Raw genomic sequence first — 72089 nt, forward strand, 5'->3', positions numbered from 1 at the left:
CTGATGGATATTTTTGTATGGGCTCATTTTACTCTTAGTTGAACATTTTATGACAATTTAATAGAAGTCAAATTACAAAGGGTTTTCCTCCTTGTGGGGTTTTCCCCTAGTCATTGACCAAATATGGTGTCTCTTGTTGATGTGTTGATTGCATCATATTCTCATTGCATTACTGTTCTATCTTCAGTTACTATTAATTGATGGAAATTGTTAATTGTTATTGAAATGTTGCTAATTGAAGAATTGAATTGGGCTAAAGCAATTGAATCAACATAGAGTAGTGTAAAAACTAACACACATAAATGAAAATATTTTATCTTGGAAATACAAAATTGAGAAAAACAATAAGATTTTTTTTAATATATATTCTTTTGTACAATGTTACAAAAAAACATATATATCTAGTGACATCTGTTAATTTCCAATACATTTACCCTAGATTATAATACAACCGTAGTTCCTTAACCAAAACTATAAACCATGAGGAAACCCACCTTGCACCATAAAACCTCTCTTAGCAAAATTGTGTTTTGAAAATTGCTAAAAAGATATGTAAAAAATCACCTTTTTTTTTTTTTTTGGGCGGGGGGGGGAACTATCCCCAAAACCCTCAAATAGGGGGGCTACCACCCCTCGATGACCCCCTTGCTACACATAATGCATTGTACAATGCAAGGGGATAATTGTGCAAAGAATATATACAAGCCCAACAAAGGAAGCCTAACATATCTTTCAAAATGCATGATGGGTGATAGACTTTGTAAAATTACAAGATTTGATGCTTATATAGCTTTGGAATTCACAAATAAATTTTTGACGACCTTACTTAAAGGTCATGAGCTTTGTATTAGGGTACCAGAAGAAGTATTTTCTATAATCATAGGGTTACTATGGGTACATGAACATTGGTTAGGATGAAAACAAGGCTTCCAATAGTAAGAATTGATCTCCTATGAAAGGGAGAGATCATGGTTAACAGAGGTAATGGATTTGATTGAAAATCCTTCAATTATGACAAGATGTGGCATATTTGTTTTTAAAATACATCACTTGTGAAGGATTACATGATGCTATATTTGGGTATCAATTCAAGTTTGTTACCCATCTCCATCATCAACATTTGATCAATATATCCTATTTCTTGTTAAAATCCCTGTAAAATATAGAAAGACTATTGAGTAGCCAAGAAACCTATAACATGAATTTCTCATCTTCAACTAATTAGAATCCTAGCAATCAATGTTTTTTTGTGATTAAAATGGATATAGGAAGATTTCCTAGTGTGTTTATCCTTAGGAGTATCCAAGGATGCATCAAATGAGGATATGTAGGCACAAAAGCACATATATTCTACAGAAGAAGCACCAGATAATCCTTTTACAATAGTAGAAGAAAATAATTAGTAACTAACCTCCCTTGTTCCTTGTAGGTTTTAACCTCATATCGAAATTACCTGAATATGAATTCTAAAAACAGAAAATAAACAATGGCGAGAGCATAAAACATAAAACATATATACACAAGATTTTCCCCTAGATCCCAAGATCGGGACTACTAGATTGATTTTTCATTATGTTCCTTTCAAAGTTACAATACATATATATACATGTCAAAGCAGCCATAAACCCCAATCCATTAACCCTGGACATAATCGTAGTTCCCTTGACCGGATCTACAAAATACCATGGACAGAAAACCATCCTGCCCAAAACCATGTGTGAAACCCATGCACAAAACCATAGGTATGTCTACCCACCTAATATAGGGTCTAAAAAAAATTTCCCAGGATGTTGCCCCGAACACCGTGCAAGGGTTTTACCGCCCCCCCTATGAGCCCCCTTGTGCGTGGGGTAGTCGTGGAAAGAATATAACATAACCCAACATTCTCCCACTTGTTGTTTTCTTTCCACAGGTGAGCTTAGTCATCGATCCATCCTAGCAACTCCCATTGTTTCTCTACACCAAGATAAATTCTCAGTGCTCACATAATTTGTGTATGCATCTGCAGTATTCTTTAAAGTGTCCACCTTTACTAGCAACACCATTTTTTCCTCAACCATGACCCTCACGAAGTGGTACTGAGCATAAATGTGTTCTTTCCTTGAATTGAACCAGGGTTCTTTGCCAAGAAAATGCTGTCACAGTCTATCCTTATAACTTGTTGTACTAACCCCATACTTGAACACAATCTTTGCAACCAAACTACTTGCTTGCTTGCATGAGTGGCTGCCATGTATTCTGCCTCTATAGTTGAAAGTGCCACTACAGACTGTCTCTTACTCATCCAACTTCCAGCACCTCCAAATAGGTTAAACACATACCCACTTGTAGATCTTCTCTAATCTAGATCTCAAGCCTAGTTTGCATCAACAAAGCCATGGATGTCCAAAACTCTGTCCAATCCTGGTCTTCCATGGTAGCACAAACCATAATCACTAGTGCCATGCAAATAATTGAAAACTTGCTTCATTGTTGTCCAATGCTCCTTCCCTAGTTTTGACATAAACCTGCTCAATACTCCCACTGTATGTGCAATGTCTGGTCTAGTACAGACCATTTCATACATCAGGCTACTGATTGCACTTGCATATGGAACACGAGACATTTCCTCTTCCACTTCTTGTGTCTAGGGACATTGTTCAGCAGATAACTTTACACCTACAAGAATAGGAACCTTCATCGATTTACTATCCTACATATTAAACCTCTGTAGTATTGTCTCGTTATACTTCCTCTGCTTTAACTAGAGCTTCCTCTTTGCATGATCTCATTTAATTTCCATGCCAAAAATATAGTGTGTAGCACCAATATCTTTCATGTCGAATTTGGAGGACAATTGGGTCTTCAAATCCTAGATAATTTCTTTGTCATTTCCATCCAACAACATATTATCCACATAAAAGAGTAGAGAAATAACAAAGTCACCAATTAATTTAAAATACACACAGTGATCTACTTCTCTTCTAGTGAAGCCAAGTCCTCGTATAAATGTATCAAATTTTTGATACCACGTCCTTGGTGACTATTTTAACCCATACAGATACTTTTTTAACTTGCATACCAGTTCTTTCTTACTCTTCACCACAAAGCCTTCAAGTTGCTTCATTTAGATCACTTCTTCCAAATTCCTGTGAAGAAATGTTGTCCTCACATCTATCTATTCTACGTCAAATTCAAAATTAACAACAACAAATAAAAGTAATCTAATAGAAGCTACCTTGGAAACAAGAGAAAAAATGTCACCAAAATCAATTCCTGACACCTGGGAATAACCTTTTTCCACCAACTGAGCTTTGTATTTCTCCACCTTTCCTTATGCATTCATCTTCTTCTTAAACACCCATTTGTTTCCAATGGGTTTCCTTCTAGCCGACAACTCCACGAGATCCCAAGCCTCATTTTTGTGCAATGATGTCATTTCATCAACCATGGCCTCTTTCTAGAGTTTTCCATCCTCTGAATCTACTTCTTCCCTCATAGTTCTGGGATCATACTTAATAATAGAAAAAGAAAAATTTGAACAAAAAGCAGATGGACTATACCTTTCTGGATACCTTCTTTCTCAAACTTATCTTCTTACAACCAGAGTTTATGGCTCTTCATATTCTAATTCCTCTTCTGCTGTAGAGTTTGATTCTTCCTCCTTTAGCTCAAACTCTATCTTCTCAGGTTCCTTTGGTAGGACTTCATGTTTAATAACATCTTTCACCTCTCTAAACACCACATCTTGGTTGTACACAACCTTCCTTGTTTCTGGGTTCCAAAGCTTATAACCTTTTAAACCATCCTTATACCCAATAAATATGCACTTTTCATATTTACTATCCAACTTTGTTCTTTTCTCCTTTGGAACATGTACATATGCATCACATCCAAATACCCTTAGATGTGAAAGATAAGGTTTCTTACCAATCGATACCTCTTGTAGAGTCTTATCATCCAATGCTAATGAAGGTGATTTGTTAACTAGGTAACATGTAGTCTCCACCACCTCTACCCATAATTCCTATCCTAACTCGACACCACTAAGCATGCTTCTTGCCCTTTCCATCAACATCTTGTTCATTCTTTCTACCACTCCATTTTTCTTAGGTGTGTATGGAGTAGTCTTATGTTGTGCTATACCACACTTCTTACAGAACTCTTCAAATTCCTTCTTGAAAAACTCTCCACCGTTATCTTTCCTCAACACCTTTATCTTCTTCTTTGTATAGTTTTCCACCAAAGCCTTAAATTCTTTAAACCTGTCAAAGACTTCAGATTTCTTCTTGAGCAAATATATCCATGTACTCCTTGAGAAGTCATCTATAAATGATACATAGTACATAGAATTACCCAGTGATGGAATTGACACATGGCCAAACACATCATTGTGCACAAGCTCTAATATCTGTTTCGTCCTCTTACCACCAGAGGGGAAACTCACCCGATTTTGCTTCCCATATACACAATTTTCACAAAAATCAAAATCCAGAGATAAATTAGACATACCTTCTACCATACCATTATGATGAAGTACTCGAAGGCCCTTCTCTCTAATATATCCAAACCTTTGATGCCATAGCATGATCTTTTCTCCAGAGACCACTAGATTTTCTGCTCCACTTTCAGGAACCACAAAACTGTTGCACCCATCAATAATAGTGCTATCTTGAAGCTTGTACAAAGTTCTAATCTGAACTCTCCACATCAATACTAGTGCTCCCCAAAACATCTTGCAGGTCTCTTTCTCGAACAATGTTTTTACACCTGCATCATCGAACTTGCTTATAGAAATTAGATTTTTGGCCAATGCAGGAATATCTAGAACACCAGGAACTGTTCTAATCCTTTCACCTTGCAACTTCAACTTGAATTTTCCATGAACAATGATTCTTTCCTTCCTTTCATCCCCTAAGAAGACATCTCCACCATCATATTTCTCATACTCGCATAACCATTCTCTATGGGGAGTGAAGTGAAAGGATGCACCTGAGTCAATCAACCATGCCTCATTATCTACATGTGTACTTGAAGAAGAAGCCAAGTACACATCCCCACCTTCATCTAAGGTGGTTTTTTCCTCAGCAGAAGGAGCATCATCAAATCCATTTCCTTTCTCAGGAGATTTAGATTTATAGCCCCTTTTGAAGTTCCCTTCCTTTCTGTATTTCTAGCACACCTTTACAAGTTTTCCTAGAGATTACATCTCCCACTCGAGGACTTATTTTTGTTTCTATTCAGGGACCATCCTCATACAAACAAGACATCACCATATTATCCCTCCATATTTTCTGTCTCATCTCCTCCGACAACATGGATGAGGCTATTTCATCAAACTGCAAGGCAATTGCATTGCTACCTATTGCAACAACTAGACCATCCCACGAATCTGGTCGAGAAAACAAAAAAATGATGCACTTATCTTCATCTAAAATTTTAATATGAACAGATAATAACTGGCTTACCACAGTATTAAATGCATTGAGATGCTCTGTCACCGAGTCTCCATCTTTCATCCTATGGTTATATAGATTTTTCCGTAGGAATAGTCTACTCACCAGAGACTTAGATTGGTACAAAGTCTCTAACTTGTCCCACAAATCCTTTGTTGAAGCTTTCCCTAATACATTCAAAAATACTGAATCTAAGACGCACAATCGTATTGTGCTCTTTGCCTTCCAATCCAACTTCACCCAGTCTTCAGCTGACATTGTTGTTGATTTAGTACCCGGATCTACCGCAATCCACTAATATTTATCCACCAAAAAATACTCCATCTTAAGTTTCCACAACTCAAAACTTTGACCATTAAATTTCTCGATCTCTATCTTTCCACTGCTCACCATATTCCTTCTTCACAAGAATTGATCCTGTAGATCTCCCACTGAACAGGGTCTACCATAGGCCTGAGTAAAAAACCCCTCAACAGCGAAGGCGCCCCCTTGAAGCTAAAACAACTCTGATCCCAAATGTAGGTTTTAACCCTGTAGAGAAATTACGTCCATACGAATTCCAAAGATAGAAAATAAACAATGGTGTGAGCATAAAACATAAAACAGATATACAAAAAGATTTTCCCCTAGATCCAAAAATCGAGACTACCAAATTGATTTTTCATAATGTTCCTTTCATTGTTACAAAATATATATATATATATATATACACGTCTAAGCATCCATAAACCCCAATCCATTAACCCTCGATTAGAACATAATCATAGTTCCTTGACCGGATCTACAAAATACCATGGACGGAAAACCATCATGCCCAAAACCATGTGAAAAATCCATGCACAAAACCATAGGTAGGTCTTCCCACCTAATATAAGGTCCAAAAAAAATTCCGAGGCCACTACCCCAGACACCGTGCAGGGGGGCTACCGCCCCCCTGTGTACCCTCGCTTGACCCCTCGGCAACACCTAGCGTAATGTACAGGGGGGGCTACCGCCCCCCTGTGACCCCCCATGCATGGGGTATTCGTGCAAAGAATATAAATCAACCCAACATTCTTGTCTCACATAATAATGACATTAAATTTGTTGAGAACTCTCTTTTGAAGGATACGATTTAGTCCATGATGAATAAAAATCACAGAATATGGAAGCCATGATGAAGAAAAGGATGTGTTCCTCTATATTAGCAAAAACAATAATTCTCTAAACTGACATTAATGCTACCACACAACAACCAAGATTAGACCTAAAATAGGGAGAATTACGTGTTGCCACACAAGAACTAGCAAAGAGCCCAACTGCCATGGCGATGGGGATTATTGTTCCACAAGAACCCACTAAAGATAATTTAAAAGGAATTGATCAAGGGAAGGATATATATATATTTTTTGTACCATTCCAAGTAAGCTCCACATGAAACCCACTTATTTTGCATTCTTAAGACATTCACAAGGTAAGAAAGGTAAATCGTGGATTAAAAATGAAATTAAGGACTCTTAGAGGAAGAATTTAAAAATAGTAAGATTGATTGAACATTCTTTCTCAGATCATTGACCATCATGTCTAGTCACCCATTACTATACAAGAGGATTACCTAGTAAGAAAACATCTATTATTACTCCTCCCAAGTCTCCCAAAGAAATTATTGGATCACTGCTAGAATTCATCGAGTCTATTCCTAAATTTAACCTTCAGCTAGTAGATAATGTTGCTACTCCAGATGAGACATAGCCATTGATTCTAAGGAAACTGCTGAAGTAATTCCACACATGGAAACTCAAAATATTGAACATATATATTTGTTGAAGTGAAAATAGAAAAACCCTTTATTTAGGACAATGGACCCCAAATAGAGTGTGCTTGTTAGGTACCTATAATACTAATGTATCCCCCTTATTTTTATTGTTAATGTATCCCCATATTGTTATTGTTGTGCCCATGTAGCCTCCATATTATTATTGTTGTTCTTGATAGAAGCCCACTATTGTTATTTTTGTGCCATTACATTATTATTGTTATGTATACTCTCATTATATTGTGACCCCTTAGACTCCTATATATACCAACAAGGTCTTATCATTTGCGTCCTCCAAGAATTGTTCATTTATATGATCTAAAGGAGGTTTCCCCTTCAAAGAGGATATTTCTCAAGTCATTGATCTATCATTTCTTTTGTTTTGTGAGCTAATTTCATAACATTTGGTATCAGAGCTTTGGGATTCTAGGGTTTGGATGTTTCAAATAGGTCATCTTGGAATTGTTTCTATAATTTTTTTTATACAAGGCCTAAGAAGCTGAAATTTTGACCACGTGGATTCAAAATCTTAGTGAACTTTTTGTAGTAATTTCAAATATTGGTTCATCATATTTTCAAAGATATGGTCCAAAGAAGTTAGGGTTTTCGTAGGATCTAGAATTCAATCTCAAACAAGTGACCTAGGGTAAATCATCATAACTTTCTCTCCGAGCATCGAATTTAAATTTCGTAAAAAGTACCTAAAAGTGCATGGACTATAGCTTTTCTTGTATCATTTTCATGGCTAAAGGACAATGTTGCTAAAAATACTGAGAAAGGGGGGTGAATTAGTATTTTCAAAATCACAAACTTTTCATTTCATATTCTAATTTTTGTACGCAACTTTACTCAAAGGTACCCGCGTGTGTATGTTTTAGTTAATTCGTCATCTTTTTATCTTCATCCAGTGCATCAGTACTTTATTAAACATTAGATAGACAGTGACCACATGCAGTAAGAAGAAAATAAACCATCGCACATAAGAAACACACATGAACACTAGGATTTAAGGTGGAAACCCAATGCAGGAAAAAACCACCTATTGTTGTCATATTTGTATACATTTCATATAAAGAAAATCCTTTTATAATCTTATACTGGTGCATACTCATACTAGTATGCAGGCACCCACATCCAAAAGGCTACAACCTTCGCTCGTTCTCCAACTCCTACTAGAAGGGAGCTCTAATCCCCTGGCTCTTGTACTAGCGTAAAATTGTACCAGTATGCAGGCACCAACTTATTGAAGGCTACAAATTTCACTCATTCTCTAGCTGCTACTAGAAGGGAGCTCCAATCCACTGGTCTTATTTACCAACTACTATTGGAAGGAAGCTCCAACTCCCTCAACTCTAGGTACTGCATTTCATAAATTTTCATACTGGACCCAATACCAACATTTAACCTCAATACCAATCATCAAACTATAACTCATCATTGTAACTTGATCATCAAACTCTGACACAACTGAATCAACCAATTACTAAAACCAAATCAACTAAAACTCAATCAGAACTCAACCAATCAATCAGATCATTATAACCAGAATATTAGACATCAAACTACACATCACTGAAATCATATCTTGTTACTGTAAACACTGATCAACCATTTTTCAAAATGTATATGCTACTTTACAGTATCAAACCCGCGTGTGTACATGCCTTTCATGAATCATACCCACGTACATATCTTAAACCTCTGAATAACTGCCATTCTGAAACAAACACTAAATCATACTCAAATCTACTGCAACATTTTGAACCAATCACTAAAATTTCTCTGATCTTCAATTTCAATTTGAAAGTAACTTCAACATTCTTCAATTAATCAATTCACAATCAGACCATCACTTTTTTAGCATGGACCATTAAGAAGACTTCATTAACAGACAACAGAAATATGTCAGAACTAAGAAAACTGATCAGACATCCTTTCATCAAAATCCATGCTTATGTATTCTCTTTCCTCAAAGCATATATGCATGTGTACATGCTTTTCAGGAACCAAACCCACGTGTACACGGCTTACCAAAAACACATTTTCATGTGTACATGCCTTTCAAGATATAAAACCCGCATACAAATCTACAAATTCATAGTCAAAACTTCATTGCAAAACAAAACTTCAATCATACCTAGATCACGACATGCACAAACAAATCATGTGTTAAGATGCCATCAACACAAATCAATTCATCGTGATTTTCATCTAAGATATATTGGATTTGATCCATCATCAAACTCTCAAGTGCATACTTAGTTTAGATCAAGAAAAGCATCAATAGCCCATAACATGCATATTTTCTTCAAATCTAACTATTCATAATATTTCCATCACTTGCACACACTGTGTTGTCTCTCACCACTTTGATGTTCATCACCTTATATATTTTAGCCTTTTTCCAATACCATAGGTCAAAACAATACTCCAGCCGATGGATTTCTTAGGCGGGATGAAAACTTCCGTTACTAGGCTCAATACCACATGGCAATACCACTGTAGACCCTTGTTATTTAGAATACCATGGTCTAGAAACTGTAGGCACATTTGTATCTTCAAACTCACGTGTGTACGTGGCTTTGCTTAACCAAACCCATGTATATTTCTTGAACTTTCAACTTTATCATACCTCTACCTATGAACTGCTATGCCTTTGCCAAAACAATCTATCACATTTGTAAAAAACTTTGTCACGTCATGTTTAGATATTCAACAAGTAGGTTTCCATTCATTTGGTAGGTTGTCATCAAGGGAAAATTATCAAGTAGGTTTCCATCAAGGACAACACTTAATTCATAATGCCAACAATCCCCCCCTTTGGGCTTGATGGAAACCACTTTGGTGTTTGGTTACCACAACCTATAAATACTTCAAGAAAAGCACCAAGCTTATCAAACACCAAGTTACTCTCCAAACACCAAGTTACTCTCCCCCTTTGACATCAAAGGCAAAGGGCTGATCAATGATGAATATTTTTGTATCTGAACTGCTGAGTATGAACATTGATCATGCTCCCCCTGTGCACGTGTTGAAGTTTCTAAAGGATGAACATTGAAGTACATGGCTCTATGACTCATAATACTTGTCCTAACACTAAGGAATAAAACTTACATAAATTACCTAATCACAGTGGGTTTGACATCATTATTACATCAACTTCCCAAAGAGTGGGGTTACAAATTACATCATATGTCCAAAAGGACTTGAACACAATAGTCCATACATGACTGAATTTTACAATGAGTACATCATAGGTCTTTATAGGACATTTACATTAAATGACAGGTAAGACATTCATAATCAAGACCAAAGACCCTAAAAATACCATGATAGTCATCAACAACTATCATACACCATATATGATCTGCACCATATACATATTTCTGTAGCAACTCATTATCAATTATAAGATAGAACAATGTATCTTGAATATCACCAACCAGTGACCTGGTATGTAGTGACAACATCATAAGTGACAATCTTCATAAGATAGTACAATGTAGCATCATTCTTCAATATGTCATGTTTCCAAGTATTATTCAACAAATGTAGCAATAGCATTTGACCATGTCTTCACAAGATCATTTTCTTGGCCCAAATTCTGTATAAGAAGATTTATCACACCAACACCACTTTATTAAAATGAAACATAATCAATTGTTCATCATAGCAAATTCATCATTCAAGAACTTCATCAACATAAGAAACAACAAGAAAGAATAATTAGTTATGAAGCAAACATAATGCCAACAATGCATTATTAGAAGCATAGAAACCGCTCCCCCTAAACCTGTGCCAAGTATTCACTATCAGATTTGATCATATCATTTCATATATCAGTAAGATTCATCAAGGCATTATCATCAACCATTCATACATCAAGTCATAAAAGACTTATACAAGCCAAAAGAACTTTCAGTTAGCATCAACAAACTATAAACTTCAACCATCATAATAGAAATGGTAATTGATAATTTACTTGAAGCATATCAAACCTTTTTCCCGAGTTTGTCCCACTATTTTTTCATCAAACCAAAATATACGTAGTTTTGTAGCTTATAAATCACGTATACACATGCTTTCTCTTCATAAGGTCCATGTACAAAAATTGAAATATGAAAATTTCACATTTTTAGCTCCCCCTGAGTCTGTTATATTTGTACCTGTTTACTGTTACTTCACCAGAGACATTGTCAGTAGTATAAGCATCATGAAAATAAAAAAACAACTATGTAAATTAATATGTATTACTCCCATTGATATTACACATCATTGATCATAAGGACCTGATAACCATCTTTTGTTTTTCATGAGGTCAAGAACCTCTCACGACTTTTGCAGTCAATGTTAGAAATATTCATTTAAGACTAAGAGATTACAATAGGAAAAAACATATTTTACTCTATGTCTGATCCTTTATCATATCTATGAGAATTCCAATCTTCAAACACATAAAATTTGTCTCGATTTTTGTATCCTCTTATTATGACTTTTCTAGTTACCTCATTCATAACATTACACTTGGTTGGTGTAACCACAATTATCTTTCCTTTATCTTCCATTTTTCCTACACTTAGGATATTATTCTTTAGCCCTTGAACTAGGAAAGCATCAACTACTGCTCTAGTTTTATTAATTATGGATTTATCTTGTCCTAGAAATTCTGCGGAAACATCAGTTCCAAGAATAATGTTACCATGATGGTTTTTCCTAAGAGACTCCATTTTACTCTTATCTCAAGTCATGTGATGAGAACAACCACTATTTATGTACCATTCATCTTGGTCTTCGAATGAGCAGAGGGAAAGACCACACCTTATCTGTTCTTCCTTTTCTTGCTTATTGGTGGATCCATCTTTTTTACATTTTCTGATATCAATGTTCTTATTTGGTTGCTTACCATGTTTTCTGCAGCAATCCATAGACTTGTTCTTGCATTCTTTTTCTACATTCCCAAACTTGTTACAAGCATAACATCTTATATGTTTCATATTCCTTCTATTCCAATAAATGGCTTTGTGACCAAACATATTTCCAGAAAAACAATATCCCTTAAAGTACCTGGAAGCTGGTGATCTTTATGTGAGACGGTTATTAGCTTGAAACATTCTACTTTTGGAACTGGCTGCAACATGTCCAAAATTATGACATATAGAACATTCAACATTATTGATCAGAGGATAAAAATCATTAACACTTCTATAGTTAGGAGTAAATTATTTCCTTTGAATACATTCTTTCCTTGGTTGTTGGTGAGGTTGACTTCTTATCTCTTTGTTGAGCATTTCAGATTTTGCATTAGACCTTACTTCAACTTGTGAGCTATATGCACCTTTAACAGTTTCATGAAAACCAAGACCATATTTGATGGCAAGAGACCTTTGACTACTAAGAATATTATCCAAAATCTTAGTACTATCTTGAAATCACAAATGTTTATCCTTTTCTTCTAATTTACCTTTCAAGATATTTACGTCACCCTAATATTTCTTTTCCTGGTTCTTAGGGATTTCCTAAATCTTTTTTCCTTACTCCACTTGTTGTTTCAACTTTAGAATCTCTTCTTTCATCCCATTCTCTTGTTCTTCAAAAACTTTAAGTAGATCTTCATTCCACTTATTTGATTTTCAAGATATTCACTTAAAGAGATGACCTTAGCTTAAAGACCTTCACAATATTGGTTAGATTCCATACTAAAATGATCCTTGTTATCATAAGCCTGCAACTTATCATTCTTTTTCAAAGTAAGATCATTTTTTTTTTAAGATCAACAATTTATTCTAACCTAACTTCTTTTGAATCAACAACTCCATTTGTCATTTTGGACACATTGTTAGATATAAGATTACCTGTGGGATATTCCTTTGGGACTTCTTCATGTATTTCTTGTAACTTGTCCCATACTTTCTTTGTAGTAATATAATGCATAACCTTATTCAATATTAAATCAGATATGCTACAAAATATGTTACTCAAAGCTTTACTGTTCTTTTGCACTTCCCTGTCTGATGGAGGAAACTCGGTGTAACCATTGCAAACTACATGCCATACATCGAGATTAATTATATTTTGTTTCTTATTTCCTTTCCATTTCTGATAATTATATTTTCTTAGCATAGGCACATCTGCATTGTCTATTGATTCTAATTTTCCTTGATCTACTACTTCAAGAGACTTACCTTCACTGTTAGCCATAAGTGAAAAATCAGTAGTTTCACTATCATTGTTCCATAGAGAAGAAAATGGATCACATCTTGAACAATAATCCATACCTAATGATGCTCTGTCTTCTTCATTCTTGATCACTAGAAAGTGGTTTTCTCTCATATTTGAATATTTTTTTGACATCTGTAACTATTACTGCATCTGATATGTTCCTAACAAAATTTTCAATAAAGGTATCCTTTTCTTCTAAGGCATCAATGAAATTATCATCAGACTCATCTTCAAATTCCATAATTAAATGAAAATCTCGATTAGACTCACCTTCTTCACCATTTCAAAGATCATCATTGTCTTCTTGTGTATAAAAACTTCTCTTGTTTTCAAACCTCTCCCCGTTTATTTTGGGAGATTCTTTTCCTTTCTCTTGATATTATTTATAAGGACACTTAGCAGCATAATGACCAACTCTACCACAAGCAAAACATTTGAAATGAAGCTTACCTCTGAATCTTCATGTACCTACTTGGAGTTTCTTTATGAAGTTTGTTTCTTCTTCTTCTGATACATAACATGTTTCTACCTTCTCTTTTCCTTTCGTAGTAGCTTTGAAGGCTTCTTCTGTCATATCTGAAGGACCACCTTTCTTCATCTCAAATGCTGTAAATATTCCATGGAGATGATTAAGTGTAAGACTTTTCAGATCCTGCATTTCTTCAGTAGCAAATACTTTGGATTCGAACTTTAGAGTTAGAAATCTCAAAACTTTTCAATAATAGAGGCATATTTTATTTCTTCACCAAGATTTTTTTTGGAATTCAAAAATTCATCTGCTCTAAGAAAAATTGTTGCAATGCTTTCATCATCATGCATTTTCAATGTCTCATATTGAATTCTCAATGTTTGAAGTCTAGCACTTTTTTCCTTGGCGTCGCCTTCATAAATTTGGATAATATTATCCTACATTCCCTTTGTTGTGTTCATTTGCATTACCTTCACAAACTCGGTCTCAACTAGACTTCCCAAGATCGAATTTATAGCCTTCGCATTGGTTTCATATTATTTCTTTCTTGTAGTGTCTGAAAGAATGGAGGTTGGAAATTGATATCCAATTTCAACTATTTCCCATACATCACCTCCTAGTGATTTCAAGTATTCTCTCATACTAACTTTCCAAAAGACAAAGTTAGTTCCATTAAATATAGGAGGTTCGATAGAGAATACTCATTCATGACTACCCATCTTGACAAATCTCCTTTAAGCGGTTAAACTTCTTGCTAAAGGAACTGCTTTGATACCAATTATTGGGAAAAATACTGAGAGGGGGGTGGGTGACTCAGTATTTTTAAAATCATAATATTTTTGTTTCATATTCTAATTTTTGTACTCGACTTTACTGAAAGGTACCCGCATGTGTACACGATTGTTCTTAATACAACTAGTGTACATCCAGTAAACTTATGTTTTAGTTAATTCAACATTTATTTATTTTCATCCAGTGCATCAGTACTTTATTTAACATTAGATAGAAAGTAACCATGTGCAATAAGAACAAAATAAATCATCACACATAAGAAACACACATGAACACCAGGAATTAAGGTGGAAACCTAATGTGGGAAAAAACCACATGTTTTTGTCATCTCTGTCTTCTTTAAATATAAGAAAAAAAATTACAATCTTGTATTGGTGTAGACTCATACCAGTACATAGGCACCCACCTATAGAAGGCTACAACCTTTGCTCGTTCTGCGGCTCCTACTGGAAGGTAGTTCCAACCCCCTCACTCTTGTACTAACATAAACTTGTACGAGTTATCTAGGTACCGACCTGCTGAAGGCTACAACCTTCACTCATTCTCCAACTTCTACTGGAAGGGAGCTCCAATACCCCGATCAGATTTAACAGCTACTACTGGAAGGAAGCTCCAATACCCTCAACTCCAGGGACCACATTTCATAAATTTTCATATTAGACCCACTCCCAACATTTAAGCTCAATATCAATCATCAAACTATAAGTCATCACTATAACCCAATCATCAAACTCTAACACAACTAAATCAACCAATCACTAAAACCCAATCAACTAAAACTCAATCAAAACTCAACCAATTAGTCAGATCACTGTAACCAGAATATCAGACATCATATTGTACATCATAGAAACCAAATCCTATTACTGTAAAACCTGATCAACCATTTGTCAAAATGTATACACTAATTTACAGTATAAAACCCACATGTGTATGTGCCTTTCATGAATCATACCTGCGTAAAAATATTAAACCTCTGAACAGCTTCCATTCTGAAACAAACACTGAATCATACTCAGATCTACTCCAACATTTTGAACCAATCACAAAATTTTCTTTAATCTTCAATTTCAATAAGCAGGTAACTTCAATATTATTCAATTAATCATTCCACAATCACACCATCATTGTTTAAGCATAGATCATTAAGAAGACTTCATTGACAGACAATAGAAATACTCAGAACTGATAAAAATGATCAGACATCCTTTCATCAAAACCCTACTTTCTATATGATCTTTCCTCAAAGCATATATGCGTGTGTACGTGATTTTTAGGTACCAAACATGCATGTACGTGACTTACCAGAAACACATATGTGTGTGTACGTGCCTTGCAGGCTATAAAACCTACATACAAATTTGCAAATTCAGTGTCAAATCTTCACTGCAACACAAAACTTAAGTCATACCCAGATCTTGACATACACTGAAAAATCACGTGTTAAGATGAAATCAACACAAATCAATTCATCATGATTGTCATCTCAGATCTATTGGATTTGATCCATCATCAAATTCTCGAGTCATACTTAGTTTAGATCAAGAAAAGCATCAATAGCCCATAACATGCATATTTTCTTCGTATCTAACTATTCATAAGATTTCCATCACTTGCACACACTACACTCTCTCTCACCACTTTGATCTTCATCACCTTATATAGCTTATCCTTTTTCCAATACCATAGGTCAAAACCATACTCCAACCGGTAGTTTTCTCAGACGAGATCAAAGCATTCATTACTCGTCTCAATACCATGGGGAAATACCATTGTAAGGACCCTTGTTATTTATAATACCAAGGTATAGAAACAGACCGTACCTTTTCTTCTTCAAACTCGCATATGTATGCAGCTTTTCTTAACCGAACCTATGTATATTTCTTGAAAATTCAAATTAATCATACTTCTACCTCTAACTGCTATTCATTTTCCAAAACACTCTGTCACATCTCTAAAACACTTTGTCACATCATGTTTACATATTCAACAAGTTGGTTTCCATCAAGAGAGAAACCATCAAGTAGGTTGTAATTCATTAAGTAGGTTATCGTCAAGGACAACTTATCAAGTATGTTTCCATCAAGGACAAAACTTAATTCATAATGCCAACAGAAAAAACAATGACACGTGGAATTCTATACAAGTTTGCTCTATTGAACTAGTCTATAATTAGGCCATCATGGGAGATTGAGGATAAATATTTCTTGAAGAACCCATCTTGGTCTGACTTGTGGGTTTGGAAATAAGACTCAAAGGGATACATTTGGACGTAATTTAAAACATTGTAAGTCCAAAATTACAGAGATTCAATAATTTCAATATCAAGCTCTTAAAAATAAAAATAAAAAGTGTGTATTTTTAAAAATTTTGCATAACTTTTGTTTGAAAAAACAGTTTGAAGTGATTCACAAGGGCATAGTGAATCATTGATATCATTGTTTGAATCCAAAATTCCTTGAAAAAAATGGACACACCTAGTAAGCAACTAGAAATCTCTACTACGACGCATGAAGAAGAGTACGAAATTCAACATGATATATCAAAATTACGAGACCAAGAGCAACAAATTTCTCTCTCGCAAAGAGTAACCAAAAATTAATTGGAAGCGATGGTGAATTTGAATATGGATGGTTTAGAAGTAAAAATAAAAAGGTACATGGACAGTTTGAAGGATGGTTTAAAAGACGTGGAAGCAATGATGAATGTCAATATGGAAGGGTTGAAGGAAGGGTTGACAAAGTTGCTCCAAGAAAGGCTTCCCAGTGGTGACAAGGTTGTTATGGGGAAAACTAGTGTCTATGCAGAGCTTCTAGTCCCACTAAGGCTGGTAGCTACCTTAGAAACAAACAAACTAAAACTACTTTCGTTTTCCTTTATGAGAAATAGATAAGAGGGGAATAAGGAGACCAACCTTTGTCTTGCGCTTGGTTCCTTGCTCGGTTCCTCTCCCTTTTGATAGATCTTTGCTACTCGCTTCCTTGTCTACCCAGCTTCATAGAGCACCTGTAGAATCAAAGAAGCATAACACTATCCAAGAACATAGATCTATTATCATAAACAATATAGGACCAGATATATATTGACCACACAAATGCACATAACATCAATCATACAGGAATGTGGAGGAAAGCTTGAATAGCTTTATTGATAATCAAGAAAGAGCAAAGAGGATTACAACCAATTATTCTAACCCAACATCATCCTCTCAGCAAGAAAGCCCTTCTTCACCTCCTGAAAAGCTTAGATCACCCAACGCTATGATATTGCACCAAGAAACCAGCAGCACCTCCTTACAAGATACAAAATTCCAACCTCCGGATCTTTGGGATGAGGGATCCATATATAGATGTTTGCAAGGGGGGTGAGTCAGCCTTTGAGATTTGATTAGTGTCCTCTCTCTGATAGTTCTTGAAACCACTTGGAGATTGATGATCTCTTACTCATCCCTGGGCGAATGCAAAGAGGCAAGTGTCACAGGAGAAGTTTCTAGAAGATTCCTTGCTCCTCCACCTTGCAGATTGACCTTGCCATTTGTCCACTCTCGCCCATCGCACCCCATAGAAGGGCTTTTCAAGATACATCGCACCTCTCGTGAGTATTTAGGTGGGATGCAATGCACTTTGACCATGGAGCAGGTGAGATGGTCCAGTTTTGACCAGTTCTGAGTAGTTTCTCATGGAGAACTTCTGGGAGAAGATGTAATCAGTTGACCTTGTTCTTTTAGAGGTTGGAACAACACTTTTAGGGACTTAAGAGCCCTTGTTTTATGGAAATTTATGATTGGGGTTGCAGTTCCCAAAAATGTCTATAACAAAGGTAATCCATGGAAATCAGGATGAGGAAAAAATTAATATGAATTATGATTTTAGAGACTGTAACTTTTGGTTTAAGACTCACCACATTCCGAAGATAGATATGAGGAAATTTGATGTAAATGATCTGGTAACATGGATATTACAGCTAGAGAAATATTTTGATCTAAATGATGTGCAAAACACACAAAAGATACACATTGCATATTTATATTTAGAACCCAATTAGTTTATATGGTATCAATGGTTTTTTTCTCGTAAACGACTTATCACTCAGTCAATTTTTACGAAGGAAATTATAGCACATTATGAGGATAAAAGGGAAACACCTTCTTTGACCAATAAATAAATCTTAAACAAAAGGGTTCAATGGTGGAGCACATTGAGGACTTCCAAAAATTGATTATCAAGGTAACTAATATTCCAGAGGAGCATAGGGTTGATGTCTTCATAGGGAATTTAAAGGATAACATCCAACATGAGTTTTTCCTTTGGAAACCCAATTAATTGGAGAAGGAATTCAGGGTGGCCAGAAAAGTTGAAATAAAACTTATGGCAATAAGAAAGTCTACCCTTCACAACTATAAAGATGGAAGTATTGTTACTCCTATCCTTCCACAACCTAAAAGCTTGACACCAGACCAATTGGAGGGAAAAGGAGAAAAAGGGCTTTGTTATAATTGTGATATCAAATACACTAAACATCATAATTGTGCTAATAAGAAATTATCTTATATAGATTGTGAAGAGGAATAAAAGGAAGAAACATCAAAAGAGGAGGATATATGCTAGGAACCAACCTCAGAGAAAGAAGAAATGAATTTGACCATATCTCATAATGCCTTGGCGAGAATTACCACTCCTCAAACTCTCAAGATAGAAGGATATATCAAAAAGAAAAAGGTAATAGTGTTGATTGATTTGGGTAGTACCCATAATTTTATTCTTTGTAAGATAGCAAAGGAATTGAATTGCTTTCTATATCCAGCACCAGGGTGTCAAGTGATGGTTACAAATGGAGAAGCTATAAATTGATCTAGAAAGTGCCATAATATCAAGCTAAACATGGGGTAATATGTGTTGAATGTTCCAATGCTTTCCATTATAATGGGTGGTGTTGATGTTGTACTAGGAGTCTAATGGTTATAATCTTTGGGGACGACAGATTTTAATTTTCAAGAACTTTTCTTGAAATTTTCTTGCTAAGGAAAGGAAGTTGAATTAAGTGGTATTGTAGGAAAACCAGGGAACATAATCAGCTCTAATGGCATGAAAAAGCCTATGAAGAAAGAAAAACGAGGGGTAATTTCATAATTATGCTCACTAAAAGTTCAAACATCAAAATCATCTATCTCTCCAGATATCCAAAAAGTCTTGGAAAATCATTCCAAGGTATTTTAGACTCCCAAGAGCCTCCCACCTATTCGTGATCATGATCATGCTATTCATTTGATTCTAAAAATTTTTCCTCCAAACATCAGGCCTTACAGATATCCCTATGCCCAAAAGAGTGAAATTGAACATATGGTTGTAGAAAGGCTAGAGGTCGATATAATTCAATCTTGTCAAAAAAAAAAATTCTTCTCTAGTAGTATTGGTGCACAAGAAGGATGGATCATGGCATATGTGACTGAATTATAGGGAGACCAACAAGCTCGTTATTAAAAATTAATTTCCCATTCCTGTCATTGATGAATCATTGGATGAATTACATGGAGAGATTTACTTCACCAATTTGGATCTTTGTTCAGGATATCATCAAATTAGAATGAAGATTGAAGACATTCCAAAAACAACATTCATAAATCATTAAGGTCATTATGAATTTTTTGTATTGTCATTTGGCCTTACTAATGCACTTTCTACATTTCAAGGCTTGATGAATTCCATTTTCAAGCCCTTCCTTATAAAATTTGTGTTAGTATATTTTGATGATATACTACTCTACAGGAAGTCTTGGAAGGATCATGTTCAACATGTTGACAAGGTTATCAAAGTATTGGAGGAGAAACCATTATATGAAAAAGCCTCCAAATGTTTCTTCGGAGCATATGAGGTGGAATATTTGGGTCATATTGTATCTCATGAGGCTGTTAAGGTAGAGATTAACAAAATTAAAGCCATTAAGGAATGGAAAATCCCCACAACCCTAAAGCATGTTCGAGGATTTCTAGGGTTGACAAGGTATTATCACAAGTTTGTTAATAATTATGGGAGAATAGAAACATCTCTAACAACATTACTGAATAAAGATGCATTTTCCCTCACTCCAAAAGAAACTAAGGCCTTTGAACATATTAAAGGGGCAATGTAGCAAGCACCCATATTAGCTACACCAAACTTCACAAAAACCTTTATTATGGAATATGATGCCACAAGAAATGGAATTGGTGTTGTTTTAATGCAATAAGGAAGATCCATTTCTTTTTAAATTCATCCAATCAAGGGAAAGTATTTACACAAACCTATTTATGAGAAGGAAATGTTGGAAAGACTACATGCACTAAAGAAATGATGACCTTACCTAATGGGAAGACACTTCAAGGTAAAAACAAATCATGATAGTCTTAAATCATTTTTGGAAGAAAGATTATCTTCAGAGGAGAAGCAAAAATGGGTCATAAATATGTTGGGTAATGACTTTGAAATCATCTACAAAAAAGGGAAGCAAAATATTGTTTCAGATGCACTCTCAAGAAATGATAATGATGTGGAAGCATTGATTTGTGCCATTTCTATTATCCAACCTGATTAGATAACTGAAGCAAGGGATGAATGGAAGAATGACGAAGAGGTGTGGACACTCATTGAAAAGTTATAGCAAGATCCTAGTACATATGATACATTTATTGATAAAAATTATTCATTATGGTACAAAGATTGCTTATAGATTTGTAAGAATTCCCAACTTAAACAAAATATTATTTTGGAATTGAACACATCCCCCTTAGGAGGGCACTCAGGATTTTTAAAAACTTACCATAGGGTCAAGAAGGAATTTTTTGTGATGGACTTAAATTTGATATTCCAAAGTTTGTGGCAGAATGTTTGGCTTGCCAACAAAATAAAGCCTAGACAACTGAGACCTTGAGTCTGTTATAAACTTTAGCCCTTCCAAGTCAGCATTTGGATGAGGTCTCAATGGATTTTATCATAGGTTTACCCAAGTTTGAACAAAAGAATGTCATCATGGTGGTAGTTGATAGACTTACCAAGTATGCACATGTTTTTGCATTATCTCATCCTTTAAAAGACGGTACAATTTCTACTGCATTTATGGAAACAATTCAAAATCTACATGGAAACCCAAAGAAGTGACAAACCTCCCATTTTCATCTAAAATTTTTGGAGAAAATTATTTTCTTGCCTTGGTACTCAATTAGCTCATAGCTCATCTTATCATCCTCAATTTGAAGGGTAAAATGAGATAGTGAACAAATATTTGGGAGGAAATCTTCATTTCTTTTTATTTGATAAAAAAGCACAATGGTCAAGTGGTTAGATTTGGTTGAGTGGTGGTATAACACTTCCTTCCATATTGCAACAAAAAATGACCCCATTTATAACACTTTATGGATATCATCCATTTTCCATCACATCATACTTAAGAGAAAAATATAAGGTTCAAGTAGTGGAAGATCACATCGAGCATCAAAAATAAGTTCTCCAACTCTTAAAGGATAACCTCACTCTGGCATAGAATCTAATGAAACAATAGGCAAATCAATTTCATAGTGAAAGAAGTTTTGATGTAGGTGACTGGGTATTTTTACGACTACATCCACACAAAAAAATTTCCGTTGAGCAAGCTAAGAAGTATAATAAATTATCACCCAAATACTATGGTCCTTACAATTTGTTGTAAAATATGGGTACTACAACATACAAATTGGAGTTGCCTGCAACTTCCCGAATACACCCATTTTTCCATGTTTCATGCATAAAGAAGATTATCCATGACAAGCTCCCAATTCAAACAATATTTCCAGAACTTGAAGAAGGACAAATCATATTTGATCCTGAATCAGTCACATAAACAAGAACCTAATATCTATGAAAATGATTAATTTCAGAGCATCTCGTTAACTAGAAGAAATTATCCGCTAACGATTCCACATGGGAGGATGACAATTTTATACAGAAGTATCTAGAATTGCTCCAGCATTAAGGAAAACACATTTTTGAAAGAGAGGGGCATGTTAGATCCATGTATAACTAGTATATCCCCCTAATTATTATTGTTAGTGTAGCACCCTATTGTTATTGTTGTGCCCATGTAACCCCCATGTTATTATTGTTGTGCCCCATAAAAGTCCAATATTGTTATTTTTACGCCCTTACATTATTATTGTTATGTAGGCTCTGATTATTCACTTCTTGACTATGGGGATGGCACCAGAAGGGTATAAAAGTAAGAAAAAGAAGGAATTAGTAGTGTGAGCAGAAGAACTTTCATTTATTGTGGGACATCTGTATAAGATGGGTGCAGATGAAATATTTCAAAGATACGTGCAAGATTTTGAGAGGGATAGAATTCTCGCTGAAGCTCATGGAGGGGCTGTGGGAGGTCATTATGCAAGAGAGACGAATGTGAAGAATATTTTGTGCGCATGTCTATGGTGGCCAATGTTGTACAAGGATTCCAAGGATTATTCTAAGGCATGCAATGCATGTAAGAGAACTGGCAGGCCATCACAAAGGGATGAATTTCTATTAAAACCTGAAGTATCTTTGCAACCATTTGAATGTAGAAATCCTCACTGTAGATCAACAGATTATGCAATGTACTAAAGTAAAATACAAGATCTACTTCTACAACAAACTTTGCAGAAGCTTAATCGAATATGAGCATGATTAATTTAGAACACATATAACTGAGAATGAGAAATCAATCACACATAACACAGAAGAAATAACCCAGGGAAAGCCTCAGCCTAAAACCCCAACCTTTGTATTATCATACAAGTGGAAATATGTTCAAGTTACAAAAAGAATCAGCTCTCAAGCTATCCTGCTCTCTCTACAATCAAGAAATATTGCTCATAGACAGTCAAAGGCTCTAACAACCTTCTCCTCTACCCTCCAAGCCTCCTATTTCTTTGCGCAATTTTTCCTGGGGTCCAGTGCTTCCACTTGTGTGAATTCCCACCTCACATTGCTCACTTGGCTTAGAAATAATTGCAAAAACCTAAATACATGGATGAGTTTCCTATATAGGAAAATTCCTCCAACTCATTGTACATTGTCCCTTCCTTTAATCTCAATTGGGTCTCTGTTTGAACTGACATGCATGAGTTATTTAGGAGAGAATATTTAGTTATCTGAAGTGCAACAGTAACTGAACTCACAATTAATTCAACAAACTGTTTGAATTAATTTGACTAGAATTGACTCAGTTAACTAAGCCAACTAATTACAACTCAATATTACAACTCATCCTTATCTCTTTCACTGAGGGATAAATTCCTCAATCAATGGAGAAATTGTTGCATGTCTTCATATAGACTTCATGTTTGATTTCCTACAACTAATTAACTCAAGATGAATTAAATAATTATTTTACAAACAATTGCTAAGATCAAATTCGAATTTTACTTCTCTATTTTAGTTCAGGGACTAACTAAAATAGGAATCCATCTCAAAATGCTATTTTTATCATTTCCATTTTTCATTCCTTGTTGCTATGTCTAACACTAGTACCCGAACTGCTATTTGCAGCACTGCTATTTTTAGCACTTCTATTTTTAGCATTTCTTGTTGCCATTTTCAACACTCCCTCTCAGCAAGAAAGGAATTCAACTCGAAATTGATCCTGAACCTTTGGAATGTTCTGCATGCAACACTTCTCCCAAGTGTTGTTGCTCCAGCAACTCTAGAAACAAAAAAAAATCTCCCAACTGACCTCTCTGTTGGGCTAGAAACGTCCTTTGATGCTGAAGCTTCCTCTGTCGCTGACAAGTGCTCCCTCTATGACCTCTGAGATGCTGCAACAATCCATGCATCTCACACTATTGCACACCTCTTTGTGTCATCCTGCACTGGTGCAATAATTTTGTGCCTCTCGCATTGTTATAGCCTACTAGCTCTGCACTGTCTTGGGATTCCTACACTGTAGCTCTCTCTTCCGCTCCATCCGCATCTGTCTCTACCCACTCAGTCAGTCTTGCTACTCCTTATTGGGACTCCCGTAGCAAGGTCTAATCAAAGAGGTTGGGTACATCAATGATCCTGCCCCTATTCCAACCTACTTGGGACTGTCACTCCACATAGCCCCACATCCTACCTGGAGGTATGGATGCATGTGATCCCTCTACCCACTTGGCTTGATATTTCCCCCTAGTGGAGGTCTCTACATGAGTAGATGCCTCTACTCGGTCTCCTCTCACTTCTCTAGTTATGGCTGCTCGACAACCTCCTGAAATTGCTTCACCAATTGTGGCTCCTCCGCAATTGTCTGAGACTTCTTGTGGCACTGCATGTTAAGAGGTAATGTACTCTCTCTCTCAACCACCAAGTCTCCAACAGTTTCCTTTCTCCTCAAGGCTTTGCATGCATCTTAAACCTCAAGAGCATACAGGTTCTTGACTCGTGAACTAATGTGCTTCACCTATTTAGTGGTGACATGTTGAAGGAAAACCTTTCCCTTACTGAAGACTAGGTCATAGCCTTTGTCTTCCAGCATTGCGATCGACACCAAATTTCTCCTCAATCCTGGTACATACTTGACATCGGTCAAGGTAATGAAAGCTCCATGCTCCCTCTGAAAAACAACCGTGCCTACACCTGAGACACTATACTTTTCATCATTACCCATCGCTATGAGTATCTGGAGATCTTTCTCCTCCAAGGTACTGAACAAACTCTTATCGCCGGTCATGTGGAAAGAATCTCCACTTTCCAGGTACCACACACATCCCACCATGGATGAAACCATGCATGCGATAAGTGAGAAATCCAACTCAAACTATGAGCCCTGTGCCTCACCATCAGATCCCTTCGAGGAACCCTTCTTGGATTTCTTCTGTGGACAATTTGTAGCATAATGGCCCACTTCATGACAAAGAAAGAATCGCACTTTCGATTTGTCAAAATTTGTCCCACCGTGGGAAGAACTTGATTTGGGATGAGAATCCTTCTCCTTCCCTTTCTTTGCCTTACTCGCTAAGGCACAATTTTCCTCATCCTCCTTGGATGAAGAACCATCTCTAGTGCTTCTTCTTATCTCCCCTTGCATCAGATCCGACCAAAGTCATTCCCAATCTGGCAATTTCTATCTTCCATTAACCGAGGCTTGGTAGCTATGCCAACTCTTAGGAAGACTGAGGATAGCAAGTCTCACCATGTCATCATCGACTGTCGTGATCCCTACACTTCCAAGCTCATCCCGACACGTGGTGATCTTGTTCAGATATGTAGAGATCGTGTCGCCTTTTGAGACATGCTTTTACGAAGCTTATCTTTGAGTGCCAACTTCCTTTGATCACTGCTATTCTAATATAGATCTTTCAATGTTTTCCACATCGAAAATGTTGTCTCCTTCACATGGAGGCTTGAGACAACGTGGTCTTGAACTCGCTCCAGGAGGATTCTCCTTGCTCTAGCCACACATTTCTTCCATTTCGTCAATTCTGTAGCATTAGCTGCTACTGGCTTGGGGACTTCTTTATCAATGAAGTCCTTTAGACCGTTTTCCTCTAATATTGCTTCCATGCGATCCTTCTAGGTTATATAATCCAAGTTGCCATCAAGGGCATAATTGAATCTTAAACCGTTGAACACCATTGGTGAAATTGAGATGTGACAAGAACTCGATTTCTATATTCAGGAACCTCAAACTTCAAACTTGTCCCTTATTATATACTTTTCTTCACCCTTGATCACCTTTGCTCTGATACAATGTAGAAATTCTCACTGTAGATCAACAGATTATGCAATGTACTAAAGCAAAATACAATATCTACTTCTACAACAAACTTTGTGGAAGCTTAATCAAATATAAGCATGATCAATTTAGAACACATATACCTAGGAATGAGAAATCAATCACACATAACACAGAAGAAATAACCTGGGGAAAGCCTCAGCCGAAAACCCCAATCTCTGTATTATCATACAAGTGGAAATATGTTCAAGTTACAAAAAGAATTAGCTCTCAAGCTATCCTTCTCTCCCTGCAATCAAGCAATACTGCTCATAGACAGTCAAAGACTCCCATAACCTTCTCCACTGCCCTCCAAGCCTCCTATTTCCTTGTGCATTTTTTCCTGGGGTCCAGTGCTTCCACTTGTGTGAATTCCCACCTGACACTGCTCACTTGGCTTAGAAATAACTACACAAACCTGAAGGAGATAATTCCTTCTGCATGGATGAGTTTCCTATATAGGAAAATTCCTCCAACTGATAGTACACCATCCCTTCCTTTAATCTCAACTGGGTTTCTGTCTGAACTGACATGCATGAGTTATTTATGAGAGAATATTCAGTTATCTGAAGTACAACAGTTACATGCATGCATGCATTAACTAACTGAACTCACAATTAATTCAACAAACTATTTGAATTAATCTAACTGGACTTCACTCAGTTAATTGAGCCAACTAATTACAACTGAATATTACAACTCCATCCTTATCTCTTTAACTGAGGGATAAATTCGTAAATCAATGGAGAAATTGTTGCATGTTTTCACATAGACTTCATATTTGATTTCCTACAACTAATTAACGTAATCTAAATTAATTAATTATTTTACAAACAACTGCTAAGATCAAATTCCAATTTTACTTCTCTATTTTAGTTCAAGAGCTAACTAAAATAGGAATCCATCCAGAAATGTTATTTATAGAAATGCTATTTTTAGCATTTCCATTTTTCATTCCTTGTTGCTATGTCCAACACTAATATCCGAACTATTATTTATAGCAGTGCTATTTTTAGCACTTCTATTTTTAGCATTTATTTTTGCCATTTTCAACATTGAAAAATGGGCGATTGATTTTGTTGGGCCAATTTAGACCCCAGGGAAGAAAACTAGTGCGTGCTATATCATGACCAAGAAAGAATATCTAACTAGATGAGTAGAGGCACAACCGGTTAAGGATTGTACAGGGGATATAGCAGCAAAGTTTTTGTTCGAGTATGTATTAACCAAATTTGGCTACCAAAAAGTGTTGATGAGTGAAGGGGTACACACTTTTTGAATGAGACAATTAGCACCCTAACTAACAAATTCTAATTGTGCCATCATAGGATTACACTATATCACCCACAGGCCAATGGGACTGTGTTGGGTACCTATAATACTAGTGATTACCCCATTACTATTGTAGTTTTACCCCTTATTAATATTTTTGTGCCCCTATTTTCCCCATATTGTTATTACTGTGCCCCATACAATCCCTCTATTGTTATTGTTGTGGCTTTATATTATTATTGATAGGTCAGCTGGGTTATATTGTGACTCCTTAGACTCCTATATATAGAAAGGAGGTTTTGTCATTTGAATCATCTAAGAATTGCTCATTTATATAATGTAAAGGAGGTTTCCCTCTCGAAGAGGCTGAATTATAAGGCGTTGATCTATCTTTTCTATCTTTTCTTGAGCTGGTTTCATAACATTTGGAATCAGAGCTTTGGATTCTAGGGTTTCGCTGCTCCAAACAGGGCATTGTGGAATTTTAGCTATAACATTTTTTTTGCGACGTTTCAGAAGCTTAAAAAATCCCATTTGAGAAGAAATTGAGCTAAACCTCGGGTCTGAATTTCAGAGCTTTTTGTGCTATATTTGCAGAGAAATGATCTAAGGAAGTTGGTCTTTTTGCAGACTCCCGAATTACATTCTAAACAGGTGACCTGGGGAAAATCTTCATAACATTCTCTCTGAGAATCAGATTGAAATTTTGTAAGAAGGTACAGAAAGAGGACGGACTGTAGTTTCGTGTATATATTTTTCAAACCCTAAGGTCAAAACAGTGACTCGTGGAACGTCGTACAAGTTCACTCTACTGAATTAGTCTATAATCAGGTCACTGTGGGAGATTTGGCATAACTCTTCATTGGAGAATCCAATTAGGGTCATACTGGTGCATTGGAAAGAGGAAACAGAGGGCTATCGTAGATCATAATTTCAGAACTAGATGATCCGAAATTACAGAGATACATCAGAGGGAATAGCGAGCTCCTACAAAGTGAAAAAAGGTGTGTAGATTTTTTAAATTTTTTCTTAAGCTTGGTTTGAAAAATTATTTTGAAGGAATTCAAAGGGCATAGTAGAGCATTAGTATCGGTAACTGATGCCCCGAGGAAAGAAAATGCAAACACCTAGTAAGCAATATGAAAGCTCTAGCATGACTCATGAAGAAGAGGAAGAAATGCTACATGATATATCAAAATTACAAGACCAAGTGCAACAAAGTTCACTCTCACAAAAGCTAATAGAAACTAAGATAAATGGCATGGAATCTAAGATAAAGGGTGTGGAAGCCAAGATGGTTGACGATTGGAAGATATATTTGAAGGCAGATTTGACAAATTTTATACAATAAATACTTACTAATGGTGAAAGGGGAGTGAAGGAAACTCATGACGCAAACAAAGGAAATGTTAATCATGATTTCATAAACTCTAATGTTGGATCGAAGATGCACCATATTCCAAAAATTGATATGAGGAAGTTTGATGGCGGATCCCGCAACATGGATATTACAGATGGAGCAATTTTTCGATCTCAATAATGTGCAAAACACAAAAAAGGTATGTATTGCAACTTTATATTTGGAACCAAATCAGTTTGTATGGTATCAATGGCTTTGCTCTCGTAAACAATTTATCACTTGGGAAATTTTTATGGAAGAATTGATAGCACATTATGACGATACAAAAAGCAACACTTTTTTTAGCCAATTGATAAGTCTCAAACAAAAGAGTTCAATAATGGAGCACATTGAGGAGTTCCAAAAATTGAACATAAGGGTAAAAAATATTCTAGAGGAGCATAGGATTGATGTGTTCATAGGGTCTTTAAAGGGTAATATCCAACATGATGTTCGCCTTTAAGAACATGATTCATTAGAGAAGGCATTCAGGTTAGCATGAAAAATGGAAAGCAAAATTATGGCAACCAGGAAGCATACCACTCACAACTATAAGGACGGAAGTGTTGTGGCTGCTAGTCTTCCACAACCTATAAGGTTGACACCACAACAATTGGAAGAAAAAAGAGCAAAAGGGCTTTGTTACAGTTGTTATAGCAAATACACTAAAGGTCATAAGTGTGCTGAGAAGAAATTATTTCACATAGATTGTGAAGAGGAAGAAGAAAAGGAGCAAGAAAGGTCAAAAGAAGAGGATATACTCCAGGAACAAAACCTAGATGAAGAACAAATGAATCCGACCATATCTTGTAATGCATTGGCGGGAATTACCACTCCTCAAACCATCAATATAGAAGGACAAATCAAGAAGAAAATGGTAATATTGTTGATTGATTCAGGAAGTACCCACAATTTTATTCATTGTAAGGTAGCAAAAGAATTGAATTGCTTCTTATATCCAGCACAAGAGTGTCAAGTGATGGTTGCAATGGAGGAACAATAAATTGCTCTGGAAAGTGCGATAATATCAAGCTATCCATGGGAGAATATGTATTGACTAGCCCAATGCTTTCCATTCTAATGGGAGGTGCTGATGTTGTATTAGGAGTCCAATGGCTACAATCCTTGGGTACAATAGCTTTTAATTTTCAAGAGTTGTTCATGAAATTTTCTGTGGAAGGAAAGGAAGTTGAATTAAGGGGTATTGCAGGAAAACCAGGAAAGATAATCAGCTCTAACGATATGACAAAGCTTCTAAAAAAGGAACGAGAAGGTGTAATTGCGCAATTATGTTCGCTAGATGTTTCCACATTGGAATCATCTATTTCTCCAGATCTCCAAAAAGTATTGGACAATCATTCCAAGGTATTTGAGACTCCCAAAGGTCTCCCACCTATTTGTGAAGATGATCATGATATTCATCTGATTCCAGGAAGTGTTCCTCCAAACATCAGGCCGTACAGATATCCCTATGCCTAAAAGAGTGAAATTGAACGTATGGTTGCAGAAATGCTAGAGGCTGGTATAATTCAGCCGAGTCAAATTTCTTTCTCTGCTCCAGTAGTATTGGTGCACAAGAAGGATTGATCATGGCACATGTGTCCAGATTATAGTGAGATCAACAAGCTCACTATTAAAGATAAGTTTCCCATTCCTGTCATTGATGAATTACTGGATGAATTGCATGGATCAATTTACTTCATCAAGTTGGATGTTCATTCAGGATATCATCAAATCAGAATGAAGTCTGAAGACATTCCAAAAATAGCATTTAGAACTCATGAGGGTCATTATGAAATTTTGGTCATGCCTTTTGGCCTTACCAATGCACCCTCAACATTTCAAGGTTTGATGAATTCAATTTTCAAACCATTCCTTAGAAAATTTGTGTTAGTATTTTTTGATGATATACTAATCTACAACAAGTCTTGGAAGGATCATGTTGAACATGTTGACAGGGTGCTACAACTATTGGAGGAGAAACAATTATATGCAAAAAGGTCCAAATGTTTCTTTGGAGTACAAGAGGTGGAATATCTGGGTCATATTGTATCTCATGAAGGAGTTAAGGTAGACCATAGCAAAATTAAAGCCATTAAGGAATGGAAAATCCCCACATCCATAAAATATTTGCGAGGATTTCTCGGGTTGACAGGGTATTATCACAAGTTTGTTAAGAATCATGGGAGAATAGCAGCACCTCTAACAATACTATTGAAGAAAGATGCATTTTCATGGACTCCAGAAGCAACAAAGACCTTCGAACATCTTAAAGATGCAATGTGCCAAGCACCTGTCTTAGTTACACTAGACTTCACAAAAACCTTTATTTTGGAATGTGATGCTTCAGGAAATGGAATTGGTGTTGTTTTAATGAAAGATGAAAGACCCATTGCTTTTGAAAGTCGTCCAATCAAGGGAAAGTTTTTACACAAAGCTATTTATGAGAAGGAAATGTTGGCAATACTCCATGCACTTAAGAAATGGTGACCCTACCTAATGGGAAGACACTTCAAGGTAAAAATGGATCATGATAGCCTTAAATACATTTTAGAACAAAGATTATCCTTTGAAGAGAAATAAAAGTGGGTCACAAAGATGTTGGGTTATGACTTTGAAATCATCTACAAAAAAGGGAAGCAAAATGTTGTGGCAGATGCACTCTCATGAAAGGATGAGGATGTGGAAGCATTGTTGTGCGCCATTTCTATTATCCAACTAGATTGGATAAACGAAGCAAGGGAGGAATGGAAGAATGACGAAGAACTGTGGGCACTTATTTGAAAGTTACAACAATATTCCAGTACGTCGGATACATTTAGCTGGCAAAATGATTCGTTATGGTACAAAGATCGCTTATACCTCTGTAAGAATTCCCAGCTAAAACAAAACATTCTTATGGAATTGCACACTTCTCCCTTAGGAGGGCACTCGGGATTTTTAAAATATTACCATAGGGTTAAGAAGGAATTTTTTTGGGATGGCCTTAAATCAGATATTCAAAATTTTGTGGCAGAATGTTTGGTTTTCCAACAAAATAAAGTTGAAACAATTAAGACACTGGGTCTATTACAACCTTTATCCATTCCAAGCCAATGTTGGGAGGAGGTTTCAATGAATTTTATCACAGGTTTACCCAAGTCTGAGGGAAAGAGTGTCATCATGGTGGTAGTTGACAGGCTTACAAAGTATGCACACTTTTGTGCATTATCACATCCATTTAAAGCCAGTACAGTTTCTACTGCATTTATGGAAACAATTCAAAAGCTACATGGAAATCCAAAGATTATTGTAAGTGACAGAGATCCCATTTTCACTGGAATTTTTTGGACAGATTTATTTTCTTGTCTTGGTACTCAGTTATCTCATAGCTCATCTTATCATCCCCAATCTGATGGGCAAACTGAGATAGTAAACAAATGTTTGGAAGGATATCTTCGTTGCTTTGTATCTGATAAACAGACACAATGGGTCAAATGGTTGCCTGTGGCTAAATGGTGGTATAACACTTCCTTCCATACAGCAACAAAAATGACCCCATTTATGGCACTTTATGGGTACCATCCACCATCCATCACATCATATTTAAGAGAAAATTCTAAGGTTCAAGCAGTGGAACATCACATCGAACATCAACAACAAGTCCTCCAACTCTTAAAGGATAACCTCATGTTGGCACAGAATAGAATGAAACAACAAGCAGATCAACATCGTAGTGAAAGAAGTTTTGATGTAGGTGATTGGGTATTCCTACAGCTACAACCATATAAGAAAATGACCCTCAAGCAAGCTAAGAAGGATAATAAATTATCACCAAAGTATTATGGTCCGTACAAGGTGTTGCAAAATATTGGTACTATGGCATACAAATTGGAGCTTCCTGCAGCTTTTCGATTGCACCCAGTTTTCCATGTTTCATGTTTAAAGAAGGTTATAGGCGATAAGCTCCCAGTTTGAACAATATTGCCATAACTTGACGAGGAAGGAAAAATTATATTGGAACTAGAAGCAGTCACAGAAACAAGAACTCGACAGCTACAAAATCGATCAATTTCAGAGTATCTTATCAAGTGGAAGAACTTATCTGCTGAAGATTCCACATGGGAGGATGAGAATTTTATACAGAAGCATCCAGAACTACTTAAGCGTTGAGAACAACACTTTTTTGAAGGAGAGGGGCATGTTGGGTCCCTATAATACTAGTGATTACCCCATTACTATTATAGTTGTACCCCTTATTAATATTGTTGTGCCCCTATTTTCCCCATATTGTTATTTTTTGTGGCTTTATATTATTATTGTTAGGTCGGCTGGGTTATATTGTGACTCCTTAGACTCCTATATATAGAAAGGAGGTTTTGTCATTTGAATCATCCAAGAATTGTTCATTTATGTAATGTAAAGGAGGTTACCCCCTTGAAGAGGCTAAATTCTAAGGCGTTGATCTATCTTTTCTATCTTTTCTTGAGTTGGTTTCATAACAGACTGTGGAAGCCTTATAAGATTTTTGAGAATGCACTAACGAATATCTGCAATGCACAATGAAATGAGTGGGATGTGCACGTACCCGTAGTACTATGGGCTTATAGGACTACTTGCAAGAAGCTAACAAGGAAAATGTTGTTCAGATTGGTATATGGCGTAGAAGTTGTAATGCCGATGGAGTATATTGTGCCTAGTCTATGCATAGCAGCTCTCACGAGTATGGTAGCTCACGAGGCCTTAGAAGAATGGCTTACGTAGTATAGAAGGAACGAGAAAAAGCATGGAATGATCACCACATCAAGATTTGCATGTTCAAGGTAAATGATCTTGTCCTTTTATATGATAGTAAATTCACTAAGTTTTTGAGGAAATTCCAGATGCATTGGCTAGGACCATATATTATCAAAGAAATTACAAATGGAGGCACAACTCAGTTCGCAAAGCTAAATGGAGAACCTTTTCTAGGAAGAGTGAATGGGAGATGATTTAAGTTGTATACAGGGGATCCTACGCAATGACTATATGGAGACAGGATAGTCTTAGTGCTCCAAGAAGTTGCAAGGGAGCACGGGACTATAAACTACACTGTCAGGTTTGGAGGACTATGTAGTAGGTGGGACACGCAGAAAATAATAGAGTTGCAACCTATGAAGATGTGCGCAGGAAGCTGCACCATGGAGGGGGGTGTTGTGCACCACAACAGAAAAGTGATTGTTGGAGTCACTGTTCATGACTTGACAGCTAGAAGATAGTTAAGAGGAGCGAGCTGGTAGCATTTAAGGAAAAACCTTTGAATATCTACTGCCAAAACAACATTAATTGTCAAAATTTGGGCGGAATGGTCAGATTTGAATTAAAAAACCCCTATAAATTACGCATGTCATTCTAATAGAGAAAACTTTGCACTCTCAGAATTGCTAGTGATATTTGTTGTTTATTGCCTATGAACCGATCGTATTGGGAGGATTTAGTCATGCACCCTGTGTTTGCTAAGTTGTCTGAGCTAAATCAAAAGTTAATTCTAGAGAAAATGCTTGGTCCAAGCCCTACAAAAATATTTAGTACTGGTGGTGATGTGGCCTCTGAAGGAGCTGCCCCGGAAGTTGTAAGTATGGAAGCTCTGACTCCTATGCCTATGGTGCCGAGGTCACCTAGGCCAAAGCCTACCCCTTCCAGAGAAACACAAACATCGAAACTAACGAATGAAAAGCAAAAAATTCTAGTACCGGTGTGTGAATCACTAAGAAATCATTCTGCAACACAAGAAAAACAAAACAAAGACAAGTAACCAGAAAAATTCATTGACCTGGAGGTAGAAGAAGGCCAGGGAATAGAAGATATTGACGCTAAAGGAGTGGAACATATACGAAAGCTACCCGAGTATATCCATTCACGGAAGGGAAAGGTGAAGATCACAAAGGACCCAGATTCGGAGAAGTTTACCATTTCCACAACCCTGCTACATAAGCAAGTTCCCTTTAAAAGTTTGCGGCTCACGTGGATCCCACTGTTAAAAATGGAGGATTGGGATCTCGCAGATCACGTTAGGTTTCCACACTTAGAAATGGATAAGTACATGAGGCACATCTAATATGCGTAGTCGGTTGTTACCGCATTAGAAATGGAGGAATGGGTCGACGGTGTTAAGAACTCTGGGTTACTCAATCTGTTGTGGATGCCCCATTATCACGCACCCCCATTAACACAATTTGTGTGCACTAGCTACTCACTTTGTTGTATGATGGGTGTTTATAGCAAGGAGGGCCTATCCCTTTCAATGACATGCTAAATCTGAGAATCATGCACCTATCATATGAATGCTTGAACCCAGCTAAGGAGTTTGGCGAAAAGACGGGGGAAAAGGACCTCTCCGAAAGAATGAAGAGAGATTACAGCCTCGTGAAGAAGTCGCGAGGCTATTCTATCATGTCTATCATAGACCCAACAATCCAATTAGCCACACAAATTTTAGTAGGGAAGTTGATGAGGAAATTTTGCACGAATAAAATTCCAGCGCCTATAGTTTCCCTAGCTGCACAGTGCGGGAAGGTCATACAGTTCAATTGCGCCAGATACCTCTGCCAAGAGTTCCTAGAAAATTGTCGAGAAGCCCAGGATGAAACCAAGCCATTTCACTATGCTTGGTTGTTGCTATCCATTGTACTTGTCATGTGGGAATTGCTGGAAGACAACCATTTTCCTCTGCTTGATGAAGGATTGCAGGAGGCAGTGCAATTTGCGTCCTTATGGGCTATAAAGGACCCCATGTGGATCACAGAGACAAAAAAAAAATGGGTCCTTATGGAATTGACTCTCCTCATGGCCATTAACCAACGTCCGAGGTTGTCCCCAACCTTGTACATGCAATTGTCATCCGATGCAGAATTCAAGGCTAACTTCCACAAAGTTTACATTCAAGTGCGGAAGGATCCACAACAGAAATGGCATGACTTTCCATATTTGGTGATGGAAACATATGTGCAGGAGGTGGTAGCAAGATGGCCTACAAAGTGGCGCACCCCCTCAGATTTAGATGCTAGAACAAGCACAGGTGCGGGAAGTGTTGTTGTGCAGAAGAGAAAGGAAGCATCTAAGCAAGTTTCACATACACTATAGAGTAGAAAAATAAGGAAGCTGCAGAAAAGGCTCTGGTGGAACAAGAACATGCTACCAAGGAGCAATAAGAAAAGGAAAAACGCAAGTCACCTTCGCCATAGACATAGGAGGAAGAACTCTCAAAGCAAGGTGATAGAGGAGATGAGGGGTAGAGCACCCCATTCATTCTGAAAAAATCTGGCAAGGAACAGTAGGAGGGTCCAAGGAAAAAGCAGAAATTAGACCAGTCACAAGTGGATCCAATGGTCTTAACAGAAGGTGATCTCGATGAGATCAAGGATAAAATCAGGGATACCACAACTGAGATGTTGCAACAGTTTGAGCAGTAGTACATGCAGATGTTGGGGAGTGTCCAAAAGGATTTCCGTGAGCTACAGATCCAAGCAAGTAGAATGCAGGAAGGCACTGGACAAGCTAGCCTGGCACCTGGGATGAGCCAAGCAGCCGAGTTGGTAAGGACCCCAAACCTTAGGACTATTGCATTTCTAGATGGGTCCCTTCGAGTGGAGTTAGCCGATGATCGCATCATCCTAAGCACAATCAAGAACATTGCACTAAATATAGTGGTGCTCTCCAATGAGACCCTCCATGCGCTGGATGTGTTGGCTTGTATGGGCCTAACCTAGGTTCAGATGTGATTTAGCCAAGAAAATCCCTGTACTACTAGCTCTTTTGGCAACAGTCCATGGAGCGCGGACTGAGGTCTCACCCAAAGTAGTATGGGAGGGTATTAGAACTAGGTTTCCACACCCTAGGGATGTCTGATGAGCTTCTGGCTGTCTGTGTTTTGACCCTGCGTGCACGTCGCTACGTGCATCTATTAGTCCCTCGCAACCCATGATGCTGCCTTCGCGCAGCCCTACTTGGGGCGCGATCTGTATTATACCCAAGTTCCTTGCTATTTAACCTGTTATTACCCGATTACTTAACTTATCTATGTAAGACTAGTGATAATTAACAGTATATCCAACAATCATATAAGTGTGTGCGATAAACAAAATAGTATAAATGTAAAGAATGCAATACATAAGAAGATGCACCAAATTTGGAATAAACTTCTCCTTATTATTCTTCATTCAAGGTTACAGACCTGACACTGCCCTGTACACTCAACTGCAGGGGTCCACGAACTCAGCTGCGGACTCTACTAGGCCTCTGTGCACTCAGCTGTAGAGCCTCTTCCTACTACTATGACCCAATACACTTAGACTCTTACTCTATGATCTATCTTCTCTCCTTTCCTTCTTAGCTCCTCCCTTTACAACTTAGAGCCTTGCTCTATTTATACAATCCCATGGTCCATGGACCATGGGTAGGCTGACATGACATTACATTTCCTTACAACACCTAGGGTGAACAACCCTATGACTTGACCTATACTTTGTGTTTCGCACCCGCAATTCGCAGAGTTTTACAATACATTTGACCAAAACTTGGGCTTTGAGCCCCAAAACATGCTGTGGGGGGATTCCATGCCCAACAAGCCCCCAACACAAACATTGTAACTCCCCATCGAGTCACTCTGTCAGCACAGCGATCTTGCATAGAGCCCCTCCATCTGGTCCCGTACTGCTCGGAGGACCATAGCGCATTGTTCTGTTGTTTGTTGGACCTGCTACATGCACTCTTCCGATGCTTCTTCGTGACGATCGAATCCCTTCCTTAGCGTGTAGAGCACCTGCATCCGTGCGATCTTGCCCTCGATATCTACCGTAATGGTGAAGGCCTCATCAATCCATGGTTGTACGCACGCTTTGAGAAGTGCCTCTTTCTGTCTTGCAGCATCCACCTGCTCTTTCAGTGCCCTTGTTCTCTGCATCTTTGCAAGCCATTGAGTAAGGACGACTACTTGCACAGTTCCCCTTACATTTTCGTACTACCCCTGAAGCTCACGCGCCTCTGTTTCTAGGCGTTGTATGTTGGGGTCCTCCTGCAAGGATGTGAGGACTCCAAAGGCTTGGTCCAACATACTGGTACAGCCCTGTACTGCCCGTTCAATTTCTTCCAACCTTGTTTAGATAGTGCTAACATGCTCCTCTCTAACTTGCGAGGGAGTGGAAGGCTAAGCCTTCAACCACAGCTTGGAAATTTGGAGATTCATCTCCAACTGCACACGCGTTGTTTCCTCACGCACGTTTCAGACTCCACTTGCCAAACAATGGATCTACATTTCTGTTGCTAGGTCTACGATGATGGAAAACTCTAGGACTCGCCGGCATGCTTCATCAACTGTTTGCACTAACTGCTGGTTTTGTGACACCAGTTCATCACGTTGTAGGTTGTTGTTCGATGTTGATCTTTTGCTCACTCATCACCTAAATCACACAGCCCTCCTTGGCACAGAGCTCTGCTGTTATTCTATCATGTAGTTGGTATAGTGTGTTCGTGGAAGGGTAGCCAAATTAAGGCCAAGTCCCTTGATCCTGCCAACCGCAGCTCTATCGATCTCATTCTCTGCTGTTAGCGCCCCTTTTGGTAAAACTATTGTATTGGCCATCCTTGTGCATAACATCTGCTCTATTGTTGATGTGCCTGCTACGACATAGGTGGCTATGGTTCCTTCTTGTGGGGGCCACACCTGTAGTTCCTACAGATGCACCCTTAGGGCCCCCAACACAGTCTATTGCTCCGACATGGCTTCATGGAGTGCTTCCTTGGTGACCTCGTGAACTATGTCACCAATTTTGTAGAGGTCACCTTCCATTAATGTGATCGGGTAAATGGCTAATTTGGAGGCCTCAACCTTTTTCCGTGGACCTGATCTCTCTGTGACGCATGGCCTTTTTAGTTGGGTGGAAGTTGTGCCCAGGTCTGCGCCTTCTTCTGCAAGGTCTATGTCCTCTGCCTCCTGTCATGCAGACAATTCCTCGCCCTCCTCTTCCTGCGTTGTTGTGGCCCCTATTTTTTGCACTGCTACTACTACTTTGGCGGCCTTTGCCTACTCCGTGGTTGCCTTTGCTACCCCACGGATTGCCCTTACCTATGTTGCCGCTTTTTCATTGTGCCTCTTCTCGGTCAACTACGTGACATGCAACTTGGCCTCATCCTTTCTTTTCTGTGCTGCTATCCTATCCAGCTCCGCCAAATCTGGGGTGCACCACTTGGGAGGCCATGATTCTAACACTGTAAAAATTGCATCATCAGTGGCGATGAAGGGGAGCTTGGTCCACTGCTACGCCAGATCCTTTCACGCCTTGATGTAAATATTATGCATGTCCACCTTGAAGTCTGCAAAGCTCCGCAGACTGTTGTGCACTGTGGGGGATAGGTGCGGCCTTCTATTAATCCACATCCGAATGCTCACCTCCATGAGCACCATAAATATCTTTGTATCGTGAATCTGCTTCACGTCCTTGGTAGCCCAGAGCGATGCATACTTTGTGGCCTCTAGTAATACGTGCTCAATTCTTGGGAACTGACTGTCCTCTGGCAGTTCTCCCACTACCAGAAAAATGGACAAGAGTAACCAGGCATAGTGGAAGGTCTTACCCTTATCTTGGGCTTCCTTGCAGTTGATCAAGAATTCCTTGCAGAGGAACTTAGCCCAGTTGAATTGGACGCCCTCTATGCATTGTTCGGCCAATACAACTACCAGCGCTGGTACTTCATTGCCACGACCTTTTCTCATTACCTTCCCAACCAGGAGTTGGGTGGCTATGCACACCCCTTTATCTTTGATGTTGTTGATTGCATAACCCCTCTTTTTCTTCACGAGCTTATATTTTTTCTTCATGGCTTCTGCGAGAGCCAAATTGCCGCTTTTTCCTACTATCATCATGGGGTCCTTTCCATTACAGGGAAGCCAAGAAATATTATGGATGAGATCCATCATGATGGGAATAGGCTCCTCCTACCATAAGTACCCATCATGCACCAAGAAAAGCAGCTGCATGATGATGAAAATAGTGATAGGCGCATGTTGAAAGTGTGGTGTCCACATCAGATGAAGCAATCCGGCCTTCTCCACATCGCACAGCCATTTTCGCGGCTCTAATGTTGTGACTACCTCTCCGTGCTCTGCTTCATGAGGCTCTCCGTCTCTAAGTGTGGGAACTTCTCGCTTCCCACGAGGTCCCAATATTCAAACATCATTGTGGGCACATGGTCTAGGTGTGAGCCTTTAAACAAAATTCCATCAGGGAGGAGAGGGGTTTGGAGTGTGCTCTTTGTGGCATCCAGATCCTTTCATATCTTGGTTTTCCATTTTCGCAGATGGACATACTCAGGAAATTTTGCTGCAGAGCACACTGGTCATATATCCTCTTCCATGTCCTCTGCTTCCTCTATCTCATCGATGAGAGCCTATAGGTCCTCCTCCTCGTCATCTTTCTCAATGGTGATAGCCTTGCCCTTTTCTTCCATTGAGAGCTTACCGAAATGCGGATTCCTCAGGGACATGCGGACTGGTCCCGCTGCCTGCTTATCCTTCTTGTGTCTTGGTGTCCAAGGCGATTTCGGGATTTTCGACGCGACCCCAGTATCTTTGGGAACATCGTGTACCATGGAGTTCTGCATGGCTTCGTCAATGGTTCGTTATGCAAAGCCCAAACCTCTCCTATTACTCGTCATCTTGTTTGAACTGTATGTGGTCTTTTGCAAACTTAGGTTCTCGAATATTGCTCAGCGCTCAACACTTTGTTCTTTGATTAACTACTCAAATATCAATTGAACAAGTGTTGTCTCGTGGCTAGCCCTGGGAGTTTTATAGCGCCTTTTGAATTCAAATTCGACCATTCCCCCCAATTCTAGGCCATCAAGGCTTTATTGGCAACAGATTGTCCTAGATCTTGCCCTTAATTCATGTCTTAAATGCCCGCCACCCGCTCCCTTTTACCTTAAATTAGACATCCCATCATGAACAGTGACACCAACAGTCACTTCCCAGCCTACCCGTGCGGTGGTGCAGCCCCTCGTGCACGAGTGCGAACCTTGTGACATATTATTTTTGTGCATACCTCCCTTGTCGCACAGCTCCCAAATAGACTCTTTTATATTCCCGTGCTCTCTTTCAGCTGCCTGGAGCGCTGAGACTGTGCTCCCTATGGCTAGTCAAGTGGTAACACCACCTCTGCGAGACTTCAACTCGCCTTTGAGTATAGTCCATGGAAACTCCTCAATTGCTTTTGCGACAACCGGCACCACATGTTCTACCGTATGTAGTGCGCTCCCCTGGTTACTACGTTTGGTGAGGTGCAGTCATAGCCATGGCAACAGAGTCATAAATTCTCGGTGACAATCTTCTAATCGAGTGGTATGATCATGCACACCTCATCTTGTCATCCTTGGTTTATCAACGAGACATGCTTTCTTGATCTCATTTTCCAGCCTCTTGATCTCGACGTCTATCAAAATGTTTTTCTTCCTCAGTCATACCCAGTCTTTTTCGAGTTCATGAAGTCTAAGCTTCCCTCGCTGAATGGCTTCCAGAATATTTATGTGTTTGACCTCGTGTAGCTGTGTGATTTCTTCATCCTAGTCTTCGCGCACTGTCACAACTACAAGAGCTCTTACGGGTGGACTCCTCTTTGCATTCTCTTCCAAAATTATTGTCTCTACTCTGTTCCGCACCTTTGGAATCATTTCCGCGATCAGGGTTTTTCACATGGTCCTATATGCCCATCAAATTGCTGGTACGCACAGGTGCCAATCAGTGTGTCTCGCCTGGTGAACCCTATTTAGTAATTCACAAACCCTATCGAATGCTTCTCCGTGGATAATTGGTAGTGCATGTCACCTTTCCTACTACTGTGGTTTTTTCCGCTTCTCTATTATGGGAGTGGTGTGCGCTTGTGTGGGTTGTTCACCATATGTCTGTACCCATTGAGAAAGGTGGGTATGCAAGTTATTCTGCCCCTACTGACTGGCTCTCATTCTGAGATGGGGTTTTCCAAAGCGTAGGCACATCATCCTTCTGCATCCATGCCAGTCCTCAAAACTTCCCTGATGCGTACCCCACCATCGTGCGAGCATTACGCACAGCGCCACTTCAGAGCATCGAATCACTGTTGTTCTGGTACCGTGTTTTCAAATTTATTCAGGAATTCATCCACTGCTGTCAACCCATCATATGTAGGCAAATCCCTTGCCTCTGTTGTCACGCAGCACAGTGATCTAACCATCATGTTGTAATTAAGTGTTGTTACTTGGTGCAGCCAATTCTGCCATTTCTCTATCTCTTCATCTAAATCCGAAGTTCAGGAGCTTTCATGCTCCCACGAAATCCTTCCATCTGTAGTCAGATTCACCCAATCTTCTTCTCGCGTGGTTATTTTGTAAATACAATCTAGATCATCATCACTATCATCATTGTGCACCGGTTCAGTGTATCACACTCCTTCGATTGGATCTAGCGGTACTACTATGCATAGTGACTTTTTTTCAAAGATCTTTTTGCACTTCTTCAAATTTATGACTTCATTCATATCAGTGGCCCAGACTATTCCTAGTAGCACATGATAGGGATTACTGTCATCAACAATCTCTATCACTTCAAAATCCACATGCGCGCTCGCACGTTCGATATCTACTGTTACCCCTTGCAATCTTCCCATGGGCAAGATCTTCTGTTCATTCACCATTCGTAACTGAATAGGGGACCACTGTAGCGCGGGTCTACCCGTGCTTTCCCATGTTTGTTTTGGCAGTACATTCACATCCAATCCCAGATCCAGGATTACCTGATCCATTTCATACTCTTCGATTTGCGTAGTCACCTCATTTCCCTCTCTGTGCATAATGCATGCTTTCTAAGTTTCCAGACCACGAGCGGTTCTCATAACTCCACGCACCTAGTGATAAGTTCCTGTAGTCCTTTTACTACCTTACTATCATGTATTAGTTTCATGCATGTCTCCAGAAAGGTAGTGAGCATCGAAGGATCCATCCCTGGTTCTAATTGATCCTTACTACATGAAGTGGAGGCCTCCCTGAAGCTCTTCTTAGCTTTCATGAATGTCTCCTTCACACGTTCTAAATCAAATTCGAGTTCCTTTGTAGGAGCCTTGTGAACCCACGCATTTTCATCTGACTACTTACCTTTATCATCACCAGTGGTCATACCTCTCCTAAGCATCATGTTTACATTTGGGTATTCTTCGCGTGGTTTAGACATCATCATTTGTAGATTCTGAGTCGGAGGGGGCTGAAGTACCCCTTTTTCGTGCAGTTTCTCTATCAATGTAGGGTTGTCTTCTGCCTCATGATCAAACTGAGTACAGTACAAAGAAGATGTCCTTGTTGAGTTTGTACAATCGCGGGCATAGTGCCCTGGCCCTCCGCAATTATAACAAATTAACTGTCAACGACCCCTTCCTGGTCCCATTCCACCTCGACCTCGATCACACCCCTGAAATCTAGCACGCGCCATTCTTGCATTCAAGTCGAGGGCTCACATTTTGGTTTGCACCCTGTAGGTAGGAGTCTGATCAATCATTAGTTCATAGCTTCTGCAGGTGCACTCATCATGGCCTACCGACCTGTAGAAGTTAAAAAAAAATTGCTAGGACGTCTGCGTATACTTCTGCAATAGATGGCAATTATCCATAGCGTGTTTTCCTCAGATTTGACAGATCATGAACCATAATACAGGTGCCACACTCAATCCTGCCTATGCGTCAGGTCTTAATGGCATCGGCCCTCCTCCTGCCAAGTAATTCGTGAACACTGGACAGTGGTCCTTGTCATGCCCCTGGCCATTGCGTTTTATGCACCATACCTCCTCGTGCACCTCTGGCCGATGTGTCCTATCTTGTTTCAAAATTTGCATTTCTAGACACAGATTTTGTAGTTGCACATGGATTTGTTGGACTCCCAGACTAGGGTCTTGTATAGGGGTCTCATGCAATCTCATTGCCATATCCAAAGCTTCGGCCTGGGTGGAAAGTTTTTGCTATGACAACGTCGTCCTTAAGTGTGGTGTTAGTGATGCTACAAACCATGCGTGGTGTTGTCCATCTGTCAAGGTCATGTTGGCTTCATGAATCATGCCCTTCAGTATTTGGTCCAAATCCTAGGGGTCTTGCCTGGGAGCATCGCAGTCTCCTTAAACCCGATGATTGATTGTGTTTCTGACTTTGGCCTGCTAAATTCCCTGTTCAGCGTGGTCTGGATTTCTGCAATTCCTATGTTTGGATGGTCATTATAATGCTTGATGTACCATGTTAATGCGTGATCCTACAATGCACTCACCAGCGTAGCCTTCTTGATATTGTCATCCATGATGCCTTGTGCTTCCCATATTGCTCTTACCATGAACTAGAATTGGTTCGGATCTTCATTCCCTACTCCTCTGAATACCAGTAGTTTGATCGCACTCACCATACTAAACTGTGGTGGTGGAAGATGTGGGGTGGGTGGAGATGGAGGTGAGGAGGGTGATACAGGTGGCGATGTAGGTGGAGGTGGTAGGTGCAGAATTCACGGCCTTATCAGACTGACCACACTTCTTGGAAAGACTTTTGCAAGATCTTCCTCACTTTCCCGCGAGGGGGAGATTAAGGGACTGGTTCCCAATTCTTCACTACTTCTTCTTTTGGTGTAGGTGGAGGTGGTAGGTGCAGAATTCAATGCCTTATCAGACTGACTGCACTTCTCAGAGATGCTTTTGCGAGCTCTTCCTCACTTTCCCACGAGGGGGAGATTAAGGGACTAGTTTCCAATTCTTCATTACTTCCGCTTCTATAGATCTTCCCACTTCATGTAGTCCCAAACATTATTTATTCACATAACCCGCTTTTCACACAATAGCATATTAATCCAGGTGTTCAAAGGTTTAATATACTTACCTTGCAATCCCTTGAAGAAATGTTGCTCCGCCTCACTATAGCTGATAGTCATGCTTGCCACGAACTAAGTGATCAATCCTTCTAAAATTTAGTCAATCGAATGGTCCATAACTCGCGTGATATTATCTCCTTGAAACTTCTAGTTTGCACACTACTTCTGAAGTCCACACAATTGGTTTGTTGAGCCTACACCTTCCCTGACTATCTACTAGCTTCGCGATCCACTCATACAACTCAGAACAAAAGGATGCAAAGAAAATTTCATGGATTTCCATATACAAGTAGCGCTCCAACCACTGTTCCTTAGTTAATCATGGATTTCTGTTTTCCTGCGCTGCGAACTCATGAATCGTCTTGTCCAACCACCCTTCAATTTCTTTTTTTGTTGGATTCCAGTGGCACGAAATTAGACATCCCTTATGTAGATCCTGGTCCCTGCAACAGAACCATTTTTTGGCTTGTATGAGCCTGACCCAGGTTCAAAGGTGATTTAGCCAAGAAAATCCCGGTACTACTGGCCCTTTTGGCAATAGTCCGTGGAGCGCAGACTGAGGTCTCACCTGAAGTAGTATGGGAGGGTGCTAGAACTAGGTTTCCACACCCTGGGGATGTCTGATGAGCTTCTGGTGGTCCGTGTTTTGACCCTGCTCGCACATCGCTGCGTGGACCTATTAGCCCCTCATAACCCGTGATGCTGCCTTCATGAAGTTCTACTTGGGGGGGCAATCCATATTATATCCAATTTCCTTGCTATTTAACCTGTTATTACCTGATTACTTAACTTATCTGTGTAAGACTAGTGATAATTAACATTATATCTAACAATTATCTAAGTGTGCACGATGAACAAAATAGTATAAATGTAAATAATGCAATACACAAGAATATGCACCGAATTTGGAATCATCTTCTCTTTATTATTCTTTGTTCAAGGTTACAGACTCGACATTGTCCTGCGCACTCAGCTGCAGGGGTCCACGCACTCAACTGCAGGGGTCCATGCCCTCAACTACAGACTCCACTAGGCCTCTATGTACTCAGCTACAGAGCCTCTTCCTACTACTACGAATCAATAAACTTAGGCTCTTACTCTATGTTCTATCTTCACTCCTTTGCTTCTTAGCTCCTCCCTTTACAACTTAGAGCCTTGCTCTATTTATACAATCCCATGGTCCATGGACCATGGGTAGGCTGACATGACATTACATTACCTCACAACACTTAGGGTGGACAACCATATGAATTAACCTATACTTCGCATTCCGCACCCGCAATTTGCGGAGTTTTACAATACATTTGAATAAAACTTGGGCTTTGAGCCCCAAAACATGTTGTGGGGGAAATCCATGCCCAACAACATAAAGGGGTGGGAGATGAATTGAGAGCCCACGAGTATAGAGTGAATAATGAGTAGATGTTCGCTTTGAAGACATAGGCTTTAAAGGAAAAAGAGGCACTACAAGCGCAGAGTTCACGACTAGAGTCAAAAGTCGCAAAGGCATACAAGACAATACCTGAACTCCACATCCCAGAGAATGCACAACCAGAAGCAAAGATCAGAAAATTAGCCACTGGTGTGCGTGAAGCTAAAGCCAAGGTTGGCCAAGTTCAGTTTGAGCTCAATATGAATATCACAGATCTACAGTTAAAGTTCCAACCCATGAATCTCCCTGAGGTCCGAGAGTAGCGCGGAGCCGCGATCAAAGAATGAATGGACACTCTGGATGCCACACTTGCTGACTGCACGACATTGTTCGAGCAAGTAATGGAGTTAGTGACCAATCCACAGGAGGATCTGAACCTGCACACATTAAACACTGAGATCAGGGAGCTACAGTGACAATATGATGAAGTTAGGGCAACCACGCACTCCATTGCACCAGCGCAACGCCTTGCTAAACTGTAGGAAGGAAAGCAACTCCTCGCACAAGTGGAGGAAGAACAAAAGAAGGAGGCCTTTCTAAAGGCCATACTATAGCCATTGTTGGAAGGAGCTGATCAAGTCATGACCACTATCTAGGATAAGCTAAAAGGGTTGCAGCAAACACAACAGACAATAAGGCTGGCCGCAGAAGGACCAGATACAGAAAAATTAGTGGAGGAAGTCAAGCAGGAAGCAAATCAGACAACTGCCAAAGTCACAGTAATCTAGGTCAGAGCTGATGGATCTTCACAATAAGATCGCAGTGCCAGCCAATTGACTTGAGGGCGAGTCACAATCTTTGTGTTGGGTGCATGTGATAAATGAAAAATTAATTCCTATTAAGGATTGTGTTTGAAATATTACAGAGGTAGGCACCAATGCAGCTTCAATTTCAAACATAAGAGGTGTAGTAACACTAAGAGTGGTGCTAAATGCACTCAGGGACACCTTCTTCATTTTAGATGAAATTAGGCATATATTCCCAGTAAAACCCACTTTCACTAAGTATACAAAGATGGATGAAATTTACAGAAGGGTGATGAGCCTCATAAATGGGTAATTATATGGGCTCATTTTACCTCCTAACTTAGTAAAATAAACCATTCTCTTAGCTTATTACATGATTTTCTGATTATATTTATGCTTATAGAGTGAGTTGAGTTAGTTATGATGCCATGTGGTCTAAAATGTGTTTAATGCAGATTATTGATGAATTTTGGGGTCAAAGTCAAAGATCTAGTGGAGAAATGGTAGCGATAACTTGAAGTGGACAAAGGAGAGGACTTATAGGAGTGAAACCCCCTTATTTATTATTCCTCACTTCAAATTCCCCTTCATTCAGCTCGGAGTACAAGAAGCCAAGTCATGCACTAGAAGGCAGCCGAGCAAGTGGAGGTTAACTGATGATTATCTTGAGTTTTGGGAGCCAAGCCTCTTTAATTTTTAGGAAGATATTGGTAGCTTCAATTGTGTAAGTAGAGAGGCCTAGGCCCTCACTAGGGTCGGAGTTTTGTTGTATTTTTGCTTATGTAAACTCTGCTCAACTTTGAGCTTATTATATTGTGACAGTTTCATGTAATCTTTTTACTATTTTGATAATAAAGATGGAATCATTTTTTAGTTAGCACTGAGTTTCGTCAGAGGGATGAAGCTCTTGGGTTAGGGCCCAATCCAAGCAACCAAGCTTCTCTTTACTTTTATTTGTATGTTTTATTCCAGTTTGTAGAATATGTTGTTGTTAGTTGTATTTCTTTTATGGTTAAGAATAGGTTGCTTTTGATGATTCAGTAGTTTTCTTCCATTTGTGCTTTCTATAGCAGGTTAAGTAATGATAAAGAAAAGATTTAAAAGGCTAGCAACAGTGCCTTGGCCTCTCTTCATCCCTTTGGGAGCATGATTTGAGGCAAAGACACTCTTGCTGCCCCAAAAACATAGATTTTCCTCATTCATAGGACTTCTAGCGTTTGCAGCATTTTAGTTGGTTAATAGTCTAGCTTGCATTGCTTCAGAAATTCTTCATCATGCTCACTTCTTTATTTGAAATAGTATTCTTTCATTCTTTCCTTTATTGCAGCATTCCTTAGCATTTCCTTTCATAGATCATAGTGTTACAGGGAAAAGTGTCTACACAGAACTGCTTATCCCACTAAGGTGTGATAGCTACCTTAGAAACAAACAAAGTAAAGCTACTTTTGTTTTTCCTTTATGAAGTATAGATGAGAGAAGAACAAAGAAGACCAACCTCTGTCTTGCGCTAATCTCCTAGTTCGATTCCTCTCTCTCTTGATAGTCTTTCACTACTTGTTCCCTTGCACGCCCAGCTTCACAAAGTACCTGTAAGATCACAGTAGCATAGCACTATACAAGAACATGGATCTATAATCATAAACAATCTAGGATCAGATGTAAATTGACCATACAAATGAAGCAAACATGAATGACGCAAGAGTATGGAGGAAAACTTGAATAGCTTTTATTGATAAATAAGAAATAGCCAAGGGGAGTTACAACCAGTTGTTCTGACCCAGCATCATCCTCTCAGCAAGGAAGCCCCTCTTCACCTCATACAAAGCTTAGATCACCCAACAATCTGATGTTGTCTCGAGAAACCAACAGCAATTCCTCACAATATGCAAAATTCCAGCCTCTGGATCTCTCAGATGAGGGATCTACATATAGATATCTGTAAGGGAGATGAGTCAGCTTGTGATTTGATTAGTGTCTTCCCTCTGATAGTTCTTGCTTCCACTTGGATATTGATGATATCTTACTCATCCTTGGTCGAATTCAGAGATGCAAGTGTCATAGGAGAAGTTTCTGGAAGTTTCCATGCCTCTCCACCTTGCAGAATGACACTGCCATTTGTCACTTCTCACCCATCGCACCCCATAGAAGGGATTTTTGAAATGCAACGCACCCACACAATGTGTTTAGGTGAGATGAAATGCACTTTGCCTATGGAGTAGCTCAAATGATCCTGTTTTGACCTGTTCTGTGCAGTTTTTCATGGAGAACTTCTGGGAGAAGTTGTAATCAGTTGACCTTGTTCCTTTAGGGGTTGGAACAACACTTTTAGGGACTTAGGAGCCCTTGGTTTATGGACATTTCATGCTTAGGGTTGTAGTGCCCAAAAATGTCTATAACAGTTGCCCCCTAAAGCATGAGGTCATTAATCTTTTGATGTCGGGTGAAATGCTTTATTATGAGGATCCGAAGTTCTTTCAAGCTGGGAGGAGACCTGTAATAAGATACAATACAATACATTATCTTCATAACATTTTCATGATCTAGCTGAGGCGGGCATTCCCATGCTCAACTTTATAAATTCATTTTCATGTACATAGGATAGACAATCGTCTGAGTGTAGACTGATGATTCTGGTAGAGCCATCATCCCTTTGATTGGATGATTATCTGTGTAGTAATGATGTGCATTTGATGTCTTTATTTCCCTGAATATATATCGCAGCCCGGATGGATGAAACTAGATCCGGGGTCTTCAATCTCGTTCGATCTTCACTCGAAGTACAAGTCGATCCATGTGAGAGATGTTCTGGAGTCGAACATGGAAAGACATCACCTGCTTACCAGCCAATGATGTAAGCTGTTAACAGGCGTGAGAGGAATCACCGATAATGATAATGACCCTCAAGGTACTGCAATACAATTCACGTGGTGTGAATAAAGGACTTGGCGTCAAACACCATGCAAAATCTTTTGGTCGAAGGCCATTGATGTAAACTTGTCGCCGGAAGTGAGAAACTTGCCATTGAGGCATGCAAGCTTCAAAGTACTGAACGAGGTGTTCCTAGATCAACTTCTTGGATAATGAGCTGATGTCGACAAGAAGCGATCCGTCATAGGAGGGCCTTAATGAATCCCACACCAATGACACGGAACGGAGCAAATGATTTTAATGGAGGTGAAAACGATCTGATGACATACGGTTCAGGGTGGCGGTCATGAAAGAATGGAGTATGAATGTATTGTAGTGGGTGAGACACAGGTGAATTCTCTGAATGACTTCTCTTGAACATATTAGTGACACTGACATGATGGATTGGTAGCATTACCCCAAATGTGGATGGTGTGATGGGACCATGGCGATGTGACCGGTGAATGAAACAACCCAACCCGACTTGGATGTCGAGTGGAAGTGTCATGTTCAAGAGTGACTTGCTACCAAAAATGTTTCTTCAAGTTTTCTTCCCAATTTTCCCCAGTCATTGCTAACCAGTACCTCTTTATTTTTGTCAAGCTTGAGGAGGATAACATATGCTTGTTCTATAATTTTCCCTTCAGGCAAACCCATCGCTATGTTTTAATGAGTCTAGTGATAGTGAAACTCGTTCTTGTCTGCTATGGACAAGTTTGTCGCTATTAAGTTTTAACGAGTTTAACGACAAAGATAACTTGGTCCTTTTCAATTTTAGAGAGTCTGAAAAGGAACGTAAAGGAAACTCCAAAATTCCTTTTTCGTCATCTAATCCCTCAAGTCTGAAAAAGTATAAAACAATACAGAAGGGATGAATTTTCGATACTTTTAACGAGCTGAACAAAACAAGCGCTCGATCGTTTTGTGTAATAATCCCTCAGGTCCAAAAATATTAAAATCTAAAGGAGAGATAGCACTTCCGATCCCTTTAACGATCTGGAGAGGCCAATGGCTCGGTAATTTTTTCATATTTTATGAGTTAGTTGAAAATAGCTTAAAGGAGACTCGTCTTTTGAGGAATGAGTGATAAAATTGGGTAGCAGCTGATTCCAGGTAAGGTTTGGAATGTTCCAATCATGGAAATGTTACAAGGATGGCTATTGAGATCACTCTTTGCAGCTGTTCCTCAAAAGGGGTAAACAACCAAATGGAGGTGAACGGTCGGCCAATACAGAGTGGAGGTGATGATGAGAACACGACCAAGGCTTTTAAAGGCTCAAGCACTTCATTCACGATGGTTATTTACCAGGAAATAGTTCATTTTTTAGTGAGCTTAAACGCGGGGGAAACATTTGCTCATGGCTTATGTTTATTTTTTAATGAGCTTGAACTATGTGCTAAAACTGCTCGATTATCTAGTCGTATCATAAGAATGTCCCATTTGAAAATGGAAATTTTTAGAGTTTTGCCCCACATCCTTTCTTTATGCAAGTTAGGAAATGACCAATCCAAAAAACAGATAAATGATCGCTCTTTGCTTACATGCCAAAAGGTTTGCATACCCCCAGGTATAAAATAAAGTTTCAAGGCCACCTTTTGTTCAAACCGACAAAACATTTGTTTTATCAGGAAAGGTATACCTTTTTCAGGTTACCCAAAGATTGTTCTATTCATAGTGCAAAGAAAACACTTCTTCGGCGATGTCTACCGAAGTAGACAAAGGTGAACAGTGAAAACACCTCCACTCACATAACTTTGACAAGAGAATCTTGTTCCAGAATAACTCCCTCTTCCAATCACGGACAGGAATACAGACCAGTCATATATCTCTCACGGAAACCTATCCTATACCCGAAGTTTTCCTGCCGAAGCAGACCAGGGTGCATACCCCCTGGGTTTCAGTCATGTCCCCCGAATCACTCGCGCTCATCGGGTGGGCAGACTGGGGATTGATGAGACATTCCTTGTGTGAAAAGACCATTTAGGGATGGTATATGACTATTTTCTATGCGTGATCCGGGAAATGAAAGCTGGTCCACGAGCTTGACCACTCTTCCTTTGTGCGGAAAACGCATTACTCTAAAGAGTGAGGAGACAATGGCTCCCATGCAATAAATATAGTCTCTTCCAAGGAGTAGATTATAATCCCAGGGTCCTTGAACTACCATTATGTTCATGTGAACGGTTTTTCCTCTCAATGTTATGGCACATTGGGAAGGATCCCTAACGGTCGACTGGTTCCTTTTTCAAAGCTTGTTATATTTCTCATTTCAGGCAAAAGCGATGGCGAACCAAGTGCTTTCCAAGCAGTCGAGGAAAGGATACTCACAGAAGCCCCTTCATCTATGATGGTACCGGCCATAACCATTCTATATACTTGAGCAATAATTCGGAATGGTACACTAGCTAGCAAACGGGGTCTGCCTAGTTGATTCCAGTCGAAGGAAACAACTAGGTTGCTTGGAGGTGGGACCGAATAGACGGTCAGGTACGAATCTAACAAACTTCCTTCCTGCGGTAAAGGAATGGGTAAATTTCCCCCATGTTCATCAAAGTCTGTGCTTACGAAAAGAATTTGGACGGTGTCATCCTTATTCTCTTCTGTGACTGTATCATTTAAAGATGGAAGCTCTGAAGGCAAGACTGGGTCAACTGTCGCCTCGACCTTTTGACTTTCGTCTGGTATGGGTTCAAAAGGTTTGTCTTCAATGATAGATGCTTCGGCTGGCCACCTGGGTAGGTCAACCGACTTTTCAACTAGTGACGGACTCGGCAAGAGTTTTTAATATCCAGGAGGAAGTCGTAACGGTGAAACTGGACGATCGTCCAAAACTCTTTTAGCCTCGTCTAAGAAGGGACAACGGTGGACGGCATGGTCGCCTTTGCACAGTTTACAAGGAAATCTATATTTTCTTTTTTGTCCTGGGGCTTCACTTTCACTAGTCGATGGTGTGTTTTCAACATGATCATCAGAGGTTGACGACACTGGGTTGTGCAAATGAGGAGACCAGTCCCTTAAGATCCGAGGGATGCAAGAACAATCTCTGTGATAGTGGTCTCCTTTGCAAATGACACATGGTGATTTAGGCCTGGTTGGTGCAGTGTGTGGATTTTCGCTAGATGACACTTGGTTGCCCCCTTTCGCTTTGGGCTCCTTCTTCTTCTTCTCTTTCTTCTTCTTCTCCTTCTTCTTCTCAGGTACTTGATTTTTGGCTTTACCAACCCCATCAAGCGAAGAAGAAGGAGGAGAGGAAGAATTGGAGGAAGTAGAAGGTTGGTGGGTAACTTTGGATTCGTCTAGTTGCTGACTCGACTGTTCAGGAATTGTGGTGTTCTGAATGACAGAGGTTGAGAAGAGCCATACAGGCAAGCCGATTGTCAATCTTGGAAGTGACAATGTGGCCATATGGGGTGCACCAACATCTCCCCAAGAGGAGAAGGGACTAGGATTTCCTCCTAGGGGAATTCCTTGGTTGGTGGGTTCCATTTTCTCAACCTAAGATCAACGTAGGAAATGGTGATGATTATTCTGTTTAAAATAAATTTTAGACGCTTTGACACAACTTGTTTTTTCAATTTTTAAGAGTCGAGAAAAAGCAAAAGATGACTCTAGTCGCCTTCGATTTTTAATGAGCCTGAAGTGAAAAGTGCTTAGATGGACCTTTTCCATTAAGGAGTCTGAAAAGGAACGAAAGGGACTGCTCTGGAAATCTAGTTAGAGGGATTACCAAACCAATCGCAAAACTACAGAATACTTTTTACGGTACGGTAATCAATCTTCCCGAATGTTGTGTTCAGTGCATTGCGATCGATAGGGCGGGAGACACGGCTTCATATGGATAAAGGATTAAGCCTATTGTGGTCTCCCAAAATATACTCGACGGTACTTGGGAGCACAAGTCCATACTGGCACTTATCATCTCAAAGTGGAGGAATCACCCAACCATCAGTGAGAATAACAGTTACCAGGTTTTACGAGGCCAAAATACGTCTCTAGCCTAGACTTCTAAATGTTGTGCGTTAGGTTCCAAAGCGTTGTTAAATTCATTGAATTTATTTTATAGTTGATCTTGTTTATGAAGTTTTCCTTTCAGGTTCACCACGAGATGTAGATGTGTAATTCCTAAAATGCAATCTAAGATGATAAACAGTCTTTTATCTTCTTTGTGCAATGAAAATCCTAGCTACTAAGGAAAGAGAGACAATATTCTTTCACAAAGAGCAAAGAGCACACTCTAAATGCACTTTCCTAAGTCAAACCAATCAAACAATCTAAATGCAAATGCACATGCATGTATTTGTTTTCGGCTTTCTTAGTATGTGAATGGAGAAAATAAAGCTAATGCACAAATCTGAATTACTTTTTAAGCGACAATTATCAACAAGCTTCTTTTCGAAATAAAAAATGGAGGCAATCACAACATTTTATGATTTAGAAATGAATACTTTCTTTCGACACTAGAAAAATTACAAATTCAGACCAAATACAATAGTAACAGGATAATCGACAATCTACAGCAAGAAAACTCTTTCCTATGACTGAAAACGACACTTGCGACGCTTTCAAATCAAAGGACGACAGTACGATTACGTTACTTTTGCAAAGGAGAACTGAAAATGACTCAACAAATACACAAAAACATTTACAGTTCTTTCGTACAAAGGAGGCAGAATAACAGCAAGGAAAAGGGGTTTCAAATAGAGATATACTGATCACAGGCAGCAAAATTAATGAATAGAACTAGAAAGAATGAATCACAAGAACCAAAACTGGACAATGCCTAGTCTGATCAGCGCACCTGTAACACAGGGAATTTGAAATGCAGCGCATATACTACACTCGGGAAGTGCGCTGAATTTCAGATTCACAGAATAGTACCTGCGCTGGGCCAGAGACGAGACTTGGCTTGGGTTTCGGGTCACAGTTTGCAGTTCAGTTCATGGGTTTTGGCCGAGCAAATGGTAACTAGTAATGCAACAATCAGGGGTAGATCTAAAGAGGATCTAAGAGCTATCACAAGGGAAATCAGAGAGTTTGTAAATCAGTTGTTTAATTTATAAAAAAATCTCGGAGATTGACTGAAGCGGCATTTATCTACTTTGCATTTGCATAGAAAATGCAGCTCGAAAGCTACCTAGCTCGACTTCAGGCTCCATCTGTAAGTTTATAAAATAGACAACAAGGAAGATAAACAAACAAACTAATTCTTCCCCAGCGGAGTCACCATTTTGTTACAGGGAAAAGTGTCTACACAGAACTGCTTATCCCACTAAGGTGTGATAGCTACCTTAGAAACAAACAAAGTAAAGCTAGTTTCGTTTTTCCTTTATGAAGTATAGATGAGAGAAGAACAAAGAAGACCAACCTATGTCTTGCGCTAATCTCCTAGTTCGATTCCTCTCTCTCTTGATATTTTTTCGCTACTTGTTACCTTGCACACCCAGCTTCACAAAGTACCTATAAGATCACAGTAGCATAGCACTATACAAGAACATGGATCTATAATCATAAACAATCTAGGATCAGATGTAAATTGACCATACAAATGCAGCAGACATGAATGACACAAGAGTATGGAGGAAAACTTGAATAGCTTTTATTGATAAACAAGAAATAGCCAAGGGGAGTTACAACCAGTTTTTCTGACCCAGCATCATCCTCTCAGTAAGGAAGCCCCTCTTCACCTCATACAAAGCTTAGATCACCCAACAATCTGATGTTGTCTCGAGAAACAAACAACAATTCCTCACAATATGCAAAATTCCAGCCTCTGGATCTCTGGGATGAGGGATCCATATATAGATATCTGTAAGGGAGATGAGTCAGCTTGTGATTTGATTAGTGCCATCCCTCTGATAGTTCTTACTTCCACTTGGAGATTGATGATCTCTTACTCATCCTTGGTTGAAGTCAGAGAGGCAAGTGTCACAGGAGATGTTTCTAGAAGTTTCCATGCCTCTCCACCTTGCGGAATGACACTGCCATATTTCACTTCTCACCCATCGCACCCCATAGAAGGGATTTTTGAAATGAAACACACCCACACAGTGTGTTTAGGTGAGATGCAATGCACTTTGCCTATGGAGCAGCTGAAATGATCATGTTTTGACCAGTTCTGAGCAGTTTTTCATGGAGAACTTCTGGGAGAAGGTGTAATCAGTTGACCTTGTTCCTTTAGGGGTTGGAAAAAAAATTTTAGGGACTTAGGAGCCTTTTGTTTATGGACATTTCATGCTTGGGGTTGTAGTGCCCAAAAATGTCTATAACACATAGTTTAGACTAGTTGATGCAAAACTCTGTTTTTTTAGATGCACTCATTTCATTGCTTGCTTGATCTTATTGGTTGATTGTCAGATTGTTTATGTAACATATATTTTCTAGCAGCAGGGCAGCCTATCAGCCATCCCATCCTCCATCTGATCCATGCCCTACAGGTCGTCCAAGTCTCCCCTCAATTCTACCTTAGTTTCCTGCATTTTCCATAGAATTTCTTCCTCTCTCCTTGAGAAAATCCAATCATCTTTCTCTCTCCTGATGATTCTTGGTAGACCCTAGGCACCCTAACACCTCATTTCAACCCCCATCCACCATTTCCACCCACTCTCACACCCTCAAAATAGTCAAAACTTCTCTTGGCCTCCTCCTATAGGCCTCCTCTAGAATGTTGTTTTTCCTCCTGCAGATTTCCTGTGTCCTCATGTACGTTTTCCTGTAGGCTTTCTTTTGAAGGCCAAGTGTGGGAAAAGCCTCTAGATGGCCACCTGAGACCTCCTAGGACCCAACCACACCATACCACATCCTCTCAAGTCCCAAAACGACCCTCCAATGCCACCTATTCGCTACCACATTCACAAACAATAAATTACATGCATGTCAAATTCACATAAAAATACATAAAATCCAAAAATATGTTTTTTGCTCATTTACTTCCAGAAATAGCTTAGTTGGATTTTTTTTTACTTGCTTGAATATGTAAGGACATTCTTTTCATGGTTTTCATAATGCTTTCTGTAAAAGTAGGATTAGTTGGTTAATTAGGATTTACTTGGTTTTCTTTACATTTCAGTCTTTCTCCTTTCTGCAGTTAGAGTAGTATCTGTAGAGTAGTCTTTCTCTCCTTTCATCACATATAGGGCTTCTTTTGGAATCCATAGAAGTTTCCTTGAGCTCCTAGTGATCTTGCACCAGCTGACCAAGTGAAAACCTGTAGTAAGAACTAGTACTTGTGCATACAACACTGTCGCTTCCAAGTTTGTTACGAACTACTGGGATGATAAGAGTAAAGTAGGCAGCCCAAGAGTTGCAACATTATTGCTATAATACTAGTACTCACCACATTTTGGCATCGTTTCTGGGGAAGCATCAGAGTATTCTGTGATTACTACTTTTTTCTATTTTCTATTGCAACATTCTGCTAATAGTTTATTTCAGCAAAAGTAGACCAGTCATTTCTCTTCTTTCAGGTTCTGCATTTCCTTGCTTTCCTCTTCAATTCTGCAAATTTCTTTTCAACAAAAGTAGACTAGTCATCTATTTTCCTTCAAGTTCTGCATTTCCTTGCTTTCCTCTTCAATTCTGCAAAGTTCATTTCAGTTAGCTGCAATTTGTTTTATTCAATCAATTTCAATTTAGCAAGTACTATCAGTGTGGGGAAAAAAGAAACAAAATCCAACCAAAAAGATTTTCTCTCATGCCACGTACGAATAGAGATAACTTAGGAAAAATTTTCCCAACACCCCCACTGCTTCACACAACCAACCTTCTCTCTTCTTCGGTGGCTGTGATCAAGAAGAACCCTTAGGTGAATAGCAAGACATATTTGAAGAACCTACAGGGGAAGAAGAAGAAGAAAACATTCCTCCAGAGCCAATGGCTAAAAACAGAAATGTTGGGGGCAATACCTCTTCTTCCAATTCATCCATTAAATGTGAAATTGGAAACATGCTGGAAGACTTCAAGAGTGAGATGTTGTAGATTCTTGCCATGAAAATGGATACCTTACATATCAAAAGAGAACAAGAGGAAGCAGAGAGGGCTTTGCCCAATTTTTTCCCTAGATGCACTAGGAGGAATCCCAGGAATGAATGCCCATCAGACTCTATAGAGGTTTGTTTAATCTATGAAGAAAATCATTCTACAGACAAGTGCCCGCCCTTTCTTAGACTTAAAGTTGTATACCAAGGGGCTGAAGGAGCCACTGAACAGATCTCTTACATAAACCAAAGGAGGCCAGATGGACCTAGATCATATCAGCAGGGGATGAAAGGGACATCTCAAGCATACTACCACCCCAACCAAGTCACATCCATACCTTCTTGGGGCCCCCTTACTCATCCTTCTTGGTCCACACCTCCTCCTTGGTACTTCACATCTCCATAGCATGCCCAACCAGCCACCCATTCATTTCAACCCTATGCTCAGCCGTAACCTCAGTGGAATGCATCTCATCATGGGTGGAGGTCCCAATACAACTCTCTTCCCACTCTTATGCCTCCAACACCTGACCAACCACAACCCCATCCACATCCATCTCAAATATACACTCCCACTCGACCTGTACCACCATTTCCAAACCCACACATTGAAGTAGCTCAACCCATTTACAATGTGGAGGTACGACACTTCCAAACAAATCCTCTTAAGCTCAATGGTATTCACCATAGCTTAGGAAGAGTATTTCAAAAAAGAGATTATATTGATATCATTGAAGAACCACATCCAGAAGAAGAATATCAAAGAACCATGGGCTACACTCGATGAAGAGAAGACATCAAAATCAGAGATCGAGAGAGTTCCCTCATGGTTACCATCAAATCCTCCATGTATTCAAGATAAAATTCGGCAAAAAGAGGAAGATGTGAAGGTCATGGTAGAAGAAGACATGAAGAATGGTCCAATCAGCAAAAGGACCAAGGACATCACAACTATATTGAAAAATGGTTCGAGACAATCACTAAGCCACAACATCACCCTCTTCCTCAACTATACTTGATCCTTTCAAAGTCAAATCATTTGGTCTCTGAAATCCAGGTACATGTCAAAGCATACATTTCAAACCTCCACATCATTTTGTCTATCATCCTGATGTGCACATGGCTCCATTGCAAGTATTCTTATACTTGACAGTGATTTTGTTTTTCAAGTAGGGCAGGGTAGGAGAAAAAAAAAATCTAAGGTGAAAACCTCCTTGCAGGCGCCTCAGATTAGCTCATTGAATGAAAACCTCCATGAGGCGGTCAATGGGTTGGAAAGAAGAAAAAAGATAGAAAAAAGATCCTAGGTGAAAACCTCCTTTGAGGCACCTAGGCAGACCTACTAGTTGAAAACCTCATTGAGGTGGCTAGTAGGCCTAGAAAAAAGAAAAAAGAGAAAAAAATAAAAATCCTTGCTCCATGCATGCATGTACTCTCCAACATCTGTAAGCAACAAGAACAAGTTGGTACCAAAATGAAAATTGGTCAAACCTAGTCAAAAGAAGTCAAATTTTTGACTTTCTCCTACTTCGCTCAAATGCTACAACAAGGCCAAGGCCATTCAAATCCATCACTATCATCTATTCTCACGATCCACCCATCATTCTCGAGCTTCTAACACTCATTTTCTATTATGAAACTAGCTCAAGAAAAGATAGAAAAGATAGATCAACGCCTTAGAATTCAGCCTCTTCGAGGGGGCAACCTCCTTTACATTACATAAATGAAAAATTCTTGGATGATTCAAATGAAAAAACCTCCTTTCTATATATAGGAGTCTAAGGAGTCACAATATAACCCAGCTGACCTAACAATAATAATATAAAGCCACAAAAATAACAATAGAGGGATTCTATGGGGCACAGTAATAACAATATGGGGATAATAAGGGCACAACAATATTAATAAGGGGTACAACTAAAATAGTAATGGGGTAATCACTAGTTTTATAGGGACCCAACATTTTCCTTGCTGTCCAAAAAAAAAAAAAAAACTACAGGATGCTCTGTTTTACTATAGGATACAAAAATACCTAGAGAAGAAATTTGTTTTTTTCCCTAACTTGAAAACCGTGCATCCAATTAAAAAACTGTTTCATGGGAAGTTGCATATGGATGATGGTAACATGCTTAAGCAATTTCAGCAAATTCTAGTGCACGGTTACCAAGAAATTGGCATCCATCACCTTAAGCCATTTTTGTATTTTCTCAATATCCGTGCATCCATTTAAAAAATCTTTCATGGAAAGATGCATATTGATAATGGTAACATGGCCAAGAAATTTCAGCAAACTCTAGTGCATGGTTTCTAAGAAATCAGCCTCCATTTAGATTTTCTCGAGATCCGTGCATCCATTGACCACATTATTTTTATGGGGAGGTGCATAATGATGATGGAAACATTCTCAAAAGGTTTCAAGTCAATCCAGTCTACCGTTTGGGAGATATGGACAAAACAAGTCACTGTCCTACAAACCCATAACAGCTGATTCCATAGAAGTCCAGCACCAGTAGCAAAGGACAACACATCTGAAAGATGAAAAGGCATATGTAGCTCCGCTCCAGCAAAAGAAGAACTTGCAAAAACACACAACGACACAACATGCATAAAGGGAAGTGAAGGCATGCAGCAGAGAGAGAGAGCCGCAACACCTCACAGCAAATACATTCAAATCTCAAGTAAGTAACTAAACCACTCCTCTGTTTGCATTTGTGTAATTAGAAGGCATGCGAAATCCATGAGATGGTTGAGGTTGAACGAGGGAAAGGTGGTTAGTTAACTTGGCCACCTTCATCTAGTTAACTCCGCTCATCTGGAGGTGTCACCCACATGTGCGCATAGTCAACTCAAGAAAGATGTCAAGGACAAGTAGTGGAGGAAGTGTGAACTTTGATGCAATCATGAGGGATGATTACGAGGAGGGGGGAAATTATGACAAGGCAGGTGGGGACCAACAGTCCAAATATGGCCTACGTATACTTTCTCAACTCACCCTCCATCACTGAAAATATCCATAAAGGGCAATAAGTACTGCTCCCCGAGCACTCTCACCACCTTTTCCTTCATTCTCTACTCGAAACTCAGCTACAGCAGTCCCCATGTGCCCGCACAGCCTCGTAACCATCGTTCTCCATTGATCTCTCCCATATTCCTGCTCTCGGCATTTTCTACAGGAGCACTTACAGGTTCTACAGGAATTCTACAAGAGGGACAATAGGCTTCTATGATCCGAACTTAAACAGGAACACAACAAATTACAGAGATAACCATAAACATAGATATGCAGCGGAAATAATACTTCATTTCATTAATGTAGAATACTGAAATATGCTTACAAACAGTAATCGAAATAAACCAGCTAGGGCGATGGTAGCTAATCTCTGAGCAGAGATGTGGTGGCTACATGCCTCTGAACTGTCTTAGAATGAGGCTCAAGGGCCTTTTTATTATTGGACAATAAGAGAAAACCCTAAACAACCAAAACCCTAACCCGAGGAGATGTAACACCAAGAGTTTGTGGGCCCCGTTGGGGTGAGTTGGACAGCGAACTTCCCGGGGTCGTGAATTGGTCATATTATCTCCATTTGATGTGCATGATAGCCCATTGGAAATATCTCTCCGAGGACTACGAAGGAAAAGATGATTTTTTAACAAAAAAATCGTTGGCGGTAGATTTCCCAAAATACATCATTGAGGGCCTCAAAACGGCTCCGGAAATTTAGAACCCGAAAAACTGCTAAAAATAGTAAACTGTGCTACAATTTAGGAAACTAAAAATATTGAAAGAGACATTTGTGGGGGTCCAAATGGGATAGGTGGGTGGCCACCAACATCCACCTGGATCATTCTACAGGAGGGTAGTGAGCTGTTTCGAAGGGAGAGAACACGAGTTTTAGCACGATTTACGATCTGAGGAGGTAGGTTCCATGCTTGCCCCCATTGAATATCAAAATATGCAAGCAGTAGTTTAAATTTGAGGAGGAGATAATGTTATGAACCAACTCAAGAAAAGATAGAAAAGATAGATCAACGCCTTAGAATTTAGCCTCTTCGAGGGGGCAACCTCCTTTACATTACATAAATGAACAATTCTTGGATGATACAAATGAAAATACCTCCTTTCTATATATAGGAGTCTAAGGGGTCATAACATAATCAGAGCGGACATAACAATAATAATGTAAGGGCACAATAATAACAATAGTGGGCTTCTATGGGGCACAAGAGTAACAATATGGGCACTACATGGGTACATAAATATCATAAGTGGGTTGTACTAATAACAATAAGGGGTTACACTAGTAGTATAGGGGCCTAACATGCCCCTCTCCTTCAAAAAGAGTTGTCCTCAATGCTTGAGTAGTTCTTGATGCTTCTGTATAAAATTCTTGTCCTCTCATGTGGAATCTTCAGCAGGTAGGTTCTTCTACTTGATGAGATACTCTGAAATTGATCGATTTCGTAGCTGTCAGGTTCTTGTTTCTATGACTACTCTAGGTTCCAATATGATTTTTCCTTCCTCTTCAATTTCTGGCAATATTGTTTGAATTGGGATCTTTTGCAACTTTTGAATAAGTGGCCATAATTCTTTGTTCTTCTTCCATTCATCCCTTGCTTTGTTTATCCAATCTGGTTGGATAATAGAAATAGCACAAAACAATGCTTCCACGTCCTCATCCTTGAAGAGTCTTCCCATTCGGTAAGGTCGCCATTTTTTAAGTGCATGTAGTATTGCCAACATTTCCTTCTCATAAATAGCTTGCTTTAGATGTATCAGTAAAAATACCCAATCGCCTACATCAAAAAAAATTTCACTATGATGTTGATCTACCTGTTGTTTCATTTGATTTTGCACCGAGGTGGCGTTATCCTTTAAAAGTTGGAGAACTTGTTGTTGATGCTCGATGTGATCTTTCACTGCTTGAACCTTTTTCTTCTTGATATGTCCTTCTATCTTTAGAGTTTGAGGTGTGGTAATTTCTTCCAATCCTTTACAAGATATGGTCGGATTCATTTCTTGACGCTTGATGTGATTTTTCACTTCTTGAACATTTTTCTTCTTGATATGTCCTTCTATCTTGATAGTTTGGGGAGTGGTAATTCTGACCAGTGAATTACAAGATATGGTTGGATTCATTTCTTCTTCCTTGATGTGATCTTTCACTTCTTGCACCTTTTTCTTCTTGATATGTCCTTCTATCTTGAGAGTTTGAGGAGTGGTCATTCTTGCCAATAGTTTACAAGATATGTTCTGATTCATTTCTTCTTTCTCTGGAGTCGGGTCCTGACATATATCCTCTTCTTTTGATGTTTCTTGATCCTTTTCTTCCTCCTCTTCATACTCTATGTAAAATAATTTCTTCTCAGCACACTTATGACCTTTAGTGCATTTGCTATCACAATTGTAACAAAGCCCTTTTTCTCTTTTTTCTTCCAATTGTTGTAGTGTAACCCTTGTAGGTTGTGGAAGGCTAGGAGAAACAACACGTCCATCTTTATAGTTTTGAGGGGTAGACATCCTTGTTGCCATAATTTTACTTTCAAATATGTCACAAATCCTTTTTACTCTTTCCAATTGTTGTCGTGTTGCTCTAAATAAGGTGTTGCTCTTTGTATCCTCATAATGTGCTATCATTTTCTCCATGAGAATTGATCACGTAACAAGTTGTTTACGAGAACAAAGCCCTTTATACCATAAAAATTGATCCGGTTCTAAATATGTAGATGCAATACATACCTTTTGTAACAGTGGTACACCATGTAGATCAAAATAGTGTTCCATCTGAAGTATCCAATTTATCGGATCCTTGCCATCAAACTTCCTCATCTTGCTTTTTCTTGATTTTATGACCTCAATCTTGAAACGACTGCAACTCTGTACTTTCAGATATTTAAGTTCTGAAATTGCTACCTGTAGTAGCCCTCTGTGTCCTATTTCGAATGCCACCAATCTGATCCAAATTGGATTCTCCAAGAAAGAGTTATGCACAATCTCCCAAGATGACCTGATTATAGACCTTTCCAAAAGAGCGAAATTGTATGAAGTGCCACGTGTCAATTTTTTGACCTTTTTCTCTGAAAAAGGTATACAAGAAATTATAGTCTGTCCTCTTTCTATACCTTTTTACGAAATTTTAATCCAATGCTCAGAGAGAAAGTTATGATGATTTTCCCCAAGTCACCTGTTTGGAATGTAATTTAGGAGTCTGCAAAAAGACCCACTTCCGCAGATCATATCTCCGCAAATATCACGCAAAAAGCTCTAAAATTAGGACCCAAGGTTCAGCACGATTTCTTCTCAAATGGGTTTTTTTGCGACTTCTGAAACGTCACAGAAAGAAATTTATAGCGAAAATGCCACAATGACCTGTTTGGAGTAGCGAAACCCTAGAATCCAAAGCTCTGATACCAAATGTTATGAAACTAGCTCAAGAAAATATAGAAAAGATAGATCAACGCCTTAGAATTCAGCCTCTTCGAGGGGGAAACCTCTTTTACATTACATAAATAAACAATTATTGGATGATACAAATGAAAATACCTCCTTTCTATATATAGGAGTCTAAGGGGTCATAACATAATCAGAGCCGACATAACAATAATAATGTAAGGGCACAATAATAACAATAGTGGGCTTCTATGGGGCACAAGAGTAACAATATGGGCACTACATGGGTACATAAATATAATAAGTGGGTCGTACTAATAACAATAAGGGGTTACACTAGTAGTATAGGGGCCTAACAGATAAAGCCTTTAGGAGGAAATACATAAAAATAAATTCTGTTTTCCTAAGAAAAACCACAGTCTCCTCTGTTTCTCTGTTTTTCTTCAAAAAATTGATGTCTCCATCTCCAAATTTGGTTCCAAAAAACGTATAAACAAAATGATAGGAGGATTTATGAGGAAGGAGCCCACCAACTCCTCCAGGCTCCATGCACATCCACAAGTAGTGGACATATTCACAAGAGCAAATTGGATGAACTCTTTTGAGAAATTCTAAGGGTTTGATGAGGTAATTTCCCAATAATTTTCCCACTCTTTGGTCCATCACACCAAAACACATGCCACTGCCACCTTTAGAGGCCATTCCATGGTTAACTCGTGATGTGAGACACTCTCACTCTTGCAATAGAATAGAAAAATGATATTTTCAATGCTTGCAGATGAAACTGATCTATTCTCAAACTAATTAATGTTTAAGTAGTCTTCCATTAACAGGTCCACCTTGTAGCCCTCCTCCAGTAAAGTTTGTTAATAAAAATGCATTGTTACCTCTGAAAGTCTCAATTTTGAATGGCCCTTTCCACAAACTATCAACTTTACCATGCTTGTCTTTGTTTTCATTCCTTGAGTCCCATTTTAACATCAAGTCATCTACTTGGAAGTCATCTTCCTTTTTTCCTCCTGTCATGGGTCTTCTTAATATTATCTTGAATGAGTTGAGTTTTGTTGTAAACCTCCTCCCTGGATTGTTGCAATTGTATGATCTGGTTGATCCTTCTTTGCAAATCATTTGTTTCTACTTGTGCTTCCTACAATAAATTTAACACATGGATTCCTAGGGAAGTAGGAAAATTTGCATCTACGCCATATACTAATTGAAATGGAGACATCCTAATAGATTTCTTTGTGCTAATTCTATCAGCCCACGGGGCATTAATCAACTTCTTATGCCAGGATTTTTTATTTTCCTGCAATAATTTCTTGATAATGTTGACTAGACTTTTGTTAGAAGACTCAGCTAACCCATTCCCTTGTGGATAATAGGCAGTAGAGTGTCCTAATTTTATGTGGTATTTGTTGCAAAAATCAACCATTTTCTTTGATTTAAAGGCAACAACATTGTCAGTGATAATCTTATGTGGACATCCAAACCTAGACAAAATGTTACCTTCTAAAAATTGAATGATTACAGTGTTTGTGGCCTGTCTGGTTGGAATAGCCTCAATCCACTTAGTAAAGTAGTCAGTGGTTGTCAAGATCCATCTATGTTGACCTGAGGAGATTGGGTGGATTTCACCAATGAAATCCAGACCCCATTGTTGAAAAGGAACCTCAATTGAAATGGGTTTCAATGGTAAAGGCAAAAGATTTCACTTGCCTTCAAAAATTTGGCATTGGTGGCAAGTGGTGACTTTATTATGCACATCTACAAACAAGGTAGGCCATTAAAAACCAACCCTCATGATTTTTTGGTTGTGGTCTTCCAGTAAAAGTTGTCTCCACAGTCTCCTTGATGAAACTCTTCCATGACCCTCTCTGCTTCATCTTTCAACAAATAGTTTAGCAAAATACCTCTGGAATCTTTCCAATATACACTATGATCTAAAATATAGAATTGCATAGCTTTCATTTCTAAAAATCTAACTTTTGTCTTGTTAAACTAGGAGGAGCTTGTAAATTTTGTAACACAAAGATAATATATGCATACCATGGAGAGGTAGAAAAGGCTTCTGATACCTATGGAGTCGCCATCTCTTCCTGTTCATGAAATGTAGCTATAAAATTCATATCTAGAGCATGAAAATGGGACTCATCCATTAGCTTAGCCAATCCTTGACCATTGATGAGCTTGGTAGGTCTAATGTCAATGTCATATTCTAGGATGAATGCAATCCGTTTTCCTCTGCTACCATCTGGGTCAGTTTGTGTCAGAATGTCCTTTACCACAACACTTGGGACAAATGCATTGATATGATAATGTAGGATGTAAACTCTAAATTATTTCAGTGCCTTCACTAAAGAAAAGGCTTGTTTCTCCATGATGTTATACTTTAACGAAGCATCTCTTAAAGCTCTACAGAAAAAATATATGGGTTGTTCATATCCTTCACTATTTTACTGCAACAAAATAGTTGCAATAGTATGCTCAGATGCAAAATAAAAAATCATAAAATCCTTTTTAAAGTCAGGGCTTACCAAAACAGGAGTAGTGGTTAAAGCTAAATTTACTTCATTAAAAAATTTATTAGCTTCATTATTCCAATTTATTTCAATATCTTTCTTTAGCATGTTGGTAATGGCTCTTAAGATTTTGTCCAAGATAGGAACAAATCATCTAAGGAAATTTATCCTACCAATTAAGGATTGAACTTCTTTCTTGTTTTTGGGAGGGTCAATTTTTAGTATGGCTTTGACTCTGCTAGGATATATCCTAATACCTTCTTTTGAAATGATATGACCTAGAAGTTTTCCCTCCTCTAAACCAAAAATATTTTTCTTAGAGTTTAAGGAAATACCATATTTTCTGCATTTTTCAGAAACCTTTCTTAAATGAAATAGGTGTTCTTCATCTGTTTTTGAAAACACAGTTATATCATCTAGGTAAGTCACAATGAATCTATCTATTTCATCAGAAAATGCTATGTCCATTTCTCTTTGGAAAGTGGCCCCAACATTCATAAGGCCAAAGGGAATTTTTACATGCATAAACATCCCCCAAGGTGCAGTAAATGTTGTTTTTTGTTGATCATTAGGATGAATCAGAACCTTGTTGTATCTTGAGAAACCATCCAGCAAAGAAATTATGTTGGAACCTGTTATCACTCAGGTTGTCCTTTTGATCAACTCAAAAGGATACGACCGAGGTAACCACAGACCAATCTTTAGAATGCAGGTTCTAGCCCACCTGCAATCAAAGAGGGCTCTCTCTTTCTGATTTATCTTTGTTGATAAGGTTTTTAGGCTAGTTATTGAGTTCAAGGGGTTTTGTTTTGTTTTTTGGTGGGAAGGATGATGCTTTCAAGTAAGGAGGCAGGGATAGCATGAAAGTTTTAGAACCATTGGGCATGGAGTCAAGGAGTAGGACTGCTGGTGCGTTTTCTTGGTCACAAGAAGGAATATGGAGCAAGCTAGCTACATATGAAACAATCATTCAAGGTAAAAGAGATGGATTAAAGGCTAAGGAATGAGGGGCAATTAAGAATCTCTCATTCAGGTTAGCAGAAAGAAGATAAATGAGCCCTATCTAGGAGCAGTTAAGAATTCCTAGATAACAATCATCCATATGTGAAATAGGTCAAACATGAGCCATAACAGAATTCATATTTATGCCTAGATCAAGAAGAAAACATTAAGAAGCCACAAAAACTGAGCATAGAGTGCAACTAAGAAAATTCTAAACCAATCCTTCATTCTGCAACTTGAGCATAAATGAAATGAAATAACAGAGTTGAAGAACACTTATTGATTCATATTGCAACACAAGAATTACACATTCAATTCTTGAAACCTTTAGACACAGAGCAGACAGTCGCTTCCCCAAAGCTTTTCAGCAATCTTTGATTAAGTAAAACATCTCAGATATCCAGTGCGAGTCTCTAATGAAGATTATCAACCAACCAACCCTTTAAACAATACAGAGGGTCTATATAAATAGTGAAAATTATCCAAAAATTAATCTATTACATCCGACCTAAACAGGTCTGAAAGAAAATGATTACTTTAACCTAAGCTTATCCAGAAATAAATTCATGAAAATATCTTTGAGCTGCGCTGAGGGCAGCTGTATCAAACTGAGTTAATGTCTGTCCCGGGTGGCTTGGTGCAGTCCTCTTGTAATAACTGTGATTTGTCTTTTATCTCCACCTCTAACTTGGTTTTGCCGCTGTTTGCTGGCATTAATGTGCACTAATCCCGACCAGATAGGCTTTTAAATGGCCTTAACTGTTTTGCTGACTTTGATGAAGGTCTTCCCTCTGATACTCTTTGGCACTGATCCTGGAGTCTTTAATATCTTCTGAGTGGTTTAGACTGTCCCATCGATCTTTCATGGTAGTTGTTCGGCCCTCTATTGCTTTAAAAAACTGTGTTTTCCCCTTTCTGAATGCTTCGCGAAGAAAATCAGATCATTCTGCGCCTTTCGGGCTTGCCGGGGGCTGCGCGGTGAGGGGCCTTCCATTTTGGCCTATCTGGGCTTCCTAGGTTGCGATTTGCGCCTTTCGCACTTTTTGACGATGATGTCAGCATGATGTCAGCAGTGGGTCCCAGTACGGCGATGACGTGGCAGGATGACATCAGTAGTACAGCCGGGTGACGTGGCGGTACGGCGGAGGAGGTGACATGGCGGTACGGTGGCAACTACATGGTAAGGACACGGTGGCAGGAGGCCGACGCGGGATGGTGATGTGGCAGGGTGACGTGGTGCTGACGCAGGAGGGGGGAAAGGCGGTTTATGGTTTCGTGCACAACGCCTATCCGCGTAGGTGGTTTCAGCAGAGGGGGCTCCGCCACAGTCGAGAGGGTGATGCGTGGCGGGAGTACGACGGCAAAACCGCCGATCTCCCAGGCGTTAACCATTGGCGGCTTCGTTGGGGAAAGGACCCGCCCACCGTTGATCTGTGGCGTGCCAGATCCAACGGTTGGCGGTAAAGATGAGGCAGCGGAGTATTAGGGACGGGGCCCGCGGTGCGATTTGAATGATTTATTAAACGGAGGGGGTTTAAACATTAGAAATGTGGGTTTGTGGGTTATAACAGATTTATAAAGACATCAGAAGGGGTCTGAAAGCCTAGAAAGATGGATTTATGTAGTTTGAGAAGGCTTTTAAGGAAAAACAAGGGGTTTATGCCTTGGGAGGGTGAAAATAAGTCAAATAAGATGGTTTTTATACACATGAAAGGAATGTTATGATGTGTGATGGAGTAATATGCATGAAGAGATAGTTTGAGGGTGGAGATGAGGGTTCTTGTTGAGTTTCAGATAAACTTAGCAATTCCCAATGAACTTATGGTTATGTCTCAACCAGGGGGAGGGGATAAGTATATAGGGGAGCTATTAACATAATTTTAGTAGGGGAAAGGGAACACGGATAGGGATTTACATAATAGAGTCAGTAGTTAATATGGAAATGGAAAGAAATCGCTAAGTATGTGCATCTTAGGCTATCAAAGGGGGAAAAGTGACTCATAGAGGAAGAATGGAAATCTTTGAGTGAAGCAGATCTTCACCAGGCAAATGATATGGAAAATGATGAAACTAAGAGGAATGAAGCAGATCTTGACCTCTTCCGGGAAATTAGTGAGTGATTTGGGGGAAGAGGAAGAAGGGGAGGTTAGAGATTTCCAGTTTGAGCTCCTCCAAATGAAAACTACCTTGTACCTGTGATCTGAAGTACAATATCACTTTAAAACACAAAACTAATCACATATCAACATTCTGCAACCTCAAAAACTACCTACCCAGCCTACTTACCTAGCATTTTTTCTTCTTTTTCGTTTGGGTGCACTTAGACTTGCAGACCCTTCTTTACAATTTTTCTTTTGGTTGCCCTCCTATCTAAATCTACACTTATTTCTGCTAAGGGCCCAAATTAAGCAGTTGGGCTCCTTTGATTCTCTACCTATCTACAAATATGCCAAGATTAAACTGTTTGGACAGATGTCAATTCTCTACATTCTAAAACAAGAAATTGAAACCTAAGGAAGCCAAGATTAAGTAATTTGGACTTCCCTTTTACAGAACATTCTTCAAAAATGGTTAAGTCATCAAAATTGGAATACAATAGTGGCATTTACACTGTCACATTTTCATGGCCTCTTCTTTGGCCTCTTTAAGAAATATGGAGCATTCCAGTATGCAAAGTATGACATATTTGGCATGTAAAACTGTCAATCATGAAAGATGAACACCTGTTGCAACAGGAGGCTAACAGTGGCTCCACTTGGGGATGGCTTTTTCTTGTGAAAAGCCAAGAACAGTAGGTCAGACTGCCTTGATCTTCTATTGTTGCTGTAGATTGAAAAACTTCTTTATGTTGGCTGTTAAAGTGTGAAACTTTGAAATATGAACAGATCCCTCCTCAACTGAATTACTGTGAACTGTATAACATCGCCTGCTTTCTTCTGCGTGCTTGATGTTATGTACAGTATTGCTTGAGCATTGTGCCTTTGAAAAACATAGATCAAAACTGATGTGTTTCCTTTAGCTCTGGTCTAGAAACAGTTGCTGATGTGAAATTAAAAAATGCTCCGCTCTTATTGATACTGTTTGACTGAAGACTGCAAGCTGCCCACTGTTTGCTTTTACCATGAATTTGTGTGATATGACAGTGCTACTATTGTTGTTTTACCGAGATTAATGTAGAGACAGAGCTTTAAAAATGTAATACTAGAAATTGGTTGTGTCTTCCCAAACATTGTTGCCGCTCCTCTAACACTCAGACTGCTTATGCAAAAACTAAAAACAAAGCGCTGATATATACAAATATCAATGTACAAAGAGATATGTTCAGAGTTGGATTATGTCCCTTTAAAAGGGATCATGGTAATGTTTCAGCATTCGGCCATTTACAGGGCCTTCTTCAGCCATGCTGCCCTCTACAGATTTGAGAAAATATGTGTTATTTCCCTGAACAGCAGAAATAACGAATGGCCCTTTCCATAAAAAATCAAATTTTGCATGTTTTCCCTTGTCTTATCTCCGTGAATCCCACCTTAGAACGTTGTCACAAATATAGAAATCCTCAGCCTTAGCTCTCTTATCAAACATCTTTTTGAGCTTTTCTTGCAAAATCTGAGTTGTCATAAACTTGCTCTCTGGTTTTCTGAAGATGAATGGTTTGGTTGATTCTTCGTTGAATGTCGTTTGGTTCAGCCTGAATCTCCTGTAACAGCCTGATAGTAGGGATCCCCAAAGATGAAGGAAACCTAGCTTCCATGCCATATACTAGCTCATAAGGTCTCATCCCAATGGATTTCTTTATTGAAAGTCTGTCTGCCCATAGGGCATTTGTGAGCTTTCTATGCCAGTTCTTCTTGTTTTCTTCTAGCACTTTCTTTATGATATTAATCAGGCTCTTATTAGATCACTCAGCCAAGCCATTACCTTGGGGGTAATAGGCTGTGGAATGCCCCAAGGTGATGTGTAATTTGTGGCAAAAATTGATCATTTTTTTGGATTTAAAAGCAGCGACGTTATCAGTAATGATCTTCTCAGGGCAGCCAAATCTAGAAAGGATGTTGCAATCAAGGAATTGGATAATGATGGTGTCATTGGCTTGTCTGCATGGGATGGCCTCAACCCACTTGGTGAAAT

This window comes from Pinus tabuliformis, chromosome 2_2 (genome assembly GCF_031772625.1).
Source record: "Pinus tabuliformis cultivar Carrire ecotype Pingquan chromosome 2_2, CPIR1, whole genome shotgun sequence".
Taxonomy (NCBI): domain Eukaryota; kingdom Viridiplantae; phylum Streptophyta; class Pinopsida; order Pinales; family Pinaceae; genus Pinus; species Pinus tabuliformis.